Genomic DNA, 72089 nt, shown 5'->3' on the forward strand with positions numbered 1-72089 from the left:
TGTGCTTTTTATTGTAACCTTTAGATTTTCGCTCGATAGCTCTTTCCGGTTTCAGTTTTTTTTGTGCCGAGAAGTTGTTACCCAGTTTGCAACTAAGGAGAAAGCGAGATGATTCAATGCACAATAGTTACAATTGGATCAGGTAGAGGAAACATGTTTCCCATTGTATGATCAAGTGGTGGTTCTTTATAAGATGAGGTAGAGATTATCCTATTTGAATCCATTATGCTAAAAATTATGTAATGCTAATCAATGAGCTGCTTTATTTCTTGAAAATTTATTCAATGTGATGCACGTTATTTGAAAACAGAGCTAACATCTTCTAGATTTGCTAATATTGTTCAGACTTAACGATGCAGTCACATAACTAGACCATTTTCATGAGGCGAACCAACTACCGGTTGAAAACCCCATAAAAATAGTAAATAAATAAATAAACCATTTTCTCATTTTCCAAGTTTCTAATTCTAAACGGTTTTGTTTAGTGACGATTATTAACAATTGTCTGACTTAACTTAACATTATTTGTAATCTACCGGTAAGGGGGCTCCGTAGCCGCAAGGTTTCCGAGTCTGCTTTGACAAGCGAGTGGTCGTGGGTTCGAATCTTAGTAGGATCAGGCTATTCGATGTCAAGTGACTTTAGCATGGGTTCATTCTCAGGGCACACATTACTTACCCATCCTTCATGCTGAATTCTATATGACCACCATAAAAGCACTGTTGAGTCACAATAGATCAACGATACTGGTCGCAGTGATGAGTCCATACAGGAAAAAAATCTACCGGTATATACTGTTTATTTTTATAGCTCATATATTACTGTCGGTTTATCAGTAACAAAGTCAGATTTGAACTGCGAACACACACTGAAAATCTGCTTTTATTATTTCGTTAATTGGTAATTGTAACACGATTTTGTAAGTCTCAGTTAAGCAGGCTTTTCCTATCAGTGCGAAAGTAAAGACGATCTCAAACCAACAGAAACCATCGCGACACCCATTGCAGGTCAGCCGTTTAGTCATGGTTCACGAAAGAAGCTTCTTCTTTTTCGTTGGCGTTACGTGTGTGGTCACGTTTCGCTCTGTCGCCATCGTCATCTCCGCCCGGGATGTTCCGCTTTTAATCTTTGCCATTTCGAAAGGTCATAAATAAATAAATTTATTCGCTGCCGAAGCAACGGGAGAGCAGAAAAGACACACACACACGCCACGGTTGCAGGAAGCCGTTGGGCCTGGCCGAGCGACCGTACAGCAACCGGCAGTGCACCGATGGTGTTTGCTAAAAAATGGCTGCCGATTTGCGGAAGACAGCATCATTAAAATAATGAATTATTTTCCTTTCGTGGTCGTCACAGGCACGCATCATGTCCTAGAGCGATACATTCAGCCGTAAATTGTTGTGGTCACAGCCTGATCGGCTGCCGTGCTTTCGATCCGCGATCGAACTGAACTCTTTGCAACGATATAGTTTTTTCTAGGTAGGTATAAAGGAAGTCTTTTCCCGATGTTTATTGTTTGGACTTCCTTGTATGGTAAGTCGCTAAAATAAGGTAAATTATTTTTACCTCATTGCCTGGCCTGGGGTTTCATTTCTCTTTAGATCGAAAAACATGAACTAAACCATGAAAGGGACCACCCATGTGCTGCCAACGCCGTGATTAATAGAATCCACGACTAAAACATTTATTTAAGCCGTGAGAGAACCTACCGTACCGGGATTGGATAGGATTGGAAATTACGTATTAAGAAACGAAACTAAATTACGAAAATATAGAGTACGGGAGGGTATTTCCAGCCCATTAAGCGGTAACCTGAACAATATTCAGGAATTACGTTGAAACTATATTTATTCGAGACAAGATTTTTATACCAGTTGATAGAATAGTATTTACTGAATATCGGCGTGTATTTTGGTCTTAATAAAACGCTCGCTGCGGCTAAATTGAGCCCATTGTCTATAGTGGTGTCTGTGTTTTTTAAATCCGACTGGCCGAAATAGCCAGCACAGGGTTTAAATGCTTTTCAAAAACAGACCAAAAGAGAGACCGATTGATAACTTGTCGCTATTGCCTACACTCCGGGCTCATTGAAGATAGTTTTGCAGTGACAACAGCTTGCTGCTGGCGCTAGTGTATCATTGAATCGTTCATATACATTAGCACCAGAAGCAAGTGGTTGTCACTCAAATACTAGCTATGTCAACACGATAGAAGCATTTCAGGTGTTTCAGGCCTCACATACAGGTAGTAGTGTAAATAACCATATGCTGAAATTAAAAACAAAATGCTGCTAATGGCTAGTGAATGAAAATTGATTTATATTTTCATATCAGAGGGGAATTTTTGTGTTCTTCCGTGATAAAAAGAAGTAGAATTGTTCTGTGATAGCATATTCACAGCTGTTTAGTTTCTAGAATGAGTAAACGTGATCATAAGTGTGTGTTTTCCAAACCATCATCAACAGCTGCTGCAGGTGCTAGTGGAAAAACAGTGGTTTTGATGTTTATTGAATAAAATTTAGCAAATTACTTACATTTTTAAGAAAATAGTTATAACACATTAAAGCCTATGAGTGCTACATTCGTTTCAGAATTGTTATATAGCGGCAAAGTTTTTATTTGGGAAAGTGTAGCCAAAAAAGGTAATGTATGCCGAAGTTAGTAGCGTGATGCGAATACCCTCCCGTACCCTATATCAAGTTGTTTTTCATTTTGCTGAATTGCAGCGATAATTGCACAAAGTTCGAGTTAAATGTTTAAGTGTTTATAACCATATCTGCTTCATAATATTTTATATTCTTATAAATTATTTACACAATCCATCGAACAGGTTTATCAAAATAAATACTTAAATACCAGCGATTAGCGCCAACAATGCACTACCGGTAAAATTGAGATAACTCGATGAAACACAAATTCTGGTACGTTTTTCAAAAGGACGTAGGTAACAATGACAATTTCTCTTTTCTGCCGCTTATCATGGCAACACAAATGTACTTTATTATGTCGATTTAGTACTAATCGGTCGTTGGCGTACATTTTCTTTGAAATACATTTTACAGTTATAGTAACTGAACGGAACTGGAACTGAAATTTTAACAGAAGATAAAACATTCCTCGCTAAGAAATGGTTCCAAATTACTACCTTGAGGGACATTTTATGTGCTGTATAACAATGGTTATTACTAATTTGTACGTGGCTTATTGTGCAGTGACGTAAGTAGAGCCTTTTATGCCATGTCATTAGTAGTTTCTGATGATCTGGAAGCAGTTATTTATGTTTTCTGTTTTCAAGAATGGTGACTATCGAGACGGTCGGAACTATCACGCAACTATCATTACCAGTCTTTCCATCTTTTCAGTCGTGAAACATAATTTGTGCTGATCTTAGCGCATCATTCGATCGTACAGACTATAAAATATTGCTGCAGAAAACTTCATGACTCGGTGCATCCCGGAATTACACGAAACGGCTCAATTCCTACTGATGCGGCAACGTGTACAGATCGCTTCCTGTTTCGTTTTCCAGTTTACTTACTTCTCGGGAATCCCTCAAGGCAACAACGCGGGACCACTCCTGTTTGTATTATTTTTTGAACGAAATTGCTTCACTGCTTGGATTTGGATGCATGCTGATGACCGGAATTTTAATTCGGTAGTTCGTTCTATAGCTAAATGCATTCGGCTTCAGAGGCTCTTGGATTTGTTTCTTGATTGGGGCAGGTAAAACCGGCATGTCATAAGCATACCATAATAACAAGTGGCGACTTTCCCCCGTATCGCTAGTTCGGTCATTTTCGACTACCATATAAATGAGCATCAACAAAGCAAGTCAACAACTTTTGAAACTAACAACTTTTGAAACTAACGACTTTTGGTTACAGGGTCGGGCACCCACCAATGTTCTGGAGGAGACTCACTTCCCAGCAATGTTGGCATAAACTACACCCAAGTTGAATCGAAGTCATTTTTCTCTGGTTTAGGTTCAACTCAAACCTGCTTCATCGCAGTGTTTAAAGTTTTTCGCGTACCGCATACTCTGATTGATTGGGTATAAATTGTGGTACAACACATTGGTAACTTCACGCGATGTATTTCGGTGATGCATGCGATGTAGGGTACGGGAGGGTATTTTCAGCAGGTTTCTAAATTCAGCCTATTTGCCTCTTCTTACGCCAATAGAAATACTTTGCTGACATATAATTTTAATATGTTATAACTATTTTGTCAAAACTGTAAGTAATCTACTATTTTTTATTCAAAGAACGTCAAAACCACCTGTTCTTCCACTAGAACTATGCCATAGGCCTAAAAATAGATGCCATCGCTTAATGGGCTGAAAATACCCTCCCGTGCCCTACCTGCGATGAATTGACGCGTCGTATTCAGCATGAATTGCTGATTTTGTGCGCACGCAAGAGTATGGCATGAAGAAAATCTACCAAACATGTTCTTCAGACCGTTTTATTTACAGCAAAGTTTGAATTTCTTGTCCTTGTGCTTTGAAGTGAATCGCATGTGGACACGATCCGGTTTCTCATTACCCAATCCCGAACCCGACCCAAACCCGACGGGTTCGATTTTTTTTTCGAGTTTCGGGTCGGAAAACCCGGAACCCGACCCTCTTTAGAACATACCAGAAAGGTTTGGAAGAATGCTCACTGCGCATAGAAAATCCTTATCTAGCTCAATAAAAAAACAACATGAGAAGTATTTATTTATTTATTTATTTAAACTAGTCTTCGAAATTTCGTACAGGCAGTTCATAGTAATTACTTATTCTAAGTTTGTAAGTAGTCCGGGTAACATTAAAATCATAATCGCCAGAAACAGTATTAAATACACGACAACATACGTCAAATGGAATGTTTTGAGTGAACTGAGTATGGTGCAATGGAAGCCTAAAGAAATCAGCTCGACGAGTATGCCATGGTGGAACGTTCAATCGGACTCGACTTAGGAGCTCCGGGTTGTCGATATTACCTCCTAGCAGATCAAAGATGAATAGTCGTTGCAGCAAAGCCCTCCTATCCGCCAACGTATTACGCCGACGTATTAAAGCGCAACGATGTTCGTAAGGAGGCAGTCGAATTGGATCATCCCAGGGCAGCAACCGCAGAGCGTACCGAACAAAGTGACGCTGGATTCGTTCGATCCAGTTGATATGGACAGCGTGGTAGGGCGCCCCATACTCAAGGATACTGCGTACAACCGTAAACAGGCACAAATCTTCCACATGATTGTGAGGAACGTGCTGCTCGAGCCAAAGATGCTGATACAACCGCACAATAGAGAGACTTCAAGTAATAAGAGTCCGTAAACTGCTGCCTTTTTATGAAGCCCAGAATAGCGTACGCTTTAGCAGTAGTAGCTGTAATGTGCTGAGTGAAACACAATTTGGTGTCTAGAAGAATGCTCAAATTTTTAACAGAATCGACTCCGGTGATACTGACTAAATCCATTTTGTAATCGAACAAGGTGAGATTACCTATTTCTGCAGAATGAGATGACATTACATTTCTGCACATTCTCGTCCATTCCGTTGAGTTTACATCAATTTAACAGCGAATCAGTGTCGGATTGCATGGCAGAGTAGTCTACACTGGAAGCAACTACCCGATAGAACTTCAGATCGTCGGCAAACATATACTTGGACGATTTTATCGTAGAACACAAGTCGTTTACAAAGAGAATGAACAGCAGTGGACCCAGGTGACTTCCTTGGGGCAGACCGGATTGAATCTCAAATGGTTTCTTCTGATGTTACACGCAGCATATATAGGGTTTGTTGAGATGGCAGGTTGAGAATATTCAATTATTGTCAAATGAATGTTAATAACGCCTCAAATCTTACTTCAACATCAAACACCATTTAGTTAGACATATATGTTTTTATGTATTTGATTTGATGATATCAAAAAATTTTTCTGTTTAAATGGTTTGGTTATGCCGCAGGATGAGAAATCCAAATTTTTGAAAGTCGATAATTTTTTATATCGTTTCATTCATTCTCGTGATTGAAAGCTACTAAATAAGATAAAGTTGTTTGCAAAATGTTTTGTCCCTTATTGCCTTATACTGAGTTGACAGCCAAATAAACATTAGCATCACTACGGGTCCTTTTTGCCTTGTCTAGTCATTTTCGAAAGAAAAAAATCTAAATGTAATGCTTGACTTTGGAAACTATGTAAAGAATTGCCAGCAACTAACTGATGTAAAGCAGCAAATGAAACGTTCAAAACTATTCTCGGATAAGCGAGTCGCTGATTTTCCTCGCTTTGGGGACATCTATAAAGTACGTCGCGCTCATAGTGGGGAGGAGGGGGGGCGGGGGTTGACCTAATCGTGACGATTTGTGACGTAGGGGGGAGGGGGGTATAAAGTTACTCGACGTCACATGAAAAAAAATTAATTGGAGCAGCTCGCCTTGTTAGCTACGGGGTAGAGATGGTCGGGTAGCGGAAAACTTGCCCGAAACCCACACCCGTACCCGTACCCACCGGGCTCGGGTCGGGTTCGGGTATCGAAAAAAAATAAATTGCGGGTTCGGGTCGGGTACGGGTTCTTAATTTTTGTTTTTGAAACCGGGTACGGGTCGGGTCGGGTATCTCTATTGACCACATTTAACACTAAAGATGGTCGGGTACCCGGGCCCGTCCCGTACCCGTCGGGTTGCGGTCGGGTTCGGGTATCAAAAAGTATAAGGGTCCATGCCTAGTGGCACGGGCGCAGGCTTGAAGTAGGACTACGAATGTAGAGCAATTCGTCTCCCAATGCCATAACCGGTGATTTTTGTACGAATTTCATATAATAGATTCCCCAGTTGCGCAGTAACGGAAGGTTTACTTGCGCTGTTGTATTTTGTACAACACCTGTGAACCGTTGACTTTATCTCGGTAATCTAGCAATAAATAAAATTACTGTTTTCAGTAAGGGTGATCCGCAGACAAATGGTGGAAAAAGCTCCATAAGTTTTTCACCAAGTGGCATTAGTATTCGAGAGAATTCTGTTACGTTTTTGCATGCCTATAAATCGGAGTTGACGCGAGTAACGAAAGGTAAAGGATTGTGTTCTTACATGTGAGAAATTCATAATTTCAACTCTTCAGCTAATTTAAATAGTGGACCTGCAAAGGTCCGTTTGTTATTCTCGAATTCTCAAATTTCTGACTCGTGATGTCCATTGTCTATTTTCGTCCATCAGATAGGTTATTGGTGTGTGGATTAATAGTGGGAATACTGTTTATGGGACAAACGCTACATCTGTAATCAAGATAGACTTTTATGTTTATGATGTTATGAGTCGCAAGCTAGCTGCCTGCCGATGTGTCTCCAACGAAAGCCGGCGACCGACTGATGACGCACACCGAGGCAAAGGCAAACAAAGTTTCAAATACAACCATTAAAATTGCCAATTTGCCACCGATGTGTCTCGAAAACTTGCTGTCCGGTGCGTCACAAGCTAGCTGCTGCTGGCTGATGTTTCGCCAACGAAAGCCGGTGACCGAAGAAGGTAAGGAAAGGAAGTTTAACCTTAGCTCATCTCCTATATATTTCTGTCATCCGTGCTAGGGAAGCACTGACGTGGGACGGTAAAAAAATACAAATAAGGAAATATTAAATATTCGACTCATATTTTCTCAATTATTAAACGTCTGTTAGGGAAACATGTAATCTACTGTATTGTAATGGATTTTTTGAAAAATTTCCAATCGATTGATACCAATATCTCTAGAAACTGTTGACGGATGACTGAGTTATAAGCGTGCAAACCATAACCACTTTTCGTTACATGTTCCCTTTTCGTTTTTCTGAAGTGCACCCCAATATAGAAATCAAAGAAGTAGTCCTACTTCAAAATAATAAACTTGCGGGTTCGGGTCGGGTACGGGTTTTCAATTTTTTTCTTAATCGGGTATGGGTCGAGTTCGGGTATTCAAATTTTCATACCCGACCATCTCTACTACGGGGCACGATGCTGGCCTAACAAGCCAGTCGGACTATGTTCGAGTCTTGACTGGGCGGTGCTGCTTATAGAGACAATGGGATATTTGCACTAGTCCGTAATTTTCCTGTAATCTAATAATCGGCTGTGAAAATTGTCGATAAAGAAGGGTCAACTTCTTAAGGACGATTATACCCATGGCTTTGCTTGCTTATTCTTCTGGTATGAACTCTCAATTAAGGCTTTACAGAATATGCTGTACATCACTGAAGAGCTTCTTGAGTACCGTCCTGCCTAAAAGCTTATTGCAACCGCAAATAGCAGTCGCACAAACTCCTGCGGGGCTACGGGGTGCTACCAAAGACCAATGGCAATGTTTCCCCTTGATATTTGTGCTGAACTTAATCGATGAACATAAACTCATACCGAAGTTCCACGGCTGGTTTTAAGGTTCTTTCGTATAACCTATACTGCCCCTCACTCAAAAGCTTCCTGAAGGAGTGCCACTTGCGGATAATATTTCGCATCTAAGGTAATGTTGAATGATTATAAAAAATACGCAAAATGATAAAATCCGTCAGAAAAGTTCTTCCAAGGCGTGTTGCTGCAAGATGTCAGCAGGAAGTCCTAATTCTTTCAACTAGATCGGACGAATTTGAGTGAATAGATGTGTAAAGGATGTGGATATGCGCGAAACATTAATCGACGAAACATCAGCGACTTCTGAAGCATATCCGATCACAGCAATTGAAGATCTTCTTCAAAATCCGTGAATGAACGACTTTTACCTCGAAAATTTTCCTTTTTTTATTTGCTGAAGTTCATTTTTGTTATTTAATGAATTGATTGAATTATATTGATAGCTTAAAATAAAAGGGTTGGAATGTATAGTTGTGAAGGAGGGGGGGGGGGAGGTTGCCATGACGTGACGTACTTTCCTGTACGTACTTTACTGACGTAGGGGTGGTCATGAATGTGTGACAAAATGTGACAAGGGGGACAGGGGGGTTGATTTTGGTCAACGTCACGACACATGCATGTGTCACGTCACATGCACAAATGCAAGACAACAGTTTCGAACAAATTCTTGCAGTACTTTATATTTTTAGTCACCGTAACGTTATTAATAACATGTGTCGTTGATTCTTCTCGGTGAAAAAAAAGATTCTTTTCCTTTTCTGCGTAACGTTTCAGGCTAGTACGCTTCACCTATCGTCAGACGCATTTTCAATTTAATTATTTTCTTCCCAACATCACTGACGCTGAGATCCACTCGCACGTTGATGAATGATCATCGCCTGCTTGTCGTTTTCATACTGAAAACGAAGTATGAAAACGACAAGCAGGCGATGATCATTCATCAACGTGCGAGTGGATCTCAGCGTCAGTGATGTTGGGAAGAAAATAATTAAATTGAAAATGCGTCTGACGATAGGTGAAGCGTACTAGCCTGAAACGTTACGCAGAAAAGGAAAAGAATCTTTTTTTTCACCGAGAAGAATCAACGACACATGTTATTAAATTCTTGCAGTGCCTATATGGATACAACCTGGCAAAAGGAAAAGATGACCGCTCACTTTTCGACGACGTTTCTCCGTCAGGACATCAATTTAGACTAATTTCAATCTAAAATGTTAAAGGTGGTTGAATGAGAGGGATGGTTTTATACTTTAAGAAAATTGTTTACCTTCAGGACATCACATTGGACTAGGTTTAATGCTGAAACGATAATTGAGCATCGATCGGGAAACCGCTAAGCTATTAGCGTTCAAAACCTGACTACTTTTCGAGAAAGATTTTTTGGAATGACACCCTATCTAGCCAAACCTTGCCGTAAGACGTAGTCCTACGTCAAAAATGCAGATAACCAAAACGGGAAACGTAAATGGAGTTCCACATCGGTAAATGTAAAATATCTTTTGCCAATTGTGTACCAAAAGCAGGGCAATAATGAGCGTTTGGAAACTCTCCATCTTCCGTTTCGCCGACTGTCTGACTGACCGTATTTTTAAGTAGTTTTGCGTAAGTTTTTAGGAAGTGCGCAACATCTATGCGTACGTAACCAGACGGAAGTTTGTCGGATGTCGAGAAAGAGTCACAATATTCCTTGATAGTGATGCAACCACAAAAAGACCTCACAATTGCTATTAACAATGCTCTTGACGAGTCCGTAATGGTTTCTCTCGGCATCGGCACTCCGGAACGAATCCACTGGGTTAACTAGTTTTGGACAGTTCCGGTGTCGTGTGCCTCTGAAACCATTTGCGCAATCGGAAATTGTCCTGCACTACTATTTATCACGGCCAGATAGAGAAAAATGTGATGGTCTGTCGATCCATCTGGCCTAGATAATTTGTAGACGAACTGCCCAGATGCGTCAATGTTAACACTAGGAGTGTCTTTTTTGATATGTTTTCGGTAGACCAAGCTCTGGTGGTTCGTCCAGTAGTAAACGAAAAACGGGTCGTAGCCTACATAGCGAACTGCAAGCTTTTCGCTAGTATCTCCAATTCGTTTCAGCTTTCCAATCGCAACAACAGGATCTGGATCTAGCTGTAAGCTCTTGCATTACTCATGCTTCGCCACATTCAACACATTACTTGGCGGCAACATAGGTGGTTCAGGATCTCCCGGTACCATTGTCGTACGGGCTTGTTCCATCCGAAATCTCTCTGCAGACTTTTGCGTTAATGCTTCGCCCAGTCACTACGCATTGGCTGCCGTAGGGGACGCTTGCCACACGCACCTTTTTTGATTGTGATTGTGCAGTAAAATTTTACGCATTGTTCACTTCCATCAATCACAATTGCTATACGTGTTTGGAATTTGCATTTTCCTTATCCCTTTAAGCACGGAGGGTTTTAGTTACGATATTTTTGGTTTTTGGATCAATATAAATTTTTTTATCTCTCGAGATACCAAAATCAGTGTATTCTACACTTTGCAATAAATGTTTGCTAAATTTAGCAACCTACACAATTGTGTGGGTTCGGCCTCGTCTTACACCATTGCACTATGGGTAAAAACGAGCCGAAAAAACGGACGCAATTAAGATATGGCCTGCAGGCTGATAAAATGTAGGTGATCTTATGTAAAATTTTCCGGAGAATCGCATGGTGCCCACCGCTTTCCTGTTTGTCATCGGGGAGTGCCCCATTTTGCTCATTTTCCCCTATTTTTAACATTTTGACGTAGGACTACGTCTTACGGCAAGTTTTGAGATAGGGTGTCATTCCAAAAAATCAAAAAATGCGAGCGTCACGAAAAATGAAAGGTTTTGAGCGCTAATAGCTCAGCGGTTTTCTGATCGATTTTCAATATTCTTACACCAATCGATCGGAAAATCTTCTAAGAATTGACCCAAATGAAGAAAAGTATGGATTCTTGATGTTGAACTTTTGAAAAATTGAAAATAATGATTGACTGAAGTTTTTGACGTAGGACTACGTCTTACGGCAAGTTTTGAGATAGGGTGTCATTCCAAAAAATCGAAAAATGCGAGCGTCACGAAAAATGAAAGGTTTTGAGCGCTAATAGCTCAGCGGTTTTCCGATCGATTTTCAATATTCTTACACCAATCGATTGGAAAATCTTCTAAGAATTGGCCCAAATGAAGAAAAGTATGGATTCTTGATGTTGAACTATTGAAAAATTGAAAATGATGAACCTCTATGTTTTACCAGAATTCTCGCTACGTGATTGGCTGGAAGATTCTTTAGGATGATCTAAACCTATACCAATTTGATATCTGTGCTTGGGAAGTAAGCCAAAACAAGTGACAAAGTTTCTTCATTTCAACAAGATTTCTTAACACCGCGATTAAACCTAGACCATTTTGAAATCCTTGCTTGGGAAGTACGCCAGAAAGAGTGACAAAGCCCCCTCGTGCCAACAGATTTCTTACGATCGCGATTAATAGTGATGTCCGTTAATCGTTCGATCAATTCAACTAATCGAATAACTATAAAAATATTCGAATAATTTTTAATCGAATAGTGCCAGCACGAGTAGTTGAATTAATCGAATAGTTCAAAGGAAATAATATGAAAGCGAATAATCCCCGAATAATGGCCGCTAATCGTTCATAATCGTTCGATTAATCGAATTAATGAAAAATATATTCGAATATTTCTAATCGAATACCACTAGCACGAATAGTTGAATTAATCGATTAGTGCAGAGAACGCTCGCCGATTAATCGGTAATCGAATAATTGAAAATTTCGGACATCACTAGCGATTAAACCTAGTCCAATTTGATGTCTGTGTTAGGGAAGTGTGCCAGAAAAAATGACACAAGCTCATTGTCCCAACAGAACGCAAATTCTTTACTGCAAGACAATCAAACCTCGGCGAATTTGATATCTGTGTTGGAAAAATGTGCTACAGCTGTAGTGTTCGGTTATAATACGACTCTGTGAATACGCATGCTTGCCGTTTCATTAGAAGCGCAATGAAACGATGTGCTGTTGATAAAATAGGATTGATTTGGTAAAATCCCTTCAACGTGGGAACCATGGGTAATAAAAACAATCTTTAATTTCAGTAAGGTAGCAGGAAAGCAATAGTTTGTGTTTTTGATTTTGAGAATTGAACGTATGCAATGTTACTACTTTGATAAATGTTACATACAACGCATGTAGCATGTATATATGTTGCATATAGCATGTACACATGAAGAATCGAATGATTACAAGCATGAATACATGCTACTATCATTATAAAGAGACTTACGTAGTCCTGCGTCACCTATATATGCGGTCATGTCTTGTACACAACCCCTCTGATTTTTACAGCCATCTTTTCTTCTTCTTTTTCATTTTTCTCAAACCGTATTTAGTTTACAAAGCTCAAAAGTTATAAAAGTCTATCAAGCTCCTACCAACAAAACAAAAAAAGTTTGTTAATATGTTTCATTGATATTATTCGGTGAAATTCCACCAAATTGTTACGGTGACGAAAAATAAAAAGGAAAATAATGTTCTGAGAGTAACACTTTTTCAGACAGTGTACAATCTTCTCGCGAACGATTTTATTATTTGAACATTTAATCTAAACGCACTTGATGTCCTGAAAGTAAACCATTAAAGAAAATCATCCCAACTATCCCTTCCTATTAACAGAGACTATCGACATACTGTAATAATTTATTCGCAACTGAAAACGTGGTAGACGGAATGCTCGAGCAACTCTCGAATTTTTAAAAATGGGAATGTACCACTAGGAGCTAGGGCTTTACCTTTTTTTGTGTGTGGATATTATACTACGACCACCATTTTGATCTATTTGATCTATAGAGTGACGGAACTGCTTATTATCCGTGCTTAACTCCTGCGACAAAGCACCCCCTTCTGCCCCTTGGATTATATTGTTTATGTGTTCCTTATACGGAGACAGTGGTGGTCCAAACTGAAAATCTTGCATCACCATTTCGATTTTGCGACTCAAGTCCCGCCTGACTTTTTTTCCTCCTCATTTGTTGCAATCGATCTTTTCACCCGATACCAGTAATGCAGAACTCTCGATTCGTATTTAGACTCTACCTTTCTTGATAATGCTTTTTCTAAATTCAACAATCTACCTTCAATATGAGCCGCCTCGTCCATGATGTTAAGGGCGGCGCGATAGTTTCGACCTTCATTTTTATCTTCCCTGAACAGATTTCTGAGCAGTCTTTGTTTACTTGCAAGGTCTAAACTGAACACTTCTTGCGGTTGCTTGCGAATCATGAGCTCGTAATCCACTTCTTCTTGCGTTAAATCCTCGGCATGTGGAAACAGCCGGGTTACTCTATTACCTGTAGACATTACTTTAGTTGCAAATAACGTGTAACCCAATCAAAATACTACCTGAATAACAAGAGTGTATATGCAATATAATATAAACAAAATATAATGTAAGAATTAAACAATTTTATTTTAAATGTAATGAATAAATATATAAATGTACAAATAGTTATGTAAATGTGTAATTATGTAAATGTATAAATATGTAAATAGGAAATTAGGCAAAAAAAAAATATAACAAATTTTGTGACTAGCAGATCTGTTATTAAGCAAAAATCCGAAACTTCCCTTGGAAAAATCTACGGTAAGTATAACGTATACACGTGTCTAGATGTTAATTACTAGAACAACGAAAATTATTTACGAGAAGACAAACTATTACAACATACAATAATATATATGTATATACAAAAAAATAATTCAAAATGCCTTGTATTGTTGCTTATTATCCGTGCTTAAAGTGTCGGTGTGTTTTCACCCCTTTTTCCCTCTACGCTTCTTACTACTTTTCAACCAATCTAGCTCTAGAGCCAGGAAGTGCGGAGACTAGTTACAATTTGTCCTTGGACACCTTGGCTTCATTCGCACCTCAAGCAAGTATAATTCTTATAACCAGTCCCGGCTAAACGCTTCATGGTCGGTAAAGCAGAGTTCAGCACAGAGTGAGGGTGTGTATGTGTGTATGTATGTGTTCAATACTACTTATGCATTACCAATCTTGTTCCTATAACCAGGAAGCGGAACAAGCTATAATTTGCCCTTGAACAAGAGGCTTCATTCGCACCTCAAGCAAGTGCCACTCTTATAACTTGCCCTGGCAAGATGCTTTCATTGTTAGTAAATACAGAATGCAGTAGGAAAGATGTGGAGGGGCCTGAGAATAAACCCATGCTAAAGTCACTTAACATCGAATGGCCTGATTCTACCAAGATTCGAACCCACGACCACTCGCTTGTCAAGGCAGACTCGGTAACCTCGCGGCTACAGGGCCCCCCGGGCTTTACCTAACCCGCTAATCCAATATTTACCCAAACAAAAAGAACTCGTTCACTATTTTCCCTATGTTTAGGTAGCGTAGGTAGGTATAGCATAGGATAGGTATACTTAGGCAGACGTCAAGCCGAAAACTTTAGGTAAAGATATCTGCTATTTAAGGTCGCCGTATCTATTCTGCAGGATTAGTTCTCCATCATTCGCAGCTGTAAAGTTTTATCACACAGTTCAATTCGTATTATCTTTACTACAAAAAACATGGATTCAACCGGACAATCATGGACTACAGCGTATCCCTCATCATCCAACTCCGGGACTGTAACTGCTTCTTCAGCATTCGATTCATATCGTTCGATGCCATTGGTACAACAAAATGATTCTTTCGTAAGAGAACTAGAGGAAAGTCCATTACCACGTATGCTGAATGTACTAGAACAAATACAATATCGACCAGAGCAATCTCAAATTCATCAGGCAATTCTATCCAATCCATACAACATAGTTAAACTGCTTCAGTACGAGCCCCATCCGTACGCGTTTGTGAAATTAACAACATGGCTCCTTCGGATGGAAAAGTGGACCAAGAACTTTGTTTGGAAGTTGGTGGAGAAGTTTTGCTCCCTTATAGCATCGTCTCCCACATTGGAAGATCAGCTTTGTTCCTTTACTTGTTTGGAGTTCGGAATGCAGCTTGTAGATTCGGGTTGGTACGCCGAAGCCGTCGTTTTGTTGAGAGAATTGAGAATACAGTCCAAAGACCAACCAGTTCATGAGTTGTGTATCCTGCGTACGCTGCTTCTAGCGGAAAGTCTCTCCAGTCGTCACGAGGCATCCAAGCAGACAATTCGCGATATAAAAATACTGCTACCGCAAACAGAGAATATCCCGTCGAGTACGTTGGCTGATGTCCACAGCGCCATCGCGGTAAGTCTTTTCGAACAGTGCGAATTCGAAGCAAGTTATCAGCAGGGATTGTCGGTGCTGGAGCTGCTAACGGACTACAGCGATCATGAAGTCATAGTTTCGGCATTACGACCGTTGGCTAAAGTCTGTCTCGCTCGTAGACAACTGAGACGAGCTAAACTTTTAATAACCCAGGCAGTTAGCTGGGCGTCGCACAATTTTGGACCGATGAGTATTACTTACGCAAGGGCACTAGAAGATTATGCCTTTTACTTGTTGACGATGAGAGCATACGGCGACTGTATAATGGTTCATTCGGAAGCCAAAGATATCTATTGTAATGCTTACGGATGCTTTAGCTTGCACCTAGTGATGTCCGTTAATCGTTCGATTAATTCAACTAATCGAATAACTATAAAAATATTCGAATAATTTTTAATCGAATACTGCCAACACGAGTAGTTGAATTAATCGAATAGTTCAAAGGAAATAATATGAATGCGAATAATCCCCGAATAATGGCCGCTAATCGTTCATAATCGTTCGATTTATCGAAATTATGAAAAAAGTATTCGAATATTTCTAATCGAATACCACTAGTACGAATAGTTGAATTAATCGATTAGTGCAGACAACGCTCGCCGATTAATCGGTAATCGAATAATTGAAAATTTCGGACATCACTACTTGCACCCGGATTTGGCAATGGGGAATCTGGCGTTCTGGTTGTACCTCGAAAGCCGGCAGTACCCAGAATTCGGTTCAATTGAAACCTATCTGCAGTTTGTGGTTGACTTGGATGCAAAAGTCAAGTCGGAAGTAGAGCACCCCGAAGAAAGACAAGCGGTGGCTTGCAGACGTATTCGGCTACTATTTTTTTTTTTTTTTCCATGTTGGGTATTTTTATCACTGCGACCATTTGTTTGATCTATTGTGATATATCCCCCGTTTTATTATAGCTATGTTGTCAAGATGACGTACCACTATCAGAAGTGATCGTCATTGTTTGACTAATAGCATTTGTCCAGGCCGGTGATGCACTTCGGATGAAGTGCACTACTGCGCTGGGAGTTGTTCTCCAAATATCAGAGGGTTCTAACAGCCCTCTTTCAAAGAACCTTAATCTTTTATTGAGAATTGCCGGACATCGGCATAACAGGTGTTCCGAGTCTTCTTTTTCTATGCCACAGAAGCGACATATATCATCTTGAAGTTTTCCCATTAGCTTCAGATGATATCGGCTCGGACAATGTCCTGTTATAAGACCAGTATAAATGCTAAGATCTTTCTTCGAAAGCTCCAGGATTTTGCGAGTCATTGAAACGTTTGGAGAGATAAACCGTTTCGACTGCCTAGCAATGAAAGTGTTATTCCAATTTGATTCCACTTTCGCACATTCCCATGCTTTTAGCTCCATTTTTAAAGCAGAGGCAGATAAACCACAGAAGGGCTCAGGTCCTACAAATTGATGAGATGATCCGAGTCTTGCAAGCGCATCAGCTCTTTCATTTCCATCGATTCCACAGTGACCTGGGACCCAATACAGGTTGACTTGATTACGACAAGACAATTTTTGGAGTAATTGAATACATTCCCAGACAAGTTTTGATGTGCATGTCGCCGACTTTAGAGCGTTTAGAGCTGCTTGGCTGTCTGACATGATGCATATATTTGAATGTCTATAGTTCCTGCGCAAGCACACAGTCGTACATTCTATAATTGCTTGTATTTCAGCTTGGAATACAGTTGGCCATCTGCCCATAGAAATTGACATGTCTATTCCTGGGCCAGTCACTCCTGCTCCAACTTGATTGTCCATTTTTGAACCGTCTGTATAGAAAACTGTCGAGCCTGGACGAAGATCGGGACCACCATCTTCCCAATAATCACGTCTAGGCTCAAATACCCGAAATAATTCGGCTACTAACAACTGTAGAAAGATTGGCACAGCAAGGGGACGTTGTCAAATCGGATCGTAGAGTGAAAGTTCAACCGCAGCACAGTATTGCAGTTATAAAAAGATTATTTTCTAAATTTCCCGATTGTGATTAGATTTAGGAATACAAATTTAATTTGACAAATAAATTGATTTACTGAAACTTTTATAAAATTATGTTTAAATGCATCTGGTTAGAATTACAGTGGCAGGAAATAGCATGACCTCACACAATCCGATGAACAAACAGGTGAAGTTAATGATGAAAATTCCGAAACGTTTTCCAGACTTTATCATTGTTCCTGGCGTACTTCTCAAGCACAGATATCAAATTTGTATAGGTTTAAACGTCGTAAAGAGATTTCGACCTACAAGGGCAGGGGGTTTTGTTGCTTTTTTGACGTAGGATAATGCTTTAAGGGATTGATGAATTACTGAAATATATTTTAGCCAGTTTATCTTATGAAAAATATTTTTTTGACGTAGGACTACGTCTTACGGCAAGTTTTGAGATAGGGTGTCATTCCAAAAAATCGAAAAATGCGAGCGTCACGAAAAATGAAAGGTTTTGAGCACTAATAGCTTAGCGGTTTTCCAATCGATTTTCAATATTCTTATACCAATCGATCGGAAAATCTTCTAGGAATTGACTCAAATGAAGAAAAGTATGGATTCTTGATGTTGAACTATTGAAAAATTGAAAATAATGAACCTAGGTTTTACCAGAATTCTCGCTTCGTGATTGGTTGGAAGATTCTTTGCGATAATCTAAACCTATACCAATTTGATATCTGTGCTTGGGAAGTAAGCCAAAACAAGTGACCAAGTTTCCTCATTTCAACAAGATTTCTTAACACCGCGGTTAAACCTAGACCATTTTGATGTCCTTGCTTGGGAAGTACGCCAGAAAGAGTGACAAAGCCCCCTCGTGCCAACATATTTCTTACGAACGCGATTAAACCTAGTCCAATTTGATGTCTGTGTTAGGGAAGTGTGCCAGAAAAAACGACACATGTTCGTTGCCCCAACAGATCGCAAATTCTTTACTGCAAGACGATTAAACCTCGGCGAATTTGATATCTGTGTTGGAAAATTTTTCTACAGCTGTAGTGTTCGGTTATAATACGACTCTGTATGAAGGTGAAATTAGTCCTCATCGATTCTGCCAATTTCAAAAGCAGTTTTTTTTGTTTGAATTCGGTTTATGAAAATACATTCGTTGTGTTCAGATTGGCAAGAAGAATGCAGTATATACATTTTTGTAAACACAATCTCGCTTTTGGGCCGAAAAACTTCTTCCGAAATTGGGCTTTGCGACAAAAAGTCAATGACTGCTAGTTTCCCGTGAATACGCATGCTTACTGTTTCATTAGAAGTGTATTGAAAAGATGTGCTGTTGATAAAATAGGATTGAATTGGTAAAATCCCTTCCCGGTCAACACTGAATGTAACATAATGTTGCTGTTACGTAACACAGAAGCAACATTGTAATGTAACAAAGTTATCAAAATTACAATGTTACTTAACAGCAACATTGTGTTACTTTCAGTGTTGACCGGGTAATTACTATATGTTTCCTTGTGTAATGTTACAAAGTTATCAAAATTTGACGTTACATTTAAATAAAAAAAATGGTAGCATTGTTACATTAAAATGTTACCTGTAGGTTATGTATCAAAACCATTAAATGTGTAACATTCCAACTTTTATCAAAATTTGACGTAACATTTAAATTTTAAAAATGGTAACATTGTTACGTTAAAATGTTACCTGTAGGTTATGTAACAAGAACTTCAAGTTTTTAATGTAACAAACTTAATGTTATTGTTACATAACCTACAGGTAACATTTTAACGTAACAATGCTACCATTTTTTTATTTAAATATTACGTCAAATTTTGATAACTTTGTAACATCACAATGTTACTTCTGTGTTACTTAACAGTAACATTGTGTTACTTTCAGTATTGAACACCGTGTGTTCACCACAGAGGTGCTGGACAAAAGGAGACTGCAACCCCCCCTTATTATGCTAGCGACATGGGTTGAGTTATTTTTAGACACAAATTGTGCCTCTTCCTTCGTCTACTGTAGAACTACCGACCGAGAAGTTTAATCTAACTTTGTTTTTACTGGCGGGACGACGACACTATGCAGGCCCTTGCGACTTACAAGGCACTGCGTGTGACGTTTGATACTTACCAAATGAAACCGGTATATCGATACTTAATATTTTTTTTGAAAATTTTTTGGGAACATCCGTACGCGTTTGTGAAATTAACAACATGGCTCCTTCGGATGGAAAAGTGGACCAAGAACTTTGTTTGGAAGTTGGTGGAGAAGTTTTGCTCCCTTATAGCATCGTCTCCCACATTGGAAGATCAGCTTTGTTCCTTTACTTGTTTGGAGTTCGGAATGCTGCTTGTAGATTCGGGTTGGTACACCGAAGCCGTCGTTTTGTTGAGAGAATTGAGAATACAGTCCAAAGACCAACCAGTTCATGAGTTGTGTATCCTGCGTACGCTGCTTCTAGCGGAAAGTCTCTCCAGTCGTCACGAGGCATCCAAGCAGACAATTCGCGATATAAAAATACTGCTACCGCAAACAGAGAATATCCCGTCGAGTACGTTGGCTGATGTCCACAGCGCCATCGCGGTAAGTCTTTTCGAACAGTGCGAATTCGAAGCAAGTTATCAGCAGGGATTGTCGGTGCTGGAGCTGCTAACGGACTACAGCGATCATGAAGTCATAGTTTCGGCATTACGACAGTTGGCTAAAGTCTGTCTCGCTCGTAGACAACTGAGACGAGCTAAACTTTTAATAACCCAGGCAGTCAGCTGGGCGTCGCACAATTTTGGACCGATGAGTATTACTTACGCAAGGGCACTAGAAGATTATGCCTTTTGCTTGTTGACGATGAGAGCATACGGCGACTGTATAATGGTTCATTCGGAAGCCAAAGATATCTATTGTAATGCTTACGGATGCTTTAGCTTGCACCCGGATTTGGCAATGGGGAATCTGGCGTTCTGGTTGTACCTCGAAAGCCGGCAGTACCCAGAATTCGGTTCAATTGAAACCTATCTGCAGTTTGTGGTTGACTTGGATGCAAAAGTCAAGTCGGAAGTAGAGCACCCCGAAGAAAGACAAGCGGTGGCTTGCAGACGTATTCGGCTACTAACAACTGTAGAAAGATTGGCACAGCAAGGGGACGTTGTCAAATCGGATCGTAGAGTGAAAGTTCAACCGCAGCACAGTATTGCAGTTATAAAAAGATTATTTTCTAAATTTCCCGATTGTGATTAGATTTAGGAATACAAATTTAATTTGACAAATAAATTGATTTACTGAAACTTTTATAAAATTATGTTTAAATGCATCTGGTTAGAATTACAGTGGCAGGAAATAGCATGACCTCACAAAATCCGATGAACAAACAGGTGAAGTTAATGATGAAAATTCCGAAACGTTTTCCAGACTTTATCATTGTTCCTGGCGTACTTCTCAAGCACAGATATCAAATTTGTATAGGTTTAAACGTCGTAAAGAGATTTCGACCTACAAGGGCAGGGGGTTTTGTTGCTTTTTTGACGTAGGATAATGCTTTAAGGGATTGATGAATTACTGAAATATATTTTAGCCAGTTTATCTTATGAAAAATATTTTTTTTAAACGATGATTCTACAGTTGATGAAGGGACGGTAAGGGAAAGTAATGAAGGAGGATTTTGACGTAGGACTGCGTCTTACGGCAAGTTTTGAGATAGGGTGTCATTCCAAAAAATCGAAAAATGCGTGCGTCACGAAAAATGAAAGGTTTTGAGCACTAATAGCTTAGCGGTTTTCCAATCGATTTTCAATATTCTGAAGAAATGAAGAAAAGTATGGATTCTTGATGTCGAACTATTGAAAAATTGGAAATAATGAACTTATGTTTTACCAGAATTCTCGCTTCGTGATTGGTTGGAAGATTCTTTGCGATAATCTAAACCTATACCAATTTGATATCTGTGCTTGGGAAGTAAGCCAAAACGGCCAAGTTTCCTCATTTCAACAAGATTTCTTAACACCGCGGTTAAACCTAGACCATTTTGATGTCCTTGCTTGGGAAGTACGCCAGAAAGAGTGACAAAGCCCCCTCGTACCAACAGATTTCTTACGAACGCGATTAAACCTAGTCCAATTTGATGTCTGTGTTAGGGAAGTGTGCCAGAAAAAACGACACATGTTCGTTGCCCCAACAGATCGCAAATTCTTTACTGCAAAACGATTAAACCTCGGCGAATTTGATATCTGTGTTGGAAAATTTTTCTACAGCTGTAGTGTTCGGTTATAATACGACTCTGTATGAAGGTGAAATTAGTCCTCATCGATTCTGCTAATTTCAAAAGCAGTTTTTTTGTTTGAATTCGGTTTACGAAAATACATTCGTTGTGTTCAGATTGGCAAGAAGAATGCAGTATATACATTTTTGTAAACACAATCTCGCTTTTGGGCCGAAAAACTTCTTCCGAAATTGGGCTTTGCGACGAAAAGTCAATGACTGCTAGTTTCCCGTGAATACGCATGCTTACTGTTTCATTAGAAGTGTATTGAAAAGATGTGCTGTTGATAAAATGGGATTGAATTGGTAAAATCCCTTCCCGGTCAACACTGAATGTAACATAATGTTACTGTTACGTAACACAGAAGCAACATTGTAATGTAACAAAGTTATCAAAATTACAATGTTACTTAACAGCAACATTGTGTTACTTTCAGTGTTGACCGGGTAATTACTATATGTTTCCTTGTGTAATGTTACAAAGTTATCAAAATTTGACGTTACATTTAAATAAAAAAATGGTAGCATTGTTACATTAAAATGTTACCTGTAGGTTATGTATCAAAACCATTAAATGTGTAACATTCCAACTTTTATCAAAATTTGACGTAACATTTAAATTTTAAAAATGGTAACATTGTTACGTTAAAATGTTACCTGTAGGTTATGTAACAAGAACTTCAAGTTTTTAATGTAACAAACTTAATGTTATTGTTACATAACCTACAGGTAACATTTTAACGTAACAATGCTACCATTTTTTTATTTAAATATTACGTCAAATTTTGATAACTTTGTAACATCACAATGTTACTTCTGTGTTACTTATCAGTAACATTGTGTTACTTTCAGTATTGAACACCGTGTGTTCACCACAGAGGTGCTGGACAAAAGGAGACTGCAACCCCCCCTTATTATGCTAGCGACATGGGTTGAGTTATTTTTAGACACAAATTGTGCCTCTTCCTTCGTCTACTGTAGAACTACCGACCGAGAAGTTTAATCTAACTTTGTTTTTACTGGCGGGACGACGACACTATGCAGGCCCTTGCGACTTACAAGGCACTGCGTGTGACGTTTGATACTTACCAAATGAAACCGGTATATCGATACTTAATATTTTTTTTAAAAATTTTTTGGGAAAGGAGGGGAAAGAGTTGAAAGGAAGGGGGGGTAATAGGTAGCTACGCTTAACAAGTTGTCGTTGTGACTCCTATCTTTTGTCCAATGCTTGTTAAGCGACAATGACAACTTGTTAAGCGTAGCTACCTATTACGCCCCCCCCTTCCTTTCCACTCTTTCCCCTCCTTTCCCAAAAAATTTTCATTACTTTCCCCTACCGTCCCTCCATCAATTGTAAAAACCATCGTTTCAAAAAAAATATTAATATTAATGCCTGACCGCATTTCAAGGTCAAAGACTAAAACACGAGTTTGGTCAATATCGATACTTGTCAAACTGTACCAAAATCTGCAAAAATAACGGAATAGTTAAAGTTTCCACCACTATAGGTACTACCACAACTATTCGAGCATCTACCCTACATGAATTAAAAGGAATCGGATAATAAATGATTTGGAATCTAAATGTACTTTTTTTTTGTCGATTATTTAAAGAACAAAGATTGGTGACGGAGGCCTGAATGTATGTAAAGTCTCTAAAATACTATGCGAATTGACTATGTAGCTGCTAGCAAAAGCGCTTGCAAGCAAATCGTAAACTGCGTGAGTTTATGATCAGCTTTTAAATGCACTTGCTAGCAGTTAGTCAATTCGCATAGTATTTTCGAGGCTGTACATACATTCTGGTGGCAAGTATTATTGAGGTGTCACAGTTAAGTATTTTTTGTGACGTTACAAAAACATTTATATTGTTACATAACAGAAATAATAGGATTGTTACATAGCAATGGCAATAATGCAACGTAACGTTACATTGCTTTAATGTTATTGCAATGTTACATAAACATCGCAATGTTACATTGTAATGTACCAATGTTATGTAAAAAGTGGAAAAGCAAGTTCAACCGCAGCACAGTATTGCAGTTATAAAAAGATTATTTTCAAAATTTCCCGATTGTGATTAGATTTAGTCATATAAATGTGATTTGACAAATAAATTGATTTACTGAAACTATTGAAACTTTTATAAAATTATGTTTAAATGCATCTAGTTAGAATTACAGCGGCAGGGAATAGCATGGCCCCACAAAATCCGATGAACAAACAGCTGATGTTAATAATGAAAATTCCGAAACGTTTTCCAGACTTTATCATTGTTCATGGCGTACTTCTCAAGCACAGATCATAAATCATCTCATAAAGAGATTTCGACCTACAAGGGTAGGGGAGTTTTGTTGCTTTTTCGACGTAGGACTACGTCTTAAGGCAAGTTTTGAGATAGGGTGTCATTCCAAAAAAATCGAAAAATGCGAGCGTCACGAAAAATGAAAGGTTTTGAGCGCTAATAGCTCAGCGGCTTTCCGATCGATTTTCAATATTCTTACACCAATCGATCGGAAAATCTTCTAAGAATTGACCCAAATAAAGAAAAGTGTGGATTCTTGATGTTGAACTATTGAAAAATTGAAAATAATGAACCTATGTTTTACCAGAATTCTCGCTTCGTGATTGGTTGGAAGATTCTTTACGATGATCTAAACCTATACCAATTTGATATCTGTGCTTGGGAAGTAAGCCAAAACAAGTGACAAAGTTCCCTCATTTTAACAAGATTTCTTAAAACCGCGGTTCAACCTAGACCATTTTGATGTCCTTGCTTGGGAAGTACGCCAGCGAGAGTGATAAAGCCCCCACGTGCCAACAGATTTCTTTCGAACGCGATTAAACCTAGTCCAATTTGATGTCTGTGTTAGAGAAGTATGCCAGAACAAATTGCACAAGTTCATTGTCCCAACAGATCGCAAATTCTTTACTGCGAGACGATTAAACCTCGGCGAATTCGATATCTGTGTTGGAAAAATGTGCTACAGCTGTACTGTTCGGTTATAATACGACTCTGTATGAATACGCATGCTTGCCGTTTCATTAGAAGTGTAGTGAAAAGATTGAATTGGTAAAATCCCTTCAACGTGGGAAACCATGGATAATAAAAACAATCTTTAATTTCAGTAAGGTAGCAGGAAAGCAATAGTTTGTGTTTTTGATTTTGTTAAATTGTTTTCAAATGCACAATCTTTTGAGAATTGAACGTACGAAATGTTACTACTTTGATAAATGTTACATACAACGCATGTAGCATGTATATATGTTGCATGTAGCATGTATACATGAAGAATCGAATGATTACAAGCATGAATACATGCTACTATCACTACAAAGAGACTTACGTAATCCTGCGTCACCTATATATGCGGTCGTGTCTTGTACACAACCCCTCTGATTTTTTTAACCTTTTTGGACTATACAAAGCCAGGCTTTGAAAAAACAAAACACAAAAACCTAATTATTTTGTGTAAAGAATTCCACAGAATTGAATAGGGTTGACTCAGTTTAGTTTAGAGCGAGATCATCATCGCTTCGAGGTTCATAGACTTCAGCTTCTGAAGCAGCGGAACGGTCGCTACGTAGCTATGGAAATACACGCAACGTTTTGCAAGTTAATTTCTTACTAACCTTAATACAACAGATATACCGGAACGTCCAGATTGGCTTAAAAACATTCAAATGTTGATCCAAGAATTTGTCTTAGAAAATCCCGTAGTTGAATACATCATTTGCCACACTTCTATATTATTTTACAATTTATAAATTACCAGTTTTAGGTTCCGGTAGTACTCTAAACGGAAGTTCCGTAGTATGGAGCATGAACGAATGCTATACTGTATAATGTATTCATTCTTACTGACTCAAAATGAGATGGCAGCAGCAGATTTCGTTTTATTTCATCTGTTACTTATGCCGTGAAAAAGTAATCCCACTGCGATCTGGAATATTTCCGGGAAAATGGATCCAAAATTTCCTAATATATTTTTTCATTGAAGATCAATCTAAGGTGGTTCTTTGAAGACAAGTTGTATAAAAATCGATCAAAAAATAGTAACGATAGAGCCAAAAGTGTAACGGCAAGTACACTAATTTATGAAGTCCCGACGTGAACGTAAAGGTAAAAGTAGGTATACAATAAGGCCGAACCTACACAATTGCGTAGGTATAAAAAACAATGTGCATAAGTAAGTTGTAAAAGTTATTTCCCGTAAATTTTTAATTACATCAATTAGAAATACTTATTACCAATAATTTTTTATCTAAGCAATTTCGAAATACGGATCCAATAAGAAAATACGACAGATAAAACTTTTTGTTGTTTTCACAAGATTTTGAAGACCAGACAATAATTAATCCAAGCACAAAAGAAAACTTCTTTTCAGCTATTTTCTATTTTTTCTACGACTTACGATGTTTACACAAGAGATTGGTGCCATATATGTAAAAGTACGACGTTTAGAAAGGAAAGGAAAAATTTTTAGAAGCAGTCATGTCTCACCTACACAATTGTGTGGGCTCGGACTTAAAGGGTTAAAAAAATATATAAAAAAAAATCAGAGGGGTTGTGTGCAAGACACGACCGCATATATAGGTGACGCAGGACTACGTAAGTCTCTTTGTAGTGATAATAGCATGTATGTATGCTTGTAATCATTCGATTCTTTATGTATACATGCTATATGCAACATAAATACATGCTACATGTGCTGCATGTAACATTTATCAAAGTAGTAACATTTCATACGTTCAATTCTCAAAAGATTGTGCATTTGAAAACAATTTAACAAAATCAAGAACACAAACTACTGCTTTCCTGCTACCTTACAGAAATTAAAGATTGTTTTTATTACCCATGGTTACCCACGTTGAAGGGATTTTACCAATTGAATCCTATTTGATCAACAGCACATCTTCTCACTACACTTTTAATGAAACGGCAAGCATGCGTATTCATACAGAGTCATATTAAAACCGAACACTACAGCTGTAGTACATTTTTCCAACACAGATATTGCCCGTTTCTGTGGTAACAAAACGTGCTGCTCACTTTTTTGATAGCTTGAAATCGTCGCAGAAAGAATCTGCTTGACTGTATGTAAGTTATAAGTGTATATTATGCTTGTCTGGCACGTAAGCTGTTGATTTACTTGACAAAATAAACGATATTTTTCCCCGCGGCGATTCCGGCGATGGTTTCGCTCGCGACGGTTATAATTCATCGCGTACGAAAGGGTGGGAAATTGATAATATCGAATTGGCCTAGGTTTAATCACCTCGCAGTAAAGAATTTGCGGTCTGTTGGGACAACGAACTTGTGTCATTTTTTCTGGCATACTTCTCTAACACGGACATCAAATTGGACTAGGTTTAATCGCGTTCGTAAGAAATCTGTTGGCACGAGGGGGCTTTGTCACACTTTCTGGCGTACTTCCCAAGCAAGGACATCGAAATGGCATAGGTTTAATCGCGGTGTTAAGAAATCTTGTTGAAATGAGAGAACTTGGTCATTTGTTTTGGCTTACTTCCCAAGCACTGATATCAAATTGGTATAGGTTTAGATCATCGCAAAAAATCTTCCAACCAATTACGAAGCGAGAATTCTGCTAAAACATAAGTTCAATTTTTCAATAGTTCCTAGTTGGTGTAAGAATATTGAAAATCGATCGGGAAACCACTAAGCTATTAGGGTTCAAAACCTGACCACTTTTTGAGAAAGATTTTTTGGAATGACACCCTATACCAGCTACCTTGCTGAAAGACGTCCTTCGTTAATAACCCTGTTTCGAAGCATGGTTATTTTTGACAGTTCGATGGTTATTCTGAGAGCCAATGAGATATGCACAGGTGAGGAAGGAAACTTCGATGTGTTTTACTGATTTTTCCTTATTTTTTACCAATGTATGGATGCGTATCGTGTAACGAATTTGTTCATTCAACCCGAGTTGAAATGAGATGAATTTTATCTATCAAATAGGAGCAAATGAACACCAAAAATTGATCCAGTTCCAACCCGGACTGAATAAACAAATTCGCTATTACAGAAACATATCTTCATCCTCACCTTATGTATGCTCTCATGGAGTAAAACAACGATCAATCTGTCAAATATGAAACGGTTCGCATTCTGAACTGATTTTAACCACTCAAGGAGAAATAACCATCGAACTGTCAAATTTTAACTAAAAGATAAAAATTTCGTAAAATGGTTCACAGCCTTAAAATTCGAATAAAAAATTGCATAAATTTTTAACTTCGCGTTAAAACTGGCTTTCGTGTAAAATTTTAACCGAAGTTAAAAAAATTCGGCAAATGGTTCACAAATGGTCTTAGTTTTTTTCGGGTAGTGAATACATGATATACGAAATGCACCAACCACCAAGTCTGGTAGAGGTATACCACCATAGTACGAACACCTTTGCTTCGTTTAGCGTACTTTTTATCGAAAGATAGGTACGTACCATCGAATCAAAATTTAAGGTTTTAAAGCATTGTTGTATTATGCTTCATATTGCATGAAATTGGCAAATTTGCATACACTATTGAGTAAATATATATTTTAGTGGTATTGATTTAGTAAATCAGTTAATTTTTAAATTTTTTATATCAATGATTTTGCCCTTTGTGAAGCTTGGAATGAATCAAGTAAAGTGTTGCTGGAAAGTATACGTACTATCAAGGCAAATGCAACGGGATGGCAAGGTTGTCATCTCCCATATATTTGGTACGTAACCGACATCACTGGCACTGGCACCCGAAAAATCGGTTGTTTACCCTAAAGCAATGTTAATTCGGGTAATGAACCTTAAGATTGGCTTTTCTGTTGGGGAAAAATAAATGCTTAATGCGAGAAATGAAGATTCAGGCAAACTGAAAATTCTTGATATTAGGCCAAAAATATAGACTTAGCGAAGGTGAGAGTCGAACTCACAGCTCCCAATCTCTATTTGAGCGTGTTGTTTAACCAATTACACCACTAAGCCGTCTATACTCTGTGGTCTTATATCAAGGTTTTGTTATGACGCTTGCCTGATTCTATCATTCATTCGCACATTTATCCAGCGCGAATATATTTTTTTTGTTGACTGTATGTGTTGCGACCGCACAGATTGATAGACATATAGCTTTTCGGTTTGCGCTTAGCAACGTTAGTCGATAACCGTTCGAGCCAGCGGTTACATGTAGTGTGAGGATTGGCTTAAGATTGGCTGTACCTAATGATGGCAGTTTAAGTAAATTAAAGCAGTTTAATGCAATTTAAAGAATTTGTTTGCGGTTTTGTAATGTATTATAGATTGTATAACATTTTTCTGTTGAATAAATGGAAATACGGCGATATAAATATACAGTTTCGGTGAAAACGGACTGAAAATAGATGTTCGTTACGCTGAAATCCTAGCGTGCCATCCCGTTGGGCAAATGTACGTATTATCGAGGGTACGTACTATGTGGTACTTGTGAGAAAATCTACGCGATAAATTATTCTCAACCTATTCGAAAAGTATGTGTGGAATAAGGCAAACAAAACGATACTAAATCTAAAGTAAAAGGAAAAAGCTATGTAGATAGAAAACGAAAGGCAAAGGAGTCCCACGTCACATGATTGTGAGGAACGTGCTGCTCGAGCCAAAGATGCTGATACCCACGTCGACATGAGGGATTGCGCTGTAGTTAGAAATTTTATTAGGCAAAATCTATGCCTATAAAAATAGATTTCTGTCTATCTGTCCTACAGAGACTATAGGTTGCAGACGCGACAAGGCACTCAAAAACCGCTAAATTTTGAATCATAACGGGAGTTACCGTCATTTGTGATGGTACTCTCCGTTTTGATTCAAAATTTAGTGGTTTTTGTGTACCTTGTCGCCTCTGTAACCTACAGTCTCTGTAGTCTGTCCGTACGTTCCTTATAGAATCAAAAACTACTGAACCGATCGGCGTGAAAATTTGCATATAGGGGTTTTTGGGGCCAGGGAAGGTTCTCATGATGTGGGTGTTGTTGGAGACAAGATTTTTTTCTATGGTGAATTGAGACCCCTCTCATCTTTAGGAGGGGAATAATGACCCCTTCCCCCTTTAAGAGGGGGGCCTTCCATACAAATGAAATACAAATTTCCTCAAAACTTGAGAACTAATCAAGCAAATGGAACCAAATTTGGCATGTGGGGGGTTTTTGAGGCAGGAATTTTTTTATGATGGTTTTTGAGAGCCCTCACCCCTGTGGTAGGGGGATAAGGACACTCGTACAAATAAAACTCGAGAAATTTTAGACTATTTCATAAAACATTAGTCAATAACAAGACCACCAAAAACTATCAATTATAACATTAGATAACTCAACGCGAGACGGCCACAGGCCGCGAGTGTTGCCGGCGACCTGCCGTCGGAAGCGCCGGCCACTGCGGGGGGCAGCCCCCCGTAGAGATCACCTCTATCTAGGTTTATTTATTTTCCTAGATCTACTGACCTCTATTACTTTCCTTCAGGTGGGTCACCCCTGCGAAATGGTACTTTCTACGAAAAGATTTTCCGTGAAATAGTACATCCCGCGTAAGGTTTTTCGCGAAATTGTATTCTGCGAAACTCTATATTCCGCGTTATGATCACCCGAGAATTGGTGTTCCGCAAAATGGTATTCGGCGAAATGGTTTGTAATGATGGCGAATATTTAAGTGCAATCCGCTTTTATTTTTATCAGGCTAAGCAATGGGGGGAGTGGTTTTCTACTTTACTGTGAGGAAAATTTGTATATTAAAACATGCATGAACTCCCCAGAAACCTGCAAAATTCAAGATTGCGAGAAAGGTCATCCGAGATTCACGATTTATGTACAACACCGTTTAATTTGTAGCCTGAAACAAATCAAAATGTGCAAAAATGTGTGCTTACCTGATTGAATCCTTCGATAGTATTATCAACCGCGGAAGATAAAAAATAGGGTAGCTCACCCTAAGTTGGCCTTAAACACAAATCCAAATATTGCTAAACCGGCAACTGAAACTGAGATCTGCACAGGATAGGGATAACGTGTAAACAGTTATCAGTGAAACCAATTCTTGTGAGTAACCAGTAATTAATTTCAAAATTTAATTTGACGAAAATATATGTTATAGTTTGAGCGATACCGAAAAATAATCCGTTGCTACAGAAAATTGGTTCGTTTCCGAACAGCCTTAAAGCAACACTTAATTAAGTGTGTATACCGTTTCGCTTTACCGAAGTAAGAAATAAAGTTGCAAATGAATTATATCAAAACTCTTAATCTGGATAAACATGACAAGAGCCCTTCTGTGGGATGTCCGAAAAATCTCCATTTCTTAGTTATCCATTCGATTTCCATGTAACTAGAGTAAAAACCATATAACTAGAGTAAACACCAGATTAACAGAATGTACAAAACTTATGCCGATGGTCTTCTGTTGTTGCTGTCAGAGTCCCCATTATACCGCGGGTGAAATCGTTGAACAACTTCTCAACGGCAATTACCTCTTTCGTCGACCTGCGAGCAACGTGGTGATGATAAACAATATTCCCAGCCTCCGTATATTAGAAGGGCGCATATCGAAGATTTATGGCAGCCGCACACATCCAATCGCTGGCAGCAGCCATTCATCATCCAATTGTCCACACCTTTTCGCTTATCGACTGGTGGAAATCTTCCATATATTTATTTCATTCCTACATCATGAGCCGACGCAGACGAGACTGTGCTTTCGAACCTTCGGCGGCCACCAGGAAGGAAGCATCATGACACAATGAGTTCCAAATTGTTGCAGACGTTCAGCAGAAGGATGCTGAGAGTAAAGATTGCTTCGTTTCCGATTTTTACTGGAGCTCCATCGTTTCTCAATTACAATTACTTGTGTATCACAAAGTCGCATATCGTTGGGAATTCTTAGCAGAACTAGCATTGTTGGTACTGTGAGAAATAGAGTCGGAACACATACATATAAATTTTGACAAATGCGCACCATACTTACTAACGTCACAATAAAGCTTAAACCTCGTTGCAAGATTGCAGATTATAAATTACCCCCACTCATTGCATCGCCGTCAGCAGTATCAGCGTTTGTGGTACAACACTCAACAGTTTCTCTCTATTAATTTATATACTTGGACTCGAACTGAGCCCCAGTCATCATCGTACCTAGATCGGCCCCAAGTCCAACCTCATTGACTGTAGACCGCCAACTTCGATACGGGATTTTAATTGAATTGAACTTTACTGGTGGTGTTGAGTCTACTTTCTCCTCTTTGTCGGCAGTGAACGGAAATTGGAGACTTTTGGCCTCGCCAGAGGGTCTCCCTGGTGCCAACGGGAGGCCATATTTTTCTATCGCCAGGCTATAGACATTCGTTCCTTTTCTTTTTTTATATCCTGCAAAGCTCAAACGATGCTACACTCTCGCTCTATTGAATGCAGGATTTGGCCACAGGCATTGCTATGCCCGGTCGGTGCCAGGCAGTCTGCATCAGTAGTCACACACATATAGCAGCAAACATAGATCGCACAGAAATGCATTCATATCGATATATCACCGAGCATTAGGGTATCCGCAGTTTCGACTTCCCAGCCCCACTTTGGGTTTTAGGGTGGTATCGAAGTTTCACCTTCCTGCTATTAGAAACTAGCAATTAAATTTTCCATCACCCTACTACTGCCAGAGCATATTTCATTCCGTTATTTCTCTTCGCACATAGGCCGACTGGACCGTAAATGTGATGATTCTGGCCGAGAGAATGATGAAATTGCAGATAAGAATTCTGCTACAAGGCTCATGTGTGGCACTGGCACTGACAGTCAGGGTTGCCATATGTACTGTGCACCACACACGGTAGAGAATGAAAACTATCTATGACAACTTTCAGTTATTTGTTTGAACAACCTGTTTAATGTGTATAAAAAACATCGATTATTTCTATTGTTAACTTAAATAACACAATTTTAGAAAAAAAATTCAGGCTCTTTTTTCTAATCAAGGGTATTCTGATCCAAACATTGTTAAACATATGTTCATCAGAAGATTAAAGTTACGGAAGAGGAAACACTGAATAGAAAACATAAATTAGTCTGTCAACGCTTATTGCAGCAGAGAAACAAAGCTTTCGCAAAGCCTCGTCTGAACGGCACCAATGGCGACGGTAGTCATTGAAAGTTTCTTTCTTTTCAGCAGAACTATCAGTGAAAACAGTTTCCTATATCTATCCTATATCCTTTCCTATATCTAGTATCGGTCGACAATAAGACCACAACAAATTCAATTCAATATTTGCTTCGTCCAGCAGAGGATTTATCCTTTCTCTATATGTATAGTGCGCACAAAACTTTGTACGAAACAATTTGCTCTATATTCTCAGTGGTCAATTATATTAAATATTTATTTCATTTCTCAGTATGCCCGAATAAAGGTCAAACATCTATTCCCAATCCTACATACGTATTAATGGAAACCAAACAAATTGCTTAAATGCTGTCAAAACTGACGACAGTATGAATAACGTTACGTAGGGAACAATTTCTGTTGCTCATATCATAAGTTGTAATCGTTTCAGAGTTCCTTGTTGATTATTTCCTCGCACTGCGAGGCTCACAGTGATTTTTGAAATATGCTAAAATATAATCGCTTTATTGAAGTAGTGAGTTTACAATAAAGAAATCAACCGCACAGTTCGGAAAAGTATAACCATCATTAGTCTTGCAACGAAAATGGTTTGAGGCCAGCAGGCCAGGCACTGCCGTTAATGTTGTCACCTGGTTTTATTATCAGAATGTACGAGGACTGAGGACTAAACTTGATAACAACTTTCTGTCAACAACAATGCAATTATACTTACAGAGACAGGATTAAATGCCAGCAGCAATTTACTGCAGATTTTTGGTACCTCGAACAACGTTTCTCGTTTCGACCCACTGTAAGCAATGATGAGCGTAGCTTCGACGGTACACTGATGGCTGTTTCCGAACGGTATAGTTGTTCCCACATTGACACCTGCAACGGTAAAAGGTTAGAGCAGGTGTGTGTCTCTGCTGCTATACGGAGCCGTCGTTTCCTGGTGTTATATCTACATTCCACCAGACAAAAGCCGGTCAGTTGATTTAATAGAAGAACACATCAACACTAGCCGTGAACTCTGCGATAGCGCTTCTCAAGGTGGCATTGTCCTCGTGTGCGGCAATTACAATCAGCCCCACATTGTATGGCGTTCATCTCGGAGCGAGAAATGTATACGATAGCTGAGTTTAATATTATTTCCGAGATGGCTTCAGAAGAATAGTCTACCTTGGGGTCGATCACAGTATCAATTTGAGCGATAGAACCCGAGTAGGAGCGAAGAGCAAAATAATATCAAAATGTGTTATGTGCACTGGGCATAAAATAGACCCCACAGTGGTTCACAGCCTCTTACCTAGCAACTCCTACCCCTACCTCCTCGTGGTATCAGCCGGGATACGAGCAACCTCGGTGGAGATCGGGTAACCAACCCCGGTGGAAACCAAGGTCGTATGCTGACAGGGGAGGAGGGCTCCTTCGAGCTACGTTGGCCCTCCGGCGATACTGTGGGGTTGGTTGCGGGCTTTGCAAGCCTGAACCACTAAAAAAAACCAAAGCAATGGTCTCCGGAAGTAATAATAATAACTCTAATCGGAACAATCGGCAAAGACCCAGGCGACGAAAATGGGCTAACGTTTGGAAACTAGGAACATGGAACTGTCGGTCCCTAAATTTCCTCGGAAGAACCCACGTGCTCCCTAAAGAAGTGAAGAGCCGCAAGTTCGACATCGTAGCGCTGCAGGAGGTATGCTGGAAAGGAACGATGGTACATACGTATAGAGATGGTCATACCATCTACCAGAACTGCGGCAATACACACGAGCTGGGCACAGCTTTTATAGTGATGGGCGAGATGCAGAAGCGGGAGATCGTGTGGTGGCCGATCAACGCCCGAATGCGCAGATTAAGAATCAAGGGCCGATTCTTCAATATAAGCATAATTAACGTGCACAGCCCTCACCTCGGAAGTACCGATGATGACAAAGACGAATTCTACGCGCAGTTGGAGCGTGAATACGACCGCTGACCAAGACATGATGTCAAAATTATCATCGGGGACTGTAATGCTCAGGTTGGTCAGGAGGAGGAATTCAAACCGGTGATTGGACGGTTCAGAGCCCACCCGCAAACGAACGAAAACGGCCTAAGACTTGTCGACTTCGCCGCCTCCAAGAACATGGCCATACGTAGTACCTTCTTCCAGCATAACCTCTACCGTCGGTACACCTGAAGATCACCCAACCAGACAGAATCACAAATCGACCACGTTCTGATAGATGGTCGGCACTTTTCAGACATTATCGACGTCAGAACCTATCCGGGCGCTAACATTGATTCGGATCACTACCTAGTGATGGTAAGGATACGTCAAAAACTATCTGTTGTGAACAACATACGATACCGCCACCCGCCACGGTATAATCTAGCGCGACTGAAGCAACCGGAGGTCGCCGAAAACTACGCGTTATCTCTCGAAACCGCGCTGCCGGAAGAGGGTGAGCTGGATGAAGCCCCTCTTGAGGACTGTTGGAATGCCGTGAAAACAGCCATTAACAGCGTAGCGGAGAACGTCCTAGGCCGTGTGGCACCGATTCGACGTAACGAATGGTTTGACAAGGAATGCCAGCAGATATTGGCTAAGAAGAACGCAGCGCGGGTACAAATGCTGCGTAGAGCCACCCGTCAGAATGTGGAGCGATACAAACAGAAGCGGAGGCAGCAAACCCGACTCGAACAGTTGTACCGCTTTCACGACACTCGGAATTTCTATCAGAGACTCAATGGATCTCGCAAAGGCGCAAAGGCGAAATGTGCAGAGATAAAGAAGGAGGTATCTTGACTGACGACCGTGCGGTGATCGAAATCTGGAAGTAGCACTACGATAAACACCTGAATGGCGTGCAGGCGGAAACCATGATGGCGGAGGAAGCGATCGCATTGGTGCAGCAAGCGACGAAGATGTGCCACCCCCATCGATAAGGGAAGTTAAAGAAGCCATCCAGCGGCTGAAGAACAACAAAGCAGCGGGAAAGGATGGCATTGGAGCGGAACTTAACTTATGATTATCAAGATTTGGGATACGGAACGACTACCGGAGGAGTGGAAAGACGGGGTTATCTGCCCTATCTACAAGAGAGGTGATAAGCTGGATTGTGAGAACTACCGAGCCATCACTATCCTGAATGCCGCCTACAAAGCGCTGTCCCAAGTCCTCTTTCATCGACTATCGCCAATAGCCAATAGATTTGTGGGAAGTTACCAGGCCGGCTTCATGGAGGGTCGGTCTACAACAGACCAAATCTTCACCCTGCGGCAGATCCTCCAGAAGTGCCGCGAATTCCGAGTCCCCACGCACCACCTGTTCATCGATTTCAAAGCCGCGTATGATAGCGTAAACCGACAACCCAGCAAACATTTTCGTACGTATATCAAAGTAACAAATTTGATTTATGTACCGATATATATCTGGAAAAATCGCATTCGATGCACGAAACCAGCATATGCGTACTGTTTTGGAGGCGATATACGTACTGCAAGTTATATGAAAATAATTCACATTCATAAGTATTTGTATACGATGAAATCCGACTCAACATGATTAGTTCCATAATGCTATACAATTCTATGACGAAAATCGTATGTGAATCAGTTACTATCATTTTGTACGAATAAATGTAAACTAGGGTGCGCTTTATTAAGCCTTATGTACGATTTCGAGTTTGTTTAGCGATATTTAAGATGATTTTCACACATTATTATATGATTTGTGGTTTGCTGGGAAGAGCTATGGAAAATTTTGGACGAAAACGGCTTTCCGGGTAAGCTTACTAGACTTATCATGGCTACGATGGATGGGATCCAGTGCTGTGTGAGAATCTCGGGTGGATTGTCGGACCCATTCGAATCTCGCAGGGGACTTCGACAAGGAGATAGTCTTTCTTGCCTGCTATTCAACAATGCGCTTGAAGGTGTTATAAGACGAGCGGCGATCGAAATGCGGGGCACGATTTTCAATAAATCCAGTCAATTTATCTGCTTTGCTGACGACGTGGATGCTGTCGGCAGAACATTTGAGGCGGTGGAAGATCAGTACACCAGACTGAAACGCGAAGCAGAGAAGATTGGATTGAAGATAAATACCGTCTAAAACGAAGTATATGCTGGCAGGCGGAACCGAGCGCGACAGGGCCTGCTTGCGCAGTACCGTGGTAATCGACGGGGATGAGTTCGAGGTAGTCGACGAGTTCGTATACCTTGGCTCGCTGGCAACAGAGGACTACAATACCAGCCGTGAGATTAAAAGACGTATTATCAGCGGAAGTCGGGCCTACTACGGACTCCACAAACACTTGCGGTCGAACAATTTGAGCCCCCGTACAAAGTGCATACTGTACAAAACGCTAATTAGACCGGTTGTCCTCCACTGGAGGACACTGCTAGAAGAGGACCTACGAGCACTCGGAGTTTTCGAACGGCGGATGCTAAGAACCATCTTTGGCGGAGTGCAAGAGAACGGTGTATGGAGGCGAAAAATGAACCGCGAGCTCGCGCGTCTCTACGGCGAACCAAGTATTCAGAAAGTGGTTAAAGCTGGACGGATACGTTGGGCAGGACATGCTGCTAGAATGCCGGAAAACTATCCTGCAAAAATGGTTTTCGCATCAAATCCGGTAGGAACAAGACGAAGAGGGGTACAGCGAGCGAGGTGACCAGGTGGAGCGAGATCTGGCGAGCACTGGGTGCCCGCGGAACTGGAGATCAGTTGCCATGGACCGAAACAGATGGAGAAATTATACCGCGCAGGCCTTGTCGTATGACGTTAGGCCAATTAAGTAGGTAAGTAAGTTATTTGAATAACAAAGCAATAACATGACTATATTCAGAGTTTGGAATAACATATTTTAGTATTATTAAGGTATTGAATAACAAATGCAGTAGCATATGAGATATTAGTTAGTAATCTTATTATTAACTGACTGGTCGAAGGTGAGTTGTCTATGAGGAATAGCAGATAGACTTGAAAGTTCTGAATTATTCAATCGACGATTTACCTATATCCTGTGGTTCTTCAGGGGGAGGAGAGATGCAATACCTGTCGTAGATTTCTTGGGGTTTTCCCTCGCGATTGATTTCGGTTGAAGCATACCTACTTGTTGAAAGTGTCCTCGTGTCGGTCGTCTGATCCCAGAGTCTTCGATGATTTGGAAGCCGGATTAGTTGTCTCCTTTAGGGGTGATCGGCATGTTCCGTCTTTGATTGGCCTAATTGGATCGAGGTCTTCATTTTTGTGACGTCGTTTGGTGTTCTTCAGTTCCGGAGAATCGATTTCCATTTCACAGGATTCAATTTGTTGCTATTTCTTTTTGAGTTGCGCTACTTCTTTTGTCAAGAATTCTAGTAGTTGGCGAAGCTGGGAAATCTCTTGGTCCCTCTCTTCGAGTTTTTTCCATTGATCAGCTATAACTGGATCCAGTTGTTATTCTGTACGATGCGAGGTTTCCTTACGAGCTTCAAGCCATCTTCTGGCTTCCGGAAAAGATACGTTCTCATCGACTTTAATTTTGATCACTTGAATTTCGTTATTTTTCGCGTCGCATTTCCTCGACCTGGCGCTGTGCGGACCATTACAAATAACACAATGGGGGTCAGCTGGACAAAGCACTGTTTCTACATGCTCTCTTGAGCAAATCGGGCATGTAATTTTACCATCACAAGCCGACGACATTGCACAATGCCAAATCGAGTCAGCAAGTTACATCGACATCCGGGATGTTGATGAGATTCTGTCTTGGATTCAGGGGAAAACCATGGTGGTTAATCGTAGGTAGTGGAGATCTTTGATTTCATCCCTATGTTTTGCAGGACCGGCGGACATGGAACAATAAAAAATAAATAAAAATACAAAAAATGTTTACCAAAATTTTTTATTTGGTCGGATTTTATTTCATCTTACAAGGAATATTCAACATTATTTTTATCAGGTTCTTACTTCATTGCTTTATTGGATTTCTCTAAACCGAAAGCAGGCCATTTTCGAACATACATTCGAACATACGACGTCTGGCTTATTAGACCAGCGTCATACCTCGGAGCCAACTGGGAGGCCATGGTACTTTGAGCAATTATGGCAATGACGACTTTTGATACGACTTTCTTTTGGTACCTTGATCCACTGTTTGTTTAAAACCAAATTGTTTTCCAACACTTTAGGTGTTTTACGAAGTCTGACTTTCATGATGGTCTAAAGCTCAATCAAAAAACGACATTATTACCTCTACACTAGTCTCCAGGATCCCTCAGGAAAGATAGCAGGGAAAGATCGTGATGTAGGACTGTGTGGAATGCCAAACCAAGAACTTTTTGGCAAATTTATCCTCAATCAATCAAAGCTTAGCCGGCAAATGCTTTGAGTCCACCTTTGTTTATATTTATTTATATTTGTAATTCATCTGACTAATGTTTACATGAAGTCTAATTACTATAACAGATTAGAGGCTTTTATCTTCTGCAAAAGTTTATGCGAAGGCTCATTGAACTCAAATAACTCTTCAACGAACTGGTGTTTTTCGACTGATATATATGTATCTAGTGATTGGGGTTTTGGCCGTTCAGTCATTAAATTATAGTAGACGCTAAATTTTACTTTATACGCCAACGTTTCGATCTCGGATTTGGATCTTCATCAGGGCTTCTATAATGTGTATTTTTATTAGCTGTTGCCTGAGTTATAATTTGTTTGTTACTTACTTGAAGATCTAAATCCGAGATCGAAACGTTGGCGTAAAAAGTTAAATTTAGCGTCTACTATAATTTAATGACTGAACGGCCAAAACCACAATCCCTAGATAACTCTTCAACTTTCAAAAAGGTTCTAATATATGCGGTAACTGGTTCATTATATCCGAAAACAGTACGATGGAATGGAGCTTGTAGTAGGCCAATAGAACGTAGAGTCCGTTGTGAAGCATGAAAATCCAGTAATGACAAAAGCCTGGGAGAATCGATTTCACCGTGGATGACTTTAGCTACGAATACAGCCTGCTGGGTTCTTCGTCGGTAGTCTAACGAGTCAAGATCAAGTAAACGACACCAATCTGAGTAAGGCGGGAAAAACCAGATGCGAACATCGGTTGGTTATCTTCGGTGTTCTGCCGCTGGCTGGGCTACGTGGTCCCCTTTGAATAACTTCACCAAAAGGAACACCACCGAATATTGGATTCCCAGGTGTTTTCCGTTAGCCCAGTTAGCTCCGGGGTACGATGATGGTCTAACAAACCAGTCGTCGTAGATTCGAATCTCATCTGGGCGGTGCCGCTATTGAGTCAATAGGATCTTTACGCTAGCCCGGTAGTTTTCCTGTACTCTAATAATCGGCTGCGAAGTCTGTCGATAAAGAAGGGTAAAGTTCTGAGCGACTTTTATATCCATGGCATTGCTTTTATGTTTTTCAATCCATCTGGGGGACGCAGTTGCATTTTCCAAGACGGCACTCATTATTTTTTGGTGGATTTCATCATTTTACATGCTTTAAGTATGTAAAGCTAAATCATTACCTGGATTAAATTAATCCTTGAATTACAAACCTGCTGAAAGATTGCAAACTGCTTCGAATATTTAGTATGTTATTATGAAAACATAATAACCTAACATATTATGTGCGCAAGAATTTGCTATTACCGGAACCGGCAAAAGCCGTTCCTTCGCAGCATACTGCTGTGTACCTATACAATTACAAAAGCTTGCTCATTGTGAAATATTCTCACGCGCAACGGAGCAAGGCTAATTAAACCGGGTATAATCCTACGTCTAGTTGGAGTCCTACCAGCATACAAACCAAGCTTTGGCAATACCACCGACCGTCGTACCCCATGCTGCCCCATGCGGTCGGTCAGTCAGGCCAGCAGCGCCAGGTGGTTATGCAAAGGATCTCTGTTATTGCTTTCCGTTCCAGTTAATTTAAGGTGCGATTAATTTTGCAACCTTAGACTGAGCACGGCCGGTTGCTGTCTGTTCTGGTTGCTGGCTTGGGGTTAACGGGTTTCTGTTATTAAACTTAGGGATTAGTCTGATTTGTAGAGTGGTTAGCAGATGATAAGATTTGTAATTGATTCTAGAGTTAAGTTGACAAATAGTCCAGTCCAGGCTTTGCACACGATAATAAATGTTTCCTTGATGCACGGATTTCCATTCGAAATTTTCAGCTGTACAAAATGTACCATTATACAAAAGTACAAAATTCAATCCAAAAATCCTCTTTTAGTGCCACTCAGACCGGAGCCTGAACGGCAGTCAAATTAATCAATTCAAATCCCCTTTCTAATACTTCCGGTGTTATTTCGATCGATCTATTTGAAAGCAAATGGCCCCGTGTGATTGTTTGCTTTCAATTTCCTCTGCATTTTATTCAGGGTTTCACTGAAAGCTTTCACCATTCAGGGCACAACCAGTGCGATGTTGTATCTCTACACTATAGTGATTGCCAAATGAGGATTCTGAATGCCTATAATGATGTTCCGTTTGAATGTATAGTAGTTCAACTCACCGGCCAGACCCCGGTTCCATCAGGGTTCGGACGTAGGAAGCGACATACCGCACCGGAATGGCAATTTATGGAGGCTAATTTATTAGCCAGGAGATAATTTTATATGGCCAGATCGAGAAATGAGACTCATTTGTTTCCGCCAGTTCTTCTCTATCGTTCGATTTGGATGTGCATGAATGGAAATCGAACCGAGCCGAGAACCGTGAGCAGGCAGGCGACTGACGCGACGGAGCCAAAGTTCGAAGCTTTTGTTTACCATCGCCGCGTTGCGCTGGCTGGCTGGCCTGGCTTGGACTGGCTTGGCTTGGTCGGGGTAAGGCTGAAAACACTTTGCGACTGCAGGATCAGTAGAAACCACCGAATGCTGCTCGGCTCGGTGTTTGGCAATTACTGATCACTGGGTGGTGGCTGTTTGGTAATTTATATTCGACAGAGAATAGAACACGGACAATTGTTTTCAATACCGTTGATCGGGTTTAGTATTTTTCTTTCATTTTAACGGCGGAGATAATTGGAAACCGTTCTGAATTTCAGCATCAAATCATGTATTTTTTGGTTTCCTGATTGTGAGTTTAGGATCTCAGAGAAAAACACTATGTTAATGAGTATTGAAATGAAACAGGTGTTTAAAACATTATCAAACAATTCACTGTAAAGTACCATTTTTCTCGTATAAAACAGAATTCATTGTAAGCATTCGTTCTCGAGGGTTAAGCACTAGAGAGTACTGCAATATTGCACTTCACTAGCAGTCGACTAAAGGCTTATGAATGCTACGACCCCCCTTTCAGTCGTTTCATGTTTATCTACCATGCATGCGAGCAGAAATACTATTGTTCTACCATTATATCAGAACGACTGGTTATTCGAAGCCTAACAGCACACCACCCGTTAGAAGAGTAATAATTGATTTTCAAGTGCAAAACTCATTTCGCGACATCGGAAACCTATTTGCAGTTATGGGTAGTATAAAAGTAATTACGGTCACGATTTAAAAAGGACCACTGCTTTAAACAGGGAGAACTTCCTAGATTAGTGGTACTTAGTGGTACATTCCGTGCATTGAGATGTAAGTGTGCTACAACGCAAAGGAATCAATACTAACAGCTGTTGCTTTCTTTGTACAGAACAGAGTCTACAGACTACAGACCTGTTCAGACACTCAAATAGGGTGACCCCCTTCGTCATATGTCAACACAATCCATACTTTATTTAGAGTTTTTAAAGAATTTTATCTGCAAGTACTCATATTTTTCGCACGAGATGAATTTGGCACTTCTTGCTTGTAGATGTACACCCATTTACGCGGATAAAATATTCTAAAGCTTACATTTCTTAGTGAAACAATGTATTATGCTCCATCAGGAGTCTGCCATACGAAAATTACAGTTTATGATTGGCAAGATTTCTTTCATCTATGATTTTTTTTCATGTTTGGACCCATCACTGCGACCAGCATCGTTGATCTATTGTGATACCGGCCGGGTGTTTGCAATATAACCCGTACTGGATTTTTTTTGCTATACCTAATCGCTACTGTATGAGCGACATGCTTTTAAATTTTATGCGTGCTTTACTCCTTCAAATCTTGGTCTACCTTATACACTCGTTCCTCGCTGCCAGTACTATCCCATATTATAGCCGTCCCTAGTGGGGGCTCCTTGCGTTCCTCTGACCAGTACACTTAGCTATATGAGGAAGTTTTGCGCTATCATGAGGTTTCGGGTAATATTGAATTCGAGAAGGAAGGAAGGGTAAATGAGGGGTTTGAAAATAAGCCTAAAGTCCATATGCTAAAGTCATACTACGGATTCCTCCTTCGACTATGATAGACAGATAGCACCTTTCAGCATTGGACAAAAGGTAGGAGTCACAAAGACAACTTGTTAAGCGTGGCTACCTATTACCCCCCTTCCTTTCCACTCTTTCCCCTCCTTTCCCAAAAAATCCTTCTTCATTATTTCCCCTTACCGTCCCTTCATCAATTGTAGAACCATCGTTTCAAAAAAAATATCAATATATGCCTGACCGCATTTCAAGGTCAAAAACACGAGTTTGGTCAATTTCATAGGAACGGAGCCTTTCTCCGAAGACCCACGCTGAGATTCGCGGACTAACACGCTTACGGACGAACAACGTCACACGCAGTACAGTACCAGTACCAGTCGGTTGTCCATCGAATCAAAATCGATTTCTATGCAACTGACGTTAAAAGAACTATGTTAGATTGGTCGGTAAATAGGTTTTTTTTCTTGAGCTGTTTTCTTTTCAGCTGGATACCAGGCTTACGACTTGACACCTCTTTATCGACAGACTTCACATTCGTATTATAATAGGGTTATTAGAGTAGCATGGGACAGTTACGAAGCTAGTGCAACAACTCTACTGATTCTATCTAGCAGCATCGCCTGGCCGAGATTTTAACATACGAATACGACGACCGGTTTGTTAGATCAGCATCGTACCTCGAAACCAACTAACTGGCCAATCGCATGTGGTTAATTTAGTAGCTAAGCGCCAGCCACTGTAATAAATTAAATTTGCTAAAAATTGTTGAATAATAAATTTCAAAAAATCCGCCATAATCGATCGGCCAGGTAATCGATTATCTAATAATCGAAACATAAAGCAATCGATTAAAAATTAATCGATTATTTTGACAGATAATCGATTAGTTCGATTAGTCGAGAAGTAATCGGACATCACTAGTCACAAAGACAACTTGCTAAGCGTAGCTACCTATTACCTCCCTTCCTTTCCACTCTTTCCCCTCCATTCGCAAAAAATCCTTTTTCATCACTTCCCCTTACCGTCCCTCATCAATTGTAGAACCATCGTTTCAAAAAAAATATCAAGATAGCAATTGTTTACAAAAGTCTGTGCATGTATTCTTTGAGCCGTGTGCATGAGCTGTCTAACACCCACAAAACATGGAGCAAATGTGTGCATGTAGGTACGTAATGTTTAAATTAGAGGGACAAAATTAAAAATGATGCTATCCAGTATAGGCGTGCGGCGGTAGTTTAATTTCGAAAACACTACCAACGTACCAACGTCGGAAACCTGTTCTGGCGACAAGCGAAAGCCATGGCGCGTAACCGGCGGCAATGGCGCTCTCAGATTTCATCAGAGGATTGACCTGAAGCCACAGGCCATCTACCCAATGAATCGTCGAGCTGAAGCCACGGACAGCTCTCGGGATTGGTTGCTTCTGGTCGACTTCGTCAAGGGATCCACTAGCATCGATGCATTGCGCAACATCCGGGACTTATTCCGAATCATCATGAAGTGGCAGCCCTACCACACGCAGCATCGTGATGTAACGCAATGTACAAAATACCTTCGGTTTGGTCACGGTACCAAAAATTGCAACATGGGTCCGAGTTGCGACAAGTGTGCTGGGCAGGCTTGATTTGCTATTTTTACATTATTTTTGCTCTTTTGACTAAAGCGTCCCAGTAAAAAAAATCGAAACAGTGACGCATAGGCCAATTGTAAAGTTGATTATTATCTACAATATTGTTGAAGAAAGTATAGTTTTATCTTTATATTTATGGCGCTATGGGGCTGATACCCCGCTGGTAGCCAAAAGAGCACTCTTTTTGCTACCAATCGCATAGCAGCTCTGTAACGCTATAAATACAAAAGATTAAACTATACTTTCTTCAATAATATTGTAGATAATAAGTAACACTTGTCCTTTAAATCACTTTTTCGAATTCTGTTTGGCTGAGGCGCTGTAGTCAAAAGAGCAAAAAAGAAGTAAAAAGATCAAATCAACCCTGATGCTGGAGTACACGCAACTGCGATCTGCATCCATCGTGATGACACCGAGGTAAAATTTTGTAATTTGTTTGTTTATTTGTTACTGTAACCTTTAGTTTACAACTTTATATCAGGTCAAGGAAAACACAAAAACGAAAATAGATAGTTGATGACTAAATCGAACATACAAATTAATAATTAATAGGGTAATGTCGTTATCGTCGGGCCACTGTTATGGTCGGGCCACGACAATTTGTTCAGTTTTAGTAACTCGTGATACCTTTGTACAAGCATTGTAAAACTTCTTACTGTGACAGCTAACTTTTCACAATATTGTGAGTTTCAATCGTATATTCAAAACACGCGTACTGAATTCACTGATTGAAACAATACAATAAAAGTTTTGCAGGTGCAGTTAACTTTTCTTCAAGAAATGATTCATGAAATGCAATTATCGGGATAAATATTGAAAATTTATTAAGTGTGTTGTGCTCTATTCGAAGGCTATTGAAAAATCCCGTCCAGTTAGGTATTTGTTGTTGTTGTTATTAAAAATAGGATATTTATACTTATATGGGCCGTTGCTCACGAAATTCATTCTTTTGATGTCTCTACATAGAGTTTCAATACGTATTTCTTGGATTAAGAGCGGTGGCCCAACCTGTACAACGTGGCCCGAGTATGACAACATTTTTTGTCTTCACGTAAATGCCTATAACTTTATTATTTTTTAAGCAATCAGTTCAAAATTTTCCAGAAGTATAGCTTATTCTTAGACCTTTCCAACGATCTATTTAGATTTTAAAAAATCTTTTTAAAACGGAAGTTATGGGCGAATGTCAAAAAGGCGGCCCAACCACGACGACATTCCCCTACTAATCAAAAAAAAACATTAAACAATTACACTAATCTTTTTGTAAAGTTTTTAAAGGTCGATATAGTTGGCTTTAGTTTGGCGTCTATTGGGAGACCGTTCCAGCATGTGGCTCCATATATGAGCACGCTTTTTCCACTACTAATTGTATGACTAGGAATGATGAGACATCGCGTACGTTGCTGCTGTCCAGGTTGCAGGAGCTGTTGAATATAATCGGGCTGGTTGCCGAAGTAAGCTTGTCGTCTGAAGCAACATATTCTAAGCCGGTAGTTAGCTGGTAGATCCACTCCGAGGATAGTATTTCGAACGGCGGCAGTTGTGTCTCGTCGCTGTAGCTTGTATACAAACCGTACAGCAGATTTGAAACAGCGTTGTAGTTGGTCTTTTAGGGATGCCGTATATGAAGATGGGCATTACCACCGCTTTCACCAGCTTGCGTCGTGTTTGCAAAGAAAGCACCGAGGAAAATCGGCGAAACGTGCGCTTTCATAACGTCGTCGTTCACTTGATGAGTCCAAGTCAAATTGTGATCTAGCTTCAGTCCAAGATTCGTTACTTCGTTAGATAGCGGCACTGTTTCACCACAAAAAGTAATGCTGGTTTGTGGTAAAATTAGCCCAGTCTTACTGAAGATGTGCAAATTGCGAAGGGAACCATCGTGCCATCAGCCGGACTTGCTCTATGCGATTGGAGTTTAAACGGATTCATCCGCGAGCGTCAGCAAACAACCAGCCTGGTCGCAAGCGAACCGATCGCCGACCTCCGGTCATCACGGATACTGAGTATGCTGCTCTCCAGCCCTGTCGACAGGCTCTAAACCGCTTCCTCTCAATAACCAACGAAACCCCGCCACGAATTCAACACCTCATCAAACGGCCTCCAACTCCCGTTCAGCCCAGCCTCGCATCATTGCTGCAGCTATCTTACCAGATCTAGGTTCTAACGCGCCTGGTCTGTCATACGGTGGTGTCACCTCCGGTGCGCCCGCCAGTGCCCCTTCCACGACAGAAAAGCTCGTCCAACTCATCTCGGAAGTAATCACCACTGAGCGTTCTTGTATAACTTTAGCTGAGCAGCTCCAAGCTGTAATCTCCATCGTCAGCAAATATGGACCTTGAAACCCTCTCCATAGTTAATTGGAACGCTGTCACTGTCACTGTCAATCCAAAGCCGGATTCTTACGTTCGCTGATGAGAATGGTGTCTTCCACCATCCATCAACTCCATCAAGTTACCAACACAATCCAGCAAAACAAGTCGGTATCCAACATGACAGCAATGGCGCTCTTGGATATCGAGAAAGCAATCGACAATCTGTGGCACGATGGCCTGGTGTTCAAGCTGCATCGATACAATTTTCCGATGTATCTTATCAAGATCATCAAAAGCTATCTGTCAGACAGAGTATTCCGGGTATCTCTAAATTGTGTCTGTTCGCAAATATTTAACATTCCTATGGCAAAAGCAAAGCCATGGGTATAAGCGTCCTGTTGAGAACTTGACCCTTCTTTATCGACAGACTTCGCAGCCGCCTATTAGAGTACAGGACAGTTACGGGGCTAGTGCAACGATCCTACTGACTTTATCTAGCAGCACCGCCTAGTCGGGATTCGAACTTACGACGACTGGCTTGTTAGACCAGCATCGTACCTCGAAACCAAGCATCGTGGGGCCTATTTTGAATAACATATATACATCTGACACACCTGGGGTATTATCTCAGTTTGCGGACGATACAGCAATCATGTTGGCTGGTAAATGGCTATAACAGTGCAACCTGACCGTTTTCAGTTATAGCAACTCTTATCCCTACCTCCTCGTGGTGCCAGCTGGTAATACAACCAAGTCCCGGGAAAAACCAGAAACTCCCCTCTGGTTGCACCCCTGGTTGTAAACAGACCAGGGAGAGAGGGACACCTAGACCTTAGACTTCTGAAACATCCTCTACCAGGTGTCTGAGTGGTCCATTGGGACCCATTGGGGCCGATGCCAGTAAGGTTTCAACTTCGATACAACAAGACTAAGGGCTGGCATTTGCAACGAGCTTCCCTAGTAAAGTCGCGTGGTAGCGACCGCAGGATTTCCGCAAGGTTCCATACTGGGCCCGGTATTGTGGAACGTCATGTATGACGAGGTGTTGAAGCTAAAGTTTCCGGTAGGGGCTGTGATTGTCGGCTTTGCGGACGACATCACGTTGGAAGTCTACGGTGAATCTATCAGAGAGGTTTAGTTGACGGCCACCCACTCTATAAGTATTGTTGAAGACTGAATGCGCTCCAGGAGACTAAAATTAGCGCATCATAAAACGGAGGTTATCGTGGCGAACAACCGCAAGTCGGTGCAGCAAGCAAAGATCAGCGTCGGGGACTGCACTATTTCGTCAACGCGGTCCTTAAAACTCCTTAGAGTCATGGTCGACGACATGCTCAAGTTCGGGAGCCACGTCGACTATGCATGCAAGAAGGCTTCCACAGCTATTTCGGAATTGTCTCGTATGATGTCTAATAGCTCTGCGGTATATGGCAGCAGGCGGAGGCTATTAGTCAACGTGGTCCAATTCATACTTAGGTATGGCGGGTCCGTGTGGTTATCGGCGTTAGGTACCAAAAGCTATCTAACCAAGCTGGAAAGCACCTATTGTCTCATGTGCTTGAGAGTGTCGAGTGCGTATCGCACAGTTTCACATGACGCAATCTGCGTCTTAGCATGTATGATGCCTGTTGGTATCATCATCAGCGAGGACGTAGAGTACTTCAACCAACGTGGAACTAGAAGCATACGGAGTACCACAAGATTGGCATCGATGACCACATGGCAGCGGGCATGGTCTGATTCCACAAAAGGCCGGTGGACACATCAACTTATCCCGGAACTATCCGGGTGTGTTAACAGGCACCACTGCGAAGTCACCTGACACAGATTCTATCAGGGCATGGTTGTTTTAGACAGTAACTGCACAAGTTCGGGCATGCGAAGATCCCCGCGTATCCCGAATGCGTGGATGTTGAGGAAACTGCAAAACTGCTCTCTTCATATGCCCTCATTTCGCGGGCGCGAGAAGCAACATGATGGCAATGAGCGGACAGGACGCTACTCCGCATAACTTAGTCCAAATGATGTGTTCCAACTGGGACGTCTGGGAAGCGGCTACGTTAAGCACTCTCCCCGAAGTAATACCGATAAGGCGGTGCCAGGGAGGATTTAGACTGGAGACTCAAGTAGGGTTTTAGTGAGTCTGGATCCTCACTAGAGCCCCATTAGGGGGGTCGGGATACCTAACTCCACTTCCTGAGTTGTCTTCTCAGGTGTTTAATAGTACCGTATCTTTTAAGGTGCTGGGCAGATTTCCCTACACGTTAAAAAATCAGAAAGGTTGTATTCCAGACACAACCGCGTAGCTGGCGAGTTCTAACGTTAGACGGATTTTTGCGAAGAAACCTTGACTTGTCTTTTATCTCATATTGACATATGTGTGGCATAAAATAGCGTTAAGTAAATAATAGTGCTAAATAATTGTATCGTATTTTTGCTATGTATTTTGTGTAAATTGTTATGCCGAAAACAAATATTTTTACCAGTGCCAGAATCGGAATACAGCCTGAATGCGTTAATATGGTCACGACTGCACTTCACCTGATTCGCTGATGGCCCACCTGAATTGGGCCGATTAACAGCTGTTTGAAATTTTTAAACTCAAAAGTTCAATAGAATTTTGACATTCAAGTTGGAGCATGGCCCAACTAACGAACACACAATTAACGAACCGTATCTCCCTCACGCGCCCAGCTATTAACAAAATTCTCTCGTTAATATTAAACACTATTCACATATACATATATACATTTTGATGATATCGAAAAATTGTTATGTTAAAATGGCTTGACTGTGCTACAGGCTGAGAAATCTAAATTTTTCCAAGTCGATAATTTTTCAGATTTTAACTTTAAGATTTTAATGATTGAAGGCTACTAAGTAAGTTAAAGTTGTTTGCAAAATGTTTTGTACCTTACTGTCTTATACTGAGTTGACGGTCAAATAAACACCAGCACCACTACGGATCCCTTCTGCCTTGTCTTCTCCATCATTTTCGAAAGCAATTAAGGGGAAACCGAAAATGGCTCAAAGATGGCTGGATAAATGGCTACCGTTCGATGCATGTATTGTTTTGTGCCTTAAAAATGCATATGTATTGGCAGAAAACGTAATCAGTGCTCCCAGTGCTGTTAGAATTTCCTAAATCTTGTCATTCCATTTATCGGCCCGGTATATATCAACAAACGCTCAGCAAAACGTAATTACTAATGGAAAATAAATTCAACGGATCATATAGATCATTATGTGTTCAAAAAACGTATAATCTGGAATTGGTTAATAGATATTTGGTTGCGCACATATTTCGTTGCACTAGCGCTTTCCGAAAAAACAGCACCACGATCTCAAAGTTTCGCCACTTCAATGAGCTTTTAAAGAGCTTTCTGCTTTTGCCGCATCGATAAGCTTAGAGAATGTAAACAAACTAACAGCTGACCAGCAATCAAAAACTCGCCTTCAATGCAAACGGATTATTTAGTCTAGGATTGGGCGATACTATATCGATACCCGCGATATCGATACTCGAAGGCCGATATTTCGATATATTTCATCGATACTTACGGCGTCGATATTATGCTAAATCGATAATTTCATCCCGATACTATTTTGATAAAGCGGGATATGCAGCTGAAAAAATATAGGCTGAAACTAGGCCAGGAAATGCTCAAAAAAGCAACATTTTAAGGATTGTTTCTCGCGCTGTTCTCTTTTCAGGTATCTACTAAGCTTAATTCTCAAATTTACTTTATTGGAATTGACTCTTATGCAAAACCTTGAATAATGTCACTTACATGTTTAACGGTTATTGAAAAGTAAGTGCATGCGATACGCGATTTTCAGCAATTCAGAACTGACCAGAGAGCACAGAGAGTAGTATTGGGCGTTGACGACATTAACAAAGACTTTCCAGCTTTTTACGCGCCATAATAGTGGTGAAAGTGGCAAAGGTGGGAAGAGCTAGAACCGGAAAGGAGCAAATCCCGGCGGAACTCTGCAGGAATGGCCAAGAACCGCCAGTAACGACACATCACTGGATGATTTCAAAGGTTTGGGAGAGGGCTGCCGGGCGAGAGGATTGAGGGTGTAGTTTGTCCTATCTACAGAGAGGGCGATCGGATAGATTGCTGTAATTACCGCAGCATAACGCTGGTCAAAGCCATCAACAGGATGCTCTCCCAGATTTTGTTGCGTCGTTTGTCCCCAGTGGCAGGAAAGTTCGTAGGGCAATACCAGGTGGGCTTTATGGAGGCCCGTGCTACTACGGATCAAATTTTTACTCTTCGGCAGGTCATCCAGATGTGTCGGGAGTACAACCCACCATATTTTTGTGGATTCCGGGGCAGCATACGATTCAGTCTAACGCGAACAGCTCTGGCAGGTGGTGCGGTTTTTCGTGTACAGCGACGTGTCCGAAATAGAGCTGCACTGGAGCGAGTGATGTTGTGTTGCGTGCGTGTTTTGAGGGCACTCTCTTTGCTCTCTTTGCTGTTTTTTATTGATTAATTCTTATGAATCCCTGTTTTTTGTATAGCATTTCTTAATCCCAGAATGCCGCTACAGAACAGTAGTGAAAGTCCGAATGATTCGGCGATCAAAACTGGTAACAGCGTCTTTTTTGTTTTTATTTTTCTTTGGGAAGGTTTTCGCATAGAAGCAAATAACAGCAATATAAGCAGAACGCTCACTGCCAATCGCATAGCAGCTTTCACATGCTTTCGTGTGCATTCGTATGCGTTCGTATGTTTTCGTGGAAAAAAGTGACTCGCTACCGCCAGGTTCGCTAGTATCTGTAGAAAGTAGCATGTACGTGTTTGAATTTCTACTTCCACTTCTGTTCTGTGATGCCGCCTTAAATAGTATCGATAAATCTAATATCGATGCTTCACGAACGATATATCGACGGTATCGATAAAGCGGCGGATTTGATATTGATAATCAATTATCGATACTTTCGGGAATTTTGCCCAATCCTAATTTAGTCATCCTATTGAATGCATAGGATCAATAGGATTGCTGCTGCAAATCTTAGATGAATCGGAACGTCTTGATAAAGAAAATAAACCATATTTCGGGATGTTCGTAGTCGGTGCGGTTGGCTGCGGATAAACTGTGTTTATGTTTGCAAACTCTGCCATTTGACATATATTACCAATACTAATGCAACCTTCAAATAAACGTTTAAGTTGTTAACGAACACATGAGATGTACAGTACAGTGTGTGTCACTCTAACACAATAACGTTAGCCACTTTCGGTGTCTCCTTAATGCTTGACTATTCAATAGTGAAGATTTACAGGCAACTAACTGACGCAAAACAGCAATTGAAACATTCAAAACTATTCTCGGATAAAAGAGTCGTTGATTTTCCTCACTTTGAGAATTGCTGCGTTGCTTCACATGCACAAATATCCCTTCAGCCGTGTTTTCTTGTAAGACAACAGTTCCGAAAAAATTCTTGCAGTACCTATTCGCGACTGCGAAAGCTAAAGAGATTTTTCATCCTGTTCGCACTTACACGAAAACCCATTTTCAAAATTGGCGTGAAAACAAAAGCAAAAATACTTCTTTCACTTTTTTCTCACGCAAAAACCAAACAAATATTAGCAACTTCGTAGTCGCGAATGTGGATACAATCTGGCAAAATAAAAGGCTTGCTGCTCGCTTTTCTGTGACTTTTCACCTTCAGGACATCAATTTGGACTACATTCAATGTTTGAAAATAAACTAGGTTGAAAGGAAGGGGTGGTTTTATGCTTTAACAAAATTGTTTACTTTCAGGACATCAATCTTTACTAAGTTTGTCGCAGTCCTAAGAAGTCTTGTTAGGACGAGAGGGCTTTATCACTCTTTCTGGCATACTTCCCAAGCACAGATATCAAATTAGTATAAGTCTAAATGTCGTAAAGAATCTTCGACCTATTGGGACGAGGGTGGCTTTTGTAGCTTTCTTTTCTAAACATAAAGTAATCGAAATCACAGTAAACAGATGGTGTATTTAACTGTCGTCTCTGCCTGTGGAGCAAGGCGATCAGAAAGAAAATGTATGGGATAATTTGACCTTGAAACTGTTCGGTTATTTTTACTAATTAGTGATTGAAAAAGAATGTTACAATAGAAATCACATAATTGCTAGATCTTTTAGGAGTCGGTCGGTATCTAAACCATGAAAGCTATTAGCGTTCAAAATCTTTCATTCTTTCGTGCCGCTGGGTTGAATCCAAATTTTCGATTGACACCCTGCGGTAAGACGTAGTTCTACATAAAAAAACAGCAATCATATACGGTCGTGTCATACGTGCTCTCACATGCAATATTCAGAGAAGTCTGGGTACTCTAACAGAATATTTTACGAGCTGGAAAATTGCGATCAAAGCGAAAGCATGCATTGCTCGTAAGCAACTAGATCAAGCTCAATTGCTCATAACACAGGCCATTAGCTTGGCGTGGCACAAATGTGGACCGATAAGTGTTCCCTTTGCCAGGGCCCTGGAAGATTATGCGTATTACCTACTGGCAGTTGGTCCCCGCGACGACTGCATGCAGGTATTCGCGGTAGCTAAGGTGGGAATTTGGTCCCAAGGAATCCTATTTGAAGTTTGTCGTTGATATAAATCAAAAAGACAACTCAGCAGTTTCAATGGTACCGGTTCAATCGTCGGAAGACAGACAAAAGATAGCGGTGCAGCGAATCGATGCTCTAGAAAAGGTAGCAGCTGTGGCAGAGGGAGTTTTTGTAATTCCTCATGATAATGTACTTCAAATCCAGGAGCAGTTAACGTTGGCCGATCTGAAAAGTGAATTTCTTCTACATTACAAACTAATGTAAATGTATATTTTAGGTGATTTTATGAATCATATGTATGATATGCATGTATTCTCGTTTTAACAACAACAGTCTATTGACATGAAAACAGAGTTTGTAATCTTTCCAACGTTTCAACTATGTATTTCAGTCTTCTTCAGAGATTGCTACAAAGTGTTACATGTTAGGTCTGTCGCAAAATGTTTCTGAGTTATACGTACAATACTGTCTGCTCTTTGTCAAGTGTCTGTGGCTCGTAGAAATTACTTGTCGTTAAAATAGTTTTTCTCGCACATCTGTTTTGTATAGGTATGGATTTAAAGCTGTTGTCTGTCGTAAAACTTGATTTAAAAACCTTTTTAATTTTGTCTAATTAACTGGATCATTGCACCCGTTTTTTCTGTATTTACACTCACGGCCGTCGAAAGAACAAATTCATGATATGTATGCATGATATTCATATGAATCATATGTACAAATAAATAAATCCATTTGAACTCAAATTACACGTTTTATAATTTTTGATCCTTCAGCTTCGATCTTAATTTTCTACTCCCAATGTTTGGCATTTGCCCATTATTTTCGTTATGCCTTTTTGTCAATCAATGCGTTATGCGAGTTTTGTCAATCAATGCGAAACTGCGAGTGAATATGTGCAAAACTACCATCTCTGTCTAAAAACTCCTATTCCTACTGCAAAGTGGCACTGGCTTCAGACATGGTATTGTAATTTTTTTCGAACACCTGTTTCCCTGCGTCGGTCTCGGGGTTGAGCGACAAACAATAATTCGTGCCCACTACTACTACAAGCCCGCCCAGTTAGCTTCGAGTTACGATGCTGGAGCACCAAACTAGTCGTCATGTGTTCGAAACTCGAAGCGGTGCTGCTAGAGTCAGTAGGATCTTTGCATTTTTGCTTTGATCTTAGCTCCGTAATGGTTCTGTACTTCTAATAACCGGCTACGGCTGTGTAGTCTGTCGATAAAGAAGGCTAATGTCAGAAGACGGTATACCCAAGGCTTTGCCTATAAGCTAAACTCAGATTAACATTGTAACACAGGTCAACTGCTTGGATAGTTGAAGGCAAGTGTTTTAAAAGCGAGAGTGTCAAATAAAAAGTGTTCTGCGAATAGATAAGGAATTTTGAAATGTCTTAAGTCATAGAATCATCATCTTCGAAGCTCCATCCTTATATAGAGAAAAGTTACATAAAGAATAGATCATAACTCTCAAATTATCAACTACAACTGCTTTACAATTCTCTTGTATTGAACTAAAATTAATGTTCTACAGTGACACAGCCTTTCAGTTATTAGAAGCCAGCACGTGCAGTGACAATGCAATGCGATATTTCCTAAACTAGAGAGGACCCTTCTAAGCTGAGCATCGCACCATATGGCGACCGCAAGTAACTAACAGATTGTCGTTCATAAAGAAATACTCCCCGCTTTTCAAATAACTATTCCCTGCTCGCAAACCGCGCAACATTATTAGTCGAACTCATAAAACGATCATAAGCGGTAATAAAAATGTGGAAACTTCAAACAGTTTACATCGTAAATAAATATATTTATATTTATCAGCCCGGACAGGGTCTATCAACTGTTTGCATTCAAGCCGGCAACCAGAAGCGGAGGACAAGTCTTGATCACTTTGAAAACACCAAACGAAAACGCTATTCTCCCGAGATTGGTCTCTTTCCAACATAATTAAGGTAAATGCACATAGTATAAACTCAATCAATTTTTCATTTTTTTATGCCGCTGCATTCGCAAAATTATGTTCGACATAAAATCGCACATACAATAAATTTTTACTAGCTTTCATCCATTGATGAGCAATAAAAAGACAGCCGAACATCGGTCGAACCGGAATCCGATTGAATCCCTTAGTGCCCGCGCTTGTACCGCTGCCGCCACACCGACCGGCTGGGCCTGGTGGTGAACCGTTAAAAAGCTACCCGGTTCATTAATATTCCTCAAACGCGCGCGAAAACATAAACGACTCCATTATAAATAGATGATTGACAATTATTGGTACGTTTTACATTCCAAAGTTCGGCAATATTTTTTCCAACTTCCCCCGTCGCCGCGCCGCCGCCTCTCGGAAGAAAGCGCGTATTCCACTTCGCAGAGTTAATGAACTAATAAACGAGAGGGGCTTTGCGTCGTGCGATTGCCAAGTAGCGCGCTGAATACGCGTGACAGTAAGCAGTTTTAGTGTTAAATTTATTTAGGCGAACAAAAGAAAGTGTTTAAGAAAGTTGGTCCTTGGGGTAACGTAGATTTTCCGCAATAGATTATGATGACGAACGCAAAATTTCAAACAAAAAACTTAACTTTCGAAGCAGAACAACTGCAATTTATTAGTTTGCCAAATGTAAATTATTTTTTAATCCCATTTAGCAACAAGTAACTAACTTTGGTCAATTCGAGCCACTAAGTAAATATCTCTATCCATATTCAATAATCAACCCCAAATCCCTAATGAGCTGAGTGGGTCAACAATGTTAGGTACCACGTAGGTACGGGCTGTCCTGCACCTGGTCAATCGGCTGGCTTGCAAACGGTTCCAAGTGTATTAATTAAAATATGTTTAATTCCACCTTGATTATGCACAAACAGACCGATATTGATTTATTAATTTAAATCTCGAATAAACCGCACTCGAAACCGTACCGTGCCGGTTTCGCTAATGCATACAAACTAATCAACCGGCTCGCAAACGTAGCGCTATTTTTACGACACCCTCGAAGCATATGATTTGCGACCATTATTCATGCGAGTGAGTACATATTTATGCGGCAATCGATTGCCCCGCGTCCCCGGTTCACCGCGCTTAGTTTTAATTAACTAATAATAAATGCAGTTATTCATAATCCATAATAATTTAATTTACACTCATCGTGACCACCCAAAAATCGGCACACGAAGTAATCGTGCGAGGGAAGGAAATATTGTGGATATGGTTTTAACATCCTCTCCCAAACCATGGACGGTCCCAACCGCAGAATAATCCATTACCGATAAGTGAGCGAGTGAGTGTAGGTCTCTGAAGTGGAGAGACCACCGTAAATCTGCACGAGAAATCGTATAACATACAATACACTCTATAAATAATCATTATTTATTTGTCAGACTGTGCACACACTTTCGAAATTGATCCATAAACCATCTAATGCATTTGTACCACAACGACGAGTTATGGGGCTTAGCATTAAATGGATCCATTGGTTCTTTTTACAGCCCTGACGGGCCTGTTGAGTGGCCGAGAAAAAGTAAACTTTTTGGTTATTGTAGAATCTATGGTTTACCGTTTACGCTACCAAATGCATTTGCACGATCCATGGATTTTCATTCAGCCTGCCTATTGTTATGCCATCTCTCTAAAGTTAAGCTTCATGCAAGAATACTGTCAAAGCGTTTTGTACGGGTTCGCACCTCGCAACCAATAAGCTGCAATGGAAGGATTTTCCCTACACCATTGTCACTTACCAATGAAAGAGTTCATGGAGTCATTGTATGATGATCCGGTATAATAATAAAACATATAGAATAGCGAAATCACAATAAATATGCAAATGCTGCTGCAGCAACAACAATAGCCCGTGTGACAGTGAGAAAACCATCGTGGTAATACCCAAGAGGCTGCCGCAGGGGAACGGGGATAAAATACGATTCCAATTTGCATACGTTTTGCTCCCCACAGAAAACGGGCCTACGCCAGGCGCCAAAGTATACACATTTATAGCAAATCAATGCGCTCGAAAGCAAACACGCTGAGGACTTCTTTGTGGGACTAATCGGAACGTTGATGCCAGTTTTTTGGCGAAAAATGTGTAAAAAAAGTTTTGTAACGACGGCAAAACAGTGTGAATTTCTGTCTATCCGTAATTCCGTCATTTTGACTTACAGCCTTTCTGTCTTTTTGTCTTTCTGTCCTTCTGTCTTTCTGTCTTTTTGTCTTTTTGTCTTTCTATCTTTCTGTCTTTCTGTTTTTGAGTCTTTCTATCGTTCTATCTTTCTATCTTTCTATCTTTCTGTCTTTCTGTTTTTCTGTCTTTCTGTCCTTCTGTCTTTCTATCTTTCTGTCTTTTTGTCTTTCTATCTTGCTGTCTTTCTGTCTTTCTGTTTTTGAGTCTTTCTATCGTTCTATCTTTCTATCTTTCTGTCTTTCTGTTTTTCTGTCTTTCTGTCGTTATGTTTTTGTCTATCTATCTTCCGTCTTCCTGTCTTTCTATTTCTCTGCTTTTCTGTCTTACTGTCTCTCTTGTTATTGTTGGGGTTTGTCACCGTGAAATTCTATATGTTACTCTTGTTGACTTTTTCGGTGAGTTCATTTCTGTCTCTCTGTCTTTCTGACTTACTATCTTTCTGCCTTTCCGTCTTTCCGCCAACACTGGATCAAATTTATTCACTGAACCAGTTTATTCCGGCAAGTTTCTAGTCAATCTGCTAAACGCAACACTTTAATGTTCATTATTTCTGCTAGCCAATATTTATTAATATTTATGTCCGCTATTTGCCACTGTCATTTAGCATACCCACACACAAACCGGCGCGGCGCTCGAACCACTCACTCCCCGATCGTTACGGTTGTGAAACGATTGAAACGAAAACTGCTGGGCATCAACGATCCATGTTGTTTGCGCGGCTGTTTGATATTCCGAATGAGAAAAAGGTGTAACCCTTCCAGCAGCTTTGACACCTAAATTGTTTGCATTTCGGACGATGATACTGGATTAATTATGAATTCTGCATGCATTGTATCCATGCGTTACCAAAGTTGATTGAAACATGGAGAGATATATCTCATTCATGTTTTCATTTTACCACAAAATCAATTTCATTTTTATTTGGATTAGTTTTTATGATAGCAAGATTATTCTGCCCATAAATGAAAAATTGGCTAATATGCCATTTTTTCCAAAATTGAGATCATAATATCACATGATAGCATATACTCCAACCAATATTCCCTCGGAAGCCGATTGTAAAAAAATGCATTTTTGGAGGCACAGGAGGTGAAACAATTTTGGCTAATATCCAAAATAAATGAGAAGTTGGCTAATATCCATAATGATTTCAAACCGCATGCGCAGCAACCGATGTGTTCTTATTTCGCATTTTTCCACCACACATTAAAAGTGATTATGTGGTGTGGTGGTTTCAGACGTAAGGTTAGCAATCGCAAGGTTTTTGGATCGAATCTTGCTATTTTTTCACATTTTATCTTTTTTTTTACCATTAAGACGGTAGGATTCGCAGCTTTCATTAATGACGGCATAGAGTAGCTGCTTCTTCCTTCTGGCTTCAAGCGCTTGAAGCACACGCTTCGTTGGCAACTTGTTCGGGGTGCACGGATTACTTGTTTCGTCGTCCACTTCGTCTTCGCTTGTACTTCCGTACTGTTTTAGGTAGTTCAAAGCCATTTTGTAGACTCACTAACACGAGATAATTCACAACGTATGGACGTTAGCCAAATTTGCTCCCGAATTGTAAACTCTACTTGTGTTTATACATGAAAAACTGGCTACTGCGTTAGAAACGTCCGGCGGAGGGAATTTGGCCACATCTATCGCTGTTTGAACTCAACGGTATGACTTCGGCGTGTATGAGGGGTAATATGCACATTAAACAGGTTGCCATTACCGCGTAAAACATCTTTTACAGACAAAAGTAATAAAATTGCATTTTTCTCAAGTTCATGTCGGTGGCATATTAGCCAATTTTTCATTTATGGGCAGTATTATAATCTATACCTATAAAAAAGGATTTCTGTCTGTCTGTCTGTCTGTCTGTCCGTATGTTCCTAAATAGAATCGAAAACTACTGCACCAATCGGCGTGAAAATTTGCATGTATAGGTTGTTGGGGCCAGGAAGGGTTTTAGTGATGGTTAGAGACCCCTCCCCCCACTAAGAGAGGGGGCTCACATACAAATGAAAAACAAATTTCCTCATAACTCGAGAACTAAACAAGCAAATGGAACCAAATTTGACATGTAAGTGGTTTTGGAGGCAAGTTTTTTCTATGGTGAATTGAGACCCCTCTCCTCTTTAGAAAGCGAGTTATGACCCATCTCCCCTTTAAGAGGGTGGGCTTCCATACAAATGAAATGCAAATTTCCTCTTATCTCGAGAACTAATCAAGCAAATGGAACCAAATTTGGCATGTGGGAGTTTTAGATGGCAGAAATTTTTTATATGGTGGATTACGACCCCTTCCCCTTTTAAGAGGAGGGGAGGGCTCCCATACAAATGAAATACAAATTTCTTTATAAGGCCATTGCAAATCATTTTCAAAGTTTTTGTGTCCCCCCCTTTGGAAATTAGTAGGATTTGAGTTAATTTTTTTTATAAAACCAGTTGTCTGTGGGCTCTACAGCCTGAAAAACTCGAAAAATGAGTGTACGAGTTTTCTCTTTGTTTTTTTCGCCTCCCCCCCCCCCCCCTTCGGTGGCCCAACACCGGAGGGACAAAAACTTTTCTAAATATGTGTCATGGCCTAATTTGAGTACTAATCAAGCCAATGAAACCAAATTTGGCATGTGGGAGTTTTAGATGGCAGAATTGTTTTCTGTGGTGTATTACGACCCCTTCCCCTTTTAAGAGGGGGGGCTCCCATACAAATGAAATACAAATTTCCTTATAATTTGAGTACTAATCAAGCCAATGGAACCAAATTTAGCATGTAGGAGATTTTTGAGTCTTGAATTTATTTTATGATAGTTTGAGACCTCTCACCCCTGTGGTAGGGGGATGTCTCTAAATGACTCTCATACAAATAAAACAGAATTTTTTGCGAAACTCAAAAACTAATCGAACTCGAGAAATTCGAGACTCTTCCATAAAACATTAATCAATAACAAGACCACAAAAACTATCTATAGTAACACTAGATCATTCAGGACGAGACGGCCGCGAGTGTTGCCGGCGACCCGCCGTCGGAAGCGCCGCCCACTGTGGGGAGGCAACTTCCCGCAGAAATTACTACTGTCTAGGTTTATTTGTTTTCCTAGGTCTACCCGGGTTTCCTGGAACGAGCGACAGCGAGTAAGGAGAGGATCGCGCAATGGTACTTTCCACGAAAAAGTTTTGCGTGGAATGGTACATTACGCTTAAGGTTTTTCACAAAGTGATACTCGGCGAAATGTTGTACAATCATGACGAATATTACTATCCGCTTTCTGGCTATGCAATGAGGGGACAGGGAAGTTGTTTTCTACTTAACTGTGAGGAAAAATTGCAAATTTGTATATTAAACTACCCATTCCAGGTAACTAATAAGCCTTAACGTAAGTAGCAAATCAGCGTATCTGACATTTTATACTGCACGTTATTGTATGTTAGCTTTTTGACTACATAGGTGTTGTAAATTGGCATCCAAAATTGTAATCAAATTCTTCGTGTCGGTAATTAGCTGTAAATTAGCATTGTCAGCACTATAAGAAGGTTATCAGTAAAGTAGCTGTATATTTTGCCAAAATAGCATTTAAGGCGACTTAAATGCTTATTGGCCTATATTTGAATAGCATTGGTGATACTTATTGGTTACCTGGGATTCTTTCATAGTTACGTAACTGCCAAAATGAATCATCTAAGGTTGAACTCCTCAGAAACTTGCAAAACTCGAGATTGTGACAAAGATCATCCGAGATTCATGATTTATGTACAGCACAGGTTAATTTGTGGCAATACGAAGTTTGTCGGGTCAGCTAGTAATCAAATAATGAAACCCAAATAATTTATGTTTTCCTGCTTATCCATTTCTTTTAAACCGTGACTTGTTCAATTCTGCTGTTAACCATAGGTAACCATTTTTACGTGGCGATATGAACTGGGGAAGCCAACAAAGAAGAAGCGACATCTGCTTCTCACTTCGACCAAGCGCTTTTGTTTTCTGTTCAACCATTTGCTTTGCCTCCGACATGACATTTAGCAGCCGACAACCGGGGTGGCTCTTGCCGTATCAAGAATTCCTCTCCTTTGTACTCGGTCCTGAGCCACTCGTCGCCAATTCGTTGTGCGTTTCGACACACGCAAGTCGGTTTCAACCTGGTCAAGCCATCTAGCACGCTGGGCCCCTCTACTTCTGGTGCTGGGTTCTTGAAGAGAACGGATTTCACTGCACAGTCGTCCGGCATCCTTGCGACGTGGACAGTCCACCGTCCCAACTTTCGCCAAATGTACGATGCGAATCTCTCCAAGCAGTGCCTGTAGCTCGTGATTCATACGCTTCTGCCACTCTCCGCTTTCCATTTGTACTACACCAAAAATAGTCCGCAACGCATTTCGTTCAAATACGGCTAGTACACGTCTGTCTTCCGTAAGCAAAGTTACTGTCTCGTGTCCGTAAAGGACTACCAGTCTGGTAAGCGTTTTGTACATCGTCAGCTTTGTGCGGCGGCGAATGCTCCTTGGTCGAAGCGTCTTGCAGAGGGAAAAGTAGGCTCGATTTCCAGCTTGAAGAAAGGGGGTACAGTGGTTTCCGCCCACATTAACATGGTAGCCCCATCAGCGAGATAAGGACCTTAGGTTAACAGCCTACTGTACCGGAACACAAAAAGTTAATGGAAATGAAAGAAGAAATCTCTCCGGGTTATTGGCAATGACCTTTAGCATGGCAAGTCTTGCTCTACTCTGGCATGCGAGGTGAAAATGCTACTCGAGAAAGAGGGGTTGGATTTCTACTGTGCTCACGGGCACATGCGACGCGGATGAAGTAAGAACCGATAAATGAGCGAATAATCGTTGCCAGATTCAGAACACGGGTTAGGAACCTTACAGTAATCCAGTGCTATGCGCCAACAGATCTTGGCGACCTGCAGGAGAAAGAGAGTTTTTACAGCCAACAGCGGACATTCAACGCGTCATGGGACGCCATGTCCTAGGAGAGATGAGTGAAAACGGGGAGCTGTTTACAGAATTATGTGGTAATAACAACATGGTCATTAGTGGACCCCCAGTACATAAAGTCACGTGGGTTTCCCACGACGACCGAACAGAAAACCAAATCGACCACATCTGCATCAGCCGAAAATGGCGAAGGAGCCTTTTTGATGTACGCAACAAATGCAGCGCTGATATCGCATCCTGCCATCATCCTGTTACCGCTGAAATTCGTTGCTGCGTCGCACGTGTCCAACGACGGGAGGAAAAAGTTGGGTGCCGCTATGACGTCCCCCGATTGGAGAACTCTGAGATGAGGGACTTTGTCGAACAACTTGAATCCCGAGCCTCGGAGTTGCTCGGAGTTGGTGGAACCGTCGAAGAGCAATGGACCGGCATCGAGAACGCCTTTATCACGACCAGTGATGAAACATTCGGCAAAGCGCCCAGCGGGCCTAGGGAGTGAATCTCGGATGAAACCTGGAGGAAGATCGACGAACAGAGAGAGACGAAAGCCGGCATTAGGCGAGCGCGAACCAGATCGGCTAAGACAACTACCCGTCAACGATACGCCGAACTGGAGAGGGCTGTTAAACGTGCTTGTAGGCTGGACAAGAGTGTCTAGACTACCTCCCTAGCCGAACAAGAAGAAACTGCCGCCGCCAACGGTGATATCCGTTTGTTGTACGATATTTCTCGCCGCCTTAGTGGTACCAGGATGAATACAAAAATGCCGCTTAAGGACAGAGCTAGTCAGCTACTGACTGACCGTACAGAACAGCTTAGGCGATGGACTGAAGATTTTGAACAACTCTTCCGAGTTTCAAATGTCAGAGATCAACAAAGCCAGTAGCGTATGACGTCTACAGTTCGTCGAATTGATCGCGTTAACTTGGAGGCCCCATCGCTGGATGAAATTGTAGCAGCAATTAAGAGTATGAAATTCAATAGATCGCCAGGGATAGACTGTATTTCAGCCGAAATGCACAAAGCTGACCCATCTTTGTCAGCCCATCATCTGGGCTGAGCATCAGCTTTTCAGCAATATATGGGAAACCGCAACTTTTCCGGTGGGCTGGATGCAAGACATATTGGTTAAAGTCCCTGATCGTTCCTTGAACGCGCACACTTCTGAAGAGCTCACTCACTCGAAGCTGGGCTGCTGGAAATCGAAAAGCCTAAAGAAGCTTCTCTTGAGAACTGTTGGGACACCATCAAAACAGCCATCAGCAGTGTAGCGGAGAGCTTTATTAAGCATATAGCACGGAATCAGCGTAACGATCGGCTCGACGATGAATGTAGAAGGGTGATGGATGAGAAGAACGCCAAATGTGCAGTGCCACACGTTAGAATGTGAAAAGACACAAACAGAAAAAGAAACCAAATCTTCCGGGAGAAAAATCGCTACCTGAAAAAGCAGGAACATGCAGAGTTGGAGCGGATACATCGTTCTCTGGAAGCGTGAAAGTTCTACCAGAAACTGATAAGAACCCGCAAAGGCATTGTACCGCGAGCCAATCTGTGTCGGGATAAGAATGGCAGTATTTTGACGATAATCCAAAGGTGACCAATAGCTGGAAGCAGCATTTCGATCGATGAACATCTGAATGGCGCCCTGGCGGAGAACCATGGCGGCGAGAAAGACGATTTCGACGATGTAACAAAGGGAGAAGAGGTGCCAGTCTTAGGTGCCAGGTGAAGTTAAGAAGGCTATCATGTAGATAAAGAACAATAAATCGAATGGGAAAGATGGCATCGGAGTGAAGCTTTTCGAAATGGAACCAGAAAAGCTGGTCGTTTTGATGCACCGGCTAATTGTTAGAATTTGGAACGCGGACGACTACCGGAGAAGTGAAAAGATGGGTTTATCTGCCCGAAAAGGGCGACAAGTTGGGCTGTGAAAACTATCGAGCGATCACCGTTCTCAATGCTGCCTACAAAGTGCTGTCCCGCATCATTTTCCGTCGACTATCACCAATTGCGAACAGATTTGGGAACTTATCAAGCCCGCTTCGTTGAAGGACGGTCTATAATAGAACAAATATTTACACTGCGGCGGATCCTCCAAAAGGACCGTGACTACAGAGTTCCCACGCACCATTTATTCGTAGATTTCAAAGCCGCATATGATACTATCGACCGAAAAGAGCTATGGAAAATCATGGACGAGAACAGCTGCCCCAGGAAGTTCAACAAATTGATTCAATCTACGATGGATGGTACACAGAGCTGTGTTTGGATTTCAGGTGGATTGTCAAGTTCATCCGAATCACACAGAGGGCTTCGCTAAGGTCTATAATATCTGCTGTTCAACATAGCGCTACAAGCTGTTATGAACTTGGAGGTATACACCGTCGACAATTTTGATCGCACAGTCGATATCAGCACCTCGTAGAGATCGCATGTTGATGGTGTCTGAGAAACCCCAACTACTCCGCCTGCCAATGATGGATCTCTGTAGAGGCATGTTCGAATGAACTTGAAGCTACTGAGTACCAGAGTAGAGGATCAAAAGGCCCTGAAAGGAGGATGGTTTTAATAGCATGGCTTTGACGTAATGACCTAAATGGATAAACCCCTAATCCAAGGTGTGCCGCGACTCGTGCCAAGGGATGAATGGTGGAAGGGGTTTTATAAAAACACTGAAGTGGCTTTTTACGCGGTTTTTTACGCGACTATTTTTACGCGAATTTCGGAATTTACGCGGTTTTTTTTACGCGAATTTCGGAATTTACGCGGCTTTTTTTACGCAAATTTCGGAATTTACGCGGTTTTTTACGCGAATTTCGGAATTTACGTAGTTTTTAAAAGTAAAAAGCGACTTGAGTGTACTCAGCCGCAACAGAGCCTATAGAGCACCAGGGCGCCCTCCAAAGTCAATTGCTCTTGCTGCATTAAGCCGATTACTGATGCAGTGGATCATTTCTTACCGAGCAGCCTCTCTCTGCCTGAAAAATAAGATACGAAGGGAGCGGAAATAGTGCAGAACTAAATCATTAGGTGTCGCTAGCGTATATGTAGTAGCAAAAGTCATACGGTACGGAAGAATTCGTAGTGCTGCTGGTTGCCAACTTATCCGACTTACTGATTGGGAAATGATAGTAAATGAAGTCCGACAACAAAACCACATTTCTCGGTCGTGGACACGGTACTGACGCATTTTACCACCGCAATTACAAATTAGTCAAGCGCATCACGCGTTTCGTCTAATGTCGCGATTCGCCAGAGATATTTATACAGATAATGGCATAAGTTTCAACCGGGTCGGGCACCTGCTACGGGAATAGGTCGAAGACATACACGGCGAATTGACAGCATAAGCGTTCACAACTACAGACACGAAGTAGATCTTTATATCCCCAGTGGTACCTCATATGGGTAGAATGTGGGAAAGAACAGTATCGTCGATAAAACCTGTCATGAAAATCGCGTACTGCGCGAACCTGAAATATATTAGAAAGTTTGGAGCTGTTTTTATTTACTTTTACTATAACTTAAAGCGAGCTTAAAGATACGCATTTTACGGTTACGATTTGAGACATTCTTCATTGTGGCAAGTTATTGACTGCTGCTGTACATTGAACAACCTTAATCTAGGGAGTGAATGTTTGGTGAGCCTGATCGTCGCTGCTGAGACCATCGTCAATAGGTGACCACTTAGTCACTTGCCAGTGGACGCTGCTGAGGAAAAATCTCTCGCTTCCTGCTCTCTAAGTAGGCTCCGATGGTGTACAAACCAATCTACACCAGCGTTCATCAACCATTCGTTGACGGTCAACAGCTTACAAGATTCAACACCAATTTGACAACTCCGGCCAAAACGGTCCCAACAAAATGATTCAGTGAGGCGAAACCTCTTACGAAGAGTGGTTTGGTCCTGGATAGTGGTAGTGGATGATGCGCAAAGAAACGGCTACGTGCGTGAACGAGTTCTGGAAGCTTTAGACGGGCAAGACCGAGGGTTCGGCAAACTACAGCTCGGACTGCAAAGCCTATATCTAACCTGATTTCGTTCGCGGTTGAGCTTGGTAATAAAACTGATAATAAATGGACGAGAATATTACCCCACAGCAGCGAACGTTGACCAACGAGCTCGACGCATCACATCATTTTTGGAGCGAAGCGACGACTGACAGCTCTCAGTATGACAGAATTGCGGAACTAGTGCTACGTTCTTGCTGCTCTAGCAGTCTCTACAGAGGCTTCACACATTGTCCAAATCAGGTATTCTGCTTAAAATTACCTTAAAAATAGTTAAATTTCCCTTAAGAAGTTGTATATTTTATCTACAAACACTGGAAAGCTTTCGTAATTTCTTAAAAATGGCAGTGCTGTGTTAACACATTTAAATGAATTATTTGGAACCATTAGGAATAGAAGCTCACCAATAATTGCTTCATATTTTCTCACCAACGAAGCGCCATAAACGTTTCCCGCCTTTAGTTTGCCAAAGTCCAATAAATTAGCAACAGATCAAACTCGTTTGCGTTGAATCCAAATTAACGCGCCTCTTCAGTATCGTGTTAAGTTCAAATGTTTTCCATTCATCCTCTTTGTGTCAGACATAAGACCCCACAAATTTCATGCAATTAACGGTTGACAAATCAGACAACATACCGATTTCGACCAAGTCCACAGAATGCAACGTTTTCGACACTTTGGTCAAGCTTCATAGCCAAAACGGTCGAACATAAATGGATGTGTAGTTTCGAGAGGCTCATTTAGCGGCCAATTGTGAATTCATGTGGTTTCTGGCAAACATTTACAACGTGACTGTGTCGACTTTTAGCAATGTTGCAGGGCCAAAGGAGAGCTCGTTTGCACAAATTGAGGGCAAGTTAAATTTATGCAAGAAGTTAATCTTTTGCACTCCAAAAGTGTCTCCGTTTTGTAGCGCGACGATATAAAACTCGAACTTGGGCGAATCGCAGATTCGCTACCGTTTATGAAAGTTTAATTTGTCGCTAACGGAGATAAATATTTAAATTCAAAGTAATAATTTCTACACCTCGTGTAGAAACGAAAGGTAAGTGTGATTTTATAGCATTTTCTTTTCACTCTACCCAAAGTTATTCAACTGGTATACTTATTCGAATTACACAGAATAATCACGGATCTGTGGAACATAACGGCACCATCCTTAATATACATTATTTATGCTTTGTATTATCTGCAGAACTACGATCTCTAGTCGCAAAACATCGGTTTCTTTCTTCCAACATCTCATTTTCATTTTCATTTCAGCTGCAATAAAAAGCTTTACTTTGTTGCGACTGGCGCTTCATTCGGTACATTTTTTCCACTCTCGAACGCCAATGATGGAAATTGCCGTGGTGGAATCTGAATAATGGCACTACTCAAAATCTCGAAAGGCTCAATCTGAATGCAAGCTATCCGCAGAGTTACAATCTCCCGCAAGATTAGGTCTCATTCATCGGAATGAAAAATCCTCAACTCGAAGGCAAACTCGGCGGCACTATACTACGGAAGCAAACGACCAGCTGATTCTGCAGATAGCTTGGCGCTAAATCAGCCCTCGCTGGCTGACATAGATGGGTAAGGATTTTCAAAGCAAGCTTGTTACTAATGTAGGACAATACCGTCACCGTTCGCTCACCCATTTCGGTTACACCGGAGGCAGTTCGAGTGTTGAACTAAATTGGAGCTTGGTTTGGAGGTAAACCGAGATTTCCAACTATCGTTCCACAGCAGCGTCTCGTAGCCAGCCCGTCACTAGTAAGTACAGATGGTTTGCGCTCGGCAATAATCAAACCGGAGCCTGGCTACCTTGCTGCTAGATTAAATCAGGGACTAATCCTACGAGTTGATAGCTGTTGAAGCAATATGCGGCATATGCGAAGGCAAAAATAATCAGATCCGCGGATCTTTGTGTTCACATTGTAGCACTTTGTTGCATGAAAGAACCATGAGGACATTGGAAAATTAAAGCCTGACGGTTTTTGAATTCCTCATTTCTTTTGTTGAACAATACAACATGTTAAATAAACTGTCAATAAATTGTAAAAGCTAATAATTTACTCTTACAGTTACATTCCATCCCTTTTTTCAACAGAACAGTCTTTCTTTGCTAAATTCAATTAGTGTCATTAAATATACGAGTCCGACGCCCTAAAATCTGTTGCATCGCAAAGCTGCTGCGCGTTCTTCATTCCAGCCTGCCTGCCTGCCAGCCAGCCAACCATCGTCAGTCGCCAGTCAGACGCGAACAAGAAACATTCTTCATCGCACTCAATTGACCTTCCCCCTTTTGCAGCAGATGATCCTTGGCAGGTAGGCACCACCGGCATCACCAGACAAACAGCCAACCTAGCCAGCCAGCCTGCCGATCATCCACACCCCACAGACGGGTCCTCATTGATTGTGGTGCTTGAGATGTTAATAACTTTATCGGATTGCTTCGGGCTAAATCCATATATATTGTAGAACACACTGCGTCCCCGGAATAAAACCAATCGAGGCCAAACGCAACGATGATCCTCCGCGTTCAACTCCGGCTGGGGTGGGAAGAAATTAATTTAATAAATGCAATTATTTTAATCGAGCCGCTTGCCTGTCTTTTCTCTTTATCCACCCTTTCTTACACGATGATTCGGCTAGCAGAAGGTTTGTTTTTTTTTGCATAATTCAATCGTTCATACAATGTTACAAGTTGGGAAGCCAAAGGCAGTGGGCAGAATATTTCCACCGAACAAGGCAGTAAATCAATCCTCCCTATTCCGAGATGGCAATGAAAATCAATCCTCATACTCGTACTGTTGGGGGTAACCGCCGTTCATTATTTTGAGGACATCGTTTGTGCTATTCTTTGAAGCGTTTGGCAGTTCGTGAAATCAATAACAGTAACTGTTAATAGCAATGGCCTCCCAATTGGCCGCGAGGTCTAACGCTGGCCTAACAAGCCAGTCATCGTATGTTCGAATCTCAGCTAGAAGAGGATGTTAAAGTGAATGGGATCGTAGCACTAGCCCCGCAATGGTCTTGTACTGTAACAACTGACTGCGAAGTCAATTCTTTAAAAAACAAAAAGCCAAGCTTCGATAACGGAAAGCAGCATCTTGGCTATGCTTTGCTAAATAGCAATGGTTAGACGAAGCAAATTAAATTTAACACAATAAAACAACTTTAATCTTCTAATAGTGAATGCACGCAAACTCACCATTTGTTTCTAGAACTCAAGGCGGCGTACGATTCAGTGAAAGGAAATGGGCTGTGGCGGATTGTGCTTGAATATGGTTTTCCAACAAAACTGATTAGGCGGATACGTACTACCATTAATCGTTCAAAATCAAACATCAGGACAGCGGGTGAGGAATCAGACTTATTTTGATACTAATTTTGTAATGATTCGACCATGGGAAGTGGCCGAAAAACGATCATATACATAAGCATTCCAGAGCGGCGTGGAGCAGCCACTTCGGAATAAAACGCCGCTCCTGAAAATCTACGAATTTCAAACTTTATGTATCTTTTTCTCAGAAACTACAGAACGTATCGTATCGAAAAATGCGAGCGTCACGAAAAATGAAAGGTTTTGAGCGCTAATAGCTCAGCGGTTTTCCGATCGATTTTCAATATTCTTATACCAATCGATTGGAAAATCTTCTAAGAATTGGCCCAAATGAAGAAAAGTATGGATTCTTGATGTTGAACTATTGAAAAATTGAAAATGATGAACCTCTATGTTTTACCAGAATTCTCGCTACGCGATTGGCTGGAAGATTCTTTAGGATGATCTAAACCTATACCAATTTGATATCTGTGCTTGGGAAGTAAGCCAAAACAAGTGACCAAGTTTCTTCATTTTTCAACAAGATTTCTTAACACCGCGATTAAACCTAGACCATTTTGAAATCCTTGCTTGGGAAGTACGTCAGAAAGAGTGACAAAGCCCACTCGTGCCAACAGATTTCTTACGAACGCGATTAAACCAAGTCCAATTTGATGTCTGTGTTAGGGAAGTATGCCAGAAAAAACGACACAAGTTCGTTGTCACAACAGATCGCAAATTCTTTACTGCGAGACGATTAAACCTAGGCGAACTTGATATCTGTGTTGGAAAAGCGTGCTACAGCTGTAGTGTTCGGTTATAATATGACTCTGTATGAATACGCATGCTTGCCGTTTCATTAGAAGTGTAGTGAAAAGATGTGCTGTTGATAAAATAGGATTGAATTGGTAAAATCCCTTCAACGTGGGTAACCTTGGGTAATAAAAGCAATCTTCAATTTCTGTAAGGTAGCAGGAAGCAATAGTTGGTCTTGATTTTGTTAAATTGTTTCCATATGCGCATTGAAATAACTCTGAAATCTTTTGAGGATTGCACGTATGCAATGTTACTACTTTGATAAATGTTACATACAACGCATGTAGCATGTATATATGTTGCATACAGCATGTATACATGAAGAAACGAATGATTACAAGCATGGATACTTGCTACTATTACTACCAAGAGGCTTACGTAGTCCTGCGTCACCTATATATGCGGTCGTGTCTTGTACACAACCCCTCTGATTTTTGGAGCGTCTTAGTAGAATACGAAACCTAAAAATAAAAAATAAGAAAACTTATCCAATTTAATTCTGCTATGTGTATTTTATTCAATGACAGATACGTATTTCGCCTACGACTTGCAGGCTTCCTCAGTGTCTGTTTTCGAACTTCGAGTTCGAACTTCGAGAATTTTTTCTCGCGCTGTTTTCTTTTCTGGTAGCTACTAAGCTTAATTCTCAAATTTACTTTGTTGGAATTGACTCTTATGCAAAATCTTGAACAATGTCACTTACATGTTTAACGCTTATTGAACAGTAAGTGCATACGATAAGCGATTTTCAGCAATTCAGAGCTGACCAGAGAGCACATAGAGTAGTATTGGGAGTTGAGGGCATTAACAAAGACTTTCCAGCTTTTTACGTGCCATAATAGCAGTGAAAGTGGCAGAGGTGGGACAGAGATCGAGCAGAGCTAGAGCCGGACGAGAGCAACTCCCGACGGAACTCTGCAGGAATGGCCAAGAACCGCCAGCAACGACACGTCACTAGATGGTTTCAGGGGTTTGGGAGAGGGCTGCCGGACGAGTGGATTGAGGGCGTGGTTTGTCCGATCTACAGAAAGTGCGATCGGATAGATTGCTGTAATAACCGCAGCATAACGCTGGTC

At 40.8% G+C, this 72089-nt stretch overlaps 1 protein-coding gene across 1 annotated transcript; it reads left to right on the forward strand.

The window, feature by feature from the left end:
- The first annotated feature begins 19859 nt into the window (after positions 1–19859).
- On the forward strand, positions 19860–20867 carry LOC128735668 (amyloid protein-binding protein 2-like). The gene has a single exon (XM_053830153.1). It carries the CDS (start codon positions 19860–19862, stop codon positions 20865–20867), a length of 1008 nt encoding a protein of 335 aa, XP_053686128.1.
- The last annotated feature ends 51222 nt before the right edge of the window (positions 20868–72089 follow it).

The sequence above is a fragment of the Sabethes cyaneus genome, chromosome 2 (genome assembly GCF_943734655.1).
Source record: "Sabethes cyaneus chromosome 2, idSabCyanKW18_F2, whole genome shotgun sequence".
NCBI lineage: Eukaryota > Metazoa > Arthropoda > Insecta > Diptera > Culicidae > Sabethes > Sabethes cyaneus.

Excerpts from the sequence above, each read along its gene's own strand:
- LOC128735668 (XM_053830153.1), top strand. The coding sequence starts at position 19,860 with ATGGAAAAGTGGACCAAGAACTTTGTTTGGAAGTTGGTGGAGAAGTTT.